The 71,563-nt window shown below is 56.6% G+C and overlaps 1 protein-coding gene and 1 pseudogene across 1 annotated transcript; one reads left to right on the forward strand and one right to left on the reverse strand.

The window, feature by feature from the left end:
- The first annotated feature begins 17,275 nt into the window (after positions 1-17,275).
- On the forward strand, positions 17,276-54,257 carry LOC119093814 (glycogen phosphorylase-like; annotated as a pseudogene).
- A 1,937-nt stretch (positions 54,258-56,194) lies between these two features.
- LOC119093619 (galectin-6) lies at positions 56,195-70,704 on the reverse strand (the record flags this gene model as incomplete). The annotated part of the gene is given in 8 exon segments (XM_037216600.1): positions 56,195-57,147; positions 57,565-57,674; positions 59,066-59,144; positions 59,814-59,896; positions 61,372-61,569; positions 63,114-63,218; positions 65,852-65,951; positions 70,616-70,704. Coding segments are annotated over 8 exon segments (933 nt in total), but the record flags the coding sequence as incomplete, so codon positions are not given.
- Positions 70,705-71,563: the final 859 nt, after the last annotated feature.

Raw genomic sequence — 71,563 nt, forward strand, 5'->3', positions numbered from 1 at the left:
GAACACACCAGTCATGCCTCGGACCCCTACAGACCTGACCCTGTCGCTCAGTACCAGGATTCAACAGCTGCTTTAAGCGATGCGAAAAAGGTCTCCTCGGACGAGTTGGAGCCGCCGTCTCTGACCCCTGAACCCCAGCCCTCCCCAGCTATCACTGCACACCAGGCGCCGCCTGCGTTCCCAGAGGCGGAAAGCCCCATCATTCTCGAACCCGCTACCAAACCTGACCCCGAATCCGACGAAGAGATCCTCGCCCCCATCAATCCCGACCCGTTCCAGGGCATCCCTCCGACCGAGAAGACGGAGCTGGGCGACTACCGCGCGCCGCGCATCCCTTCGCCGTCATCACTGGAGGCCGAGCCGCCCACGCCCGTGGAGCTCAAGAGTTCCGACGGCCAGCGCGTGGACGAGCTGCCGCTGGAGTCGCTGCGTGACCGGGACGTGCAGGAGGCGCTGGCATCCGTCATTCCGCCGGCGCCGGACAAGCCGCTGCCGCCGACGCCGGGCGACGAGTCCGCGGCGCCGCCGCCGCCGGCTGGCCGGCTCGGCCTGGGCCGCCGTCTCACCGGTGAGTCGTCGCCACGCCAACGTGCCGCTTCGCTGGCCCGGGTAATGTCCCGTCGCCGCCGCCTTTTTTGTCTGGTCGGCCGTCTGCGGCCTCGGCTCGCGGGGAGTCGGTGGCCTCCGCGGCCCGCGGCGATGGGGGCGGGGCGGGGTGCGAGCTGCCGGCGGGTTTCCCAGCTGCGGGGCTGGCGGGCGCGGTTGCTCGTTTGATCAATACGGCGGCCGGGCCGGATTCACGGCGCCGCCGTCGCCACGGTCGCCGGCGCCGGCCGCCTCGTCACCAGCCGGCACGCCCTGTGCCCGTCTGGGGACGACAGGTGCTGCCCGACGCCGCCGACCGTGGCGGTGGTGGGACACGCGGCCGCGGCATGACCGCGCTTGGGCCGGGCATTCGGCATGCGAGTCGGGCGAGGCGCGGCTGCGGGCCCGCTGGGGCCCGGCCGCGGATCGGGCGGGGCGCCTCGTGTTGACCCAGCCGGCGGCCGAGTCCACAGTGTCACCACTGTGCTGCCGTGTCATTTGTTAATGAGTGTTTGCTCGTCTCCTGCGTCATCGTGTCCCATGACGTGTTTTGGCCGCCCCGGTACATAGGGTGTTAGCGAAATGAAAGGCACGGTAGGCATTGGGTAGCCCCGGAGCCAAAGCCGTCAGTCATTCTGGAACGTGGCTACCGGGCATTGCAAAGGCTGTGCCACCGCCATACTCGTATTTATTGCTTTTGTGTCAATGGCAGCCACGGTGGCCCGCTGCGACGGCTGACGGCTCCCTCCGGTGAAAGCTCTGATCGGATGGCTGAGTCATCACTCACTGTCCGCACAAGCGCCGGTCCACGACTCGATACAGTATTAAGCCAGCTAGCCCGATCCCGGCTAGTGGTGTTGAAGGGAAGAGGTGTGTTTTAGGGAAAATGCGACATTTTATTTCACCTAATCTCAGGAGCGATCGCTAGATCATCATTCACAATCATTTTATATCAGCATTGGTCTAGAATCGCACTTCGGAATGGTTTGGTTTGGTTTTGGATTTGAGCCCCCTTGGCCAGCAATAACTGCTTGAATGATATGGGATAAATGGGGGTGGCGCGTGATGGGGTGCATCTGGGAGATCTCCGCTTTCTTGACTTGCCCCGCGCAGGGACCCCTCGTCGGTGTATGTGGGCGCTCGGGCGGAGTCCTCGCCGAGAGGCGTGTAAAGCCCGCTCAAGGCTGATTCATGCAGCTCAGCCCGGTCCAACGAGGCGTTGCGAGGGTTTATAATGAGGCGGTGAATACTGAAAGGAGGGCGAATGTTCGGAATGTTAAAACAGACCACAAAATGTTCTGGTCATTTCGCTGTACGGAAGAACACCGTGTATCCCAAAGAACCAGACGGTCAGGTAGGGATACTCGGATTGCCTTTGATGCCGGGTTGTTGCTCTCCTCTCCACCCTGTCCACACCTTCACCGGATATTTGTCCTGGTCGCTGTGAACGTCACCTCCATGAATATGGGTGCATCCGAAGCAATGCAGGATAGCAACATTCGACTGTAAGTGGCCCGCTTCTGGAATTATTCCCATTAATACTGGGACAAGAATTCGTATGGAAGCGGCGTTGTTGTCAACCGCCAGATCATCATGGCAGCAGCAGTGGGCCATTCTGGCAGCGGACACCGCGTGTCCCGCTGAGGGCACCTTGGTCCGCCTCCATCTCAGTCGCCAATCTATTTATATCACTTGCAGCACTCCTGTGGCAAATGTGCACTAAAACCGGCCAAGCAACCAGTCGAGATCAGCGTACTCGTGACAGCTGTTTGCTGCCCTTGCAACATGACCGGGGGGATGGGGGAGGGGGATGGGGGATAGCTGCAGCTGGCGTTACCAAATCGTGCCGGCGGTGCGGTGGCCCGCGACCCCCAGATCAACAGTCCCCGCCATCGACCCCAATTCTAAACAAAATCACTGTGCGAGTCGGTGCAATGGCTGCTGAAATTCTGACTCCAGGCTTCCTCGTGACCATAGCAACCGGCCAAGCCCAAATGAGCGGCTCCAAAGTACGAATGGTGGATCCGGGCAGTACGTGCTATCGCGTCACTCCAACAGTCCAGGCCACGAAGTCGGTTGGCGGGGGACAAGGGTCGGGCTTGTCCCGGAAACGCCTCAGCACAACCCTCTGGGCTTAGTGCCGGTGACATGGTGTGCGGTGTAGGCAGATACTCGATCAGTGACCGGAGCGGTAATCGGCTACATTTCGAGCTAACCCAACCTGTGTCGTCAGCAACAGGCAGTTACGTTTTAAACTAACCCAACTGGTGCCCGCGGGGATGGTCAGCTACACTCCAAACTAACTCGGCCAGTATCCGCATCAACCGTCAGTCACGGCCGTATTATCACGGGTCATCAACCGTTCACGCCGCGTTGCCATTTTCGTGTGTGTTCGCCAGTCCGCTCGTCTGGCTCTGACTGCTGCTATACTGGTCAGCGGTGATGCGCGCCGGCTCTGACCCAGCCGGGTCATCAGCGTCTGGGGACGCCGTAACGGCTCCAGCAGGTCCACTGACCCAGCCGGGTCATCAGCGTCTGGGGACGCCGTAACGGCTCCAGCAGGTCCATGTGTGTTCGCCAGTCCGCTCGTCTGGCTCTGACTGCTGCTATACTGGTCAGCGGTGATACGCGCCGGCTCTGACCCAGCCGGGTCATCAGCGTCTGGGGACGCTGTAACGGCTCCAGTAGGTCCACTGACCCAGCCGGGTCATCAGCGTCTGGGGACGCTGTAACGGCTCCAGTAGGTCTATTGACCCAGCCGGGTCATCAGCGTCTGGGGACGCTGTAACGGCTCCAGCAGGTCCATGTGCGTCAGATGGCCTTAAGAGCTGTTAAGGCTGTAAGTGCGTGAGAGTGTTGTATGTATGTAAGTTCTGTGTGTGTGCTGTTAGAGCTGTGTGTGATGTGCAAAGGGCCACACGATATAAATATGTGGACCTCTGAAAGGGAGTGTTCCACATCTATATGGGGTTTTGAACTGAGATAGCCATCTTGACGACCTTTCGGTGCTGTTCACAATCCCACCCTTTATGAGACCTAAGCCCCTGTAGTTTGTGAGCTACACGCCCGCGAACTTGGGGAAAGGTATGTGGGGGAGGGTATTTCAAGGTCACCTTGGCATTCACGACGTCATAATAACGCCATCCAAATCCTACCATCCCATAAGCCACGCGGCGATGAAGGCCAAGAAAGATGTAATTTTTGAGGCGTTCATATCTGGCGTTCGTGAGCGCGATTTCCAGACGTAACGGCCGTCAACTGGCTCCCACTGTTGTGCAAAGTACGGTGAGCAATCAAACCATGACGCATTGGGAACTATTAAACAGACAGAGAGTGCTTTCTGGAGCAGTCTTTTATATTTAAAAAGTATACCAATGATTATAAGTGAGCTTGTTTTATCATATCTGATGCTTACTGCATTGTTTTCAAACGTGAAGCATACCCTTTAAGATCAACCAGTGTGCAAACCTTTACAAGTCCAGGTGTACCCGAACTCACTAGTGGGTTCGCGAGTCAGTTCATTTAGCTCTGTAAATCACCTCAGAAACGTATCTCCGCTGGAGTTGTCACACATCTAATACCACTCATATGTTTTCGAACTGCCGTTGGCACTGCGGCTCGGTTTGGAGCCGTAAAACTCTTGAGCAGTTTGGTACAATGTGGTTAGCGTTCACTTCAGCATAGCGTGATTTGGTTCGGAGCCAACGAAATGCAGTCGACTCCTATGCCTTGAGATGCCTTGAGAGCATAGCCCTGGAGATCTCTATCATTCCGCTCGCCAAGCATCAGCGGTGGGATCGCCGTCGGCCCATTCAAAACCCAGCACGATTTCTCAGCTTCGATCCACCGAGGTTTTCCATCTCTGTATGAGTTGTGGGGACAGCTGGATTTCTTGTCGGCGGTTATAACGCCAAGCAGGCGCTTTGTGTGGTGTCAGCAAAGGGCGCACGCCATATTGTTGCGCGGCTTTGTCTTGCTGCGCCGCACCGCTGGCTGCGTCCCGTATCGACCGTCGGTCGCGCCCCGCCTCTCGTGACGCCTCCCGGAGGAATGTGTCACCTCAGACGGGACAGGGCGCGGGGGTCGGCGGGGTCGGCGGCCCAGCTGCAGGCCGGCCCTCTGAGCCGGTCACCGCGGCCGCCTCCAGCAGGCCGCGGCTCTCGGGCGGGTAGCCAGCGGCCGTCTGCGCCGTCCGCCCGGCCATACTCCCAAAAAATGGCCGCGCCCGGCGGCCGCGATCGATCGCGGCCGCCGGCTCGCCGGGACAGGGCCGAGGTGTCGGCAGCCGCCACCTCACCGGCATCGTGTCTGGGGGGCTGGGGCGACCGGCCCCGTCGGACGCGCTCAGCGCTGTAGCCTCCCCAGAGCCCCGTCACACCTAGCTAAATTCACTTCACGCGCCGGCTTTGTCACTTGCAGAGGTCTCGCCGGGCGTTTGGAGCCCAGAGTTGTCGGACTCGGGGGGGGCTCCGGAGCTGTGCCCTGCTTACATTGTCAGGGGGCGCCGCTCCCGGCGGCACACCCTGACCCCGCCCGCCGCCGCTCAGCTGGATCAACAGGGGCGCCGCTCCCGGCGGTACAACCCTGCCCCCCCCCCCCCCGCCGCTGCTCAGCTGGATCAGCAGGGGTCCCGGCAGCACACCCTGACCCCGCCCGCCGCCGCTCAGCTGGATCAGCAGGGGGTTCCCGGCGGCATACCCTGACCCCGCCCGCCGCTGCTCAGCTGGATCAACAGCGGGGTTCCCGGCAGCACACCCTGACCCCGCCCGCCGCCGCTCAGCTGGATCAGCAGGGGGTTCCCGGCAGCCCACCCTGACCCCGCCCGCCGCTGCTCAGCTGGATCAGCAGGGGGGTTCCCGGCAGCACACCCTGACCCCCGCCCGCCGCTGCTCAGCTGGATCAACAGCGGGGTTCCCGGCAGCACACCCTGACCCCGCCCTCCGCTGCTCAGCTGGATCAACAGGGGGTCCCGGCAGCCCACCCTGACCCCGCCCGCCGCTGCTCAGCTGAATCAGCCGGGCGCCGCCCTCCAGCGCGGGTAACGGGCCAGTGGCGACCCTTAGCGTCCGCGCTCGGTGTGACGACGCGTCACAGATCCTGACACGGCCAGGTCACGGACGATAGCATCCTGTAGCTGGTGCTGCCGGTCGGATAGTAAACAATGCTTGGCTGTTGTGATCCGCTCATTAATCGTGTTCATGCCCAGCATTCGGTTATTGTTCTTTAGTTGCCAACTGCTCTTGGTTTTGTCATGCTGTTCTCTGGCAGTGTAAGCCCGAAGAAGTCCAAGGTCTTAAATCAAAGTGGCCACTTGAGGAATCAAAGTGATCAAAATGGGTTCACGACCTGAAAGCCCCCGCCCTCCCCCGAATAAGAATAGGACCCCCATATCCATGGGTGTAACCATGTCTCTGAGATATTGGGGGACAGCTTAAGATTGGAGGGACCAGCTGGAATCCGGGGATCAGCCTGACCTGAAAATAACATGCTAAATGAGAAACTTAAAACGCATTAAAACTCCCTGGCGAAATCCTTTTCCGTGGAAGTTGAAGTCCCCAGATCCTTCCAGCTTCCCCCTCCATTCCAGCGGTTGTACCTGTGCCTTCAGTGACGAAGGGACCTTGGCTTCCCTCCCCTTCCCCATGCCTCGATCTGGTCCCCTTCTGGAGAAAATGTGCCGAAGACCGATACGCAGAAACTCGACGCTTCTGGCCGGGAGTTGGTTAGAGTGTTGGCGTTAAGTGCACAGGGAACTATGTGACATTTCAGATGTTTTGTTGCATATGTTGATCATGTCATGGAACCTACGATCAAAGTTGAGGGATATTTATTTGTATTATTTTGTAAGTGTTCCGCCCCCACCGGAATTCTGAGCATTGCCGCCCCCTCAATGTCGGCTTGAGGCCCCAATATATTAGTTGTGATATTACAAAACTTGAGGGAAAAGATCACTATCACACAGTTTGTTTTCGGTGGCTATCATCTGCTGGTGATTGTCATAACCACTAGCTGCCCAAATAAAAAACTTTTTATAAATGGTACCAAAAAGGGAAATTACATTCGACAGCATAACTTGGGCTAAATCCATTGAAAAACGTCCAATCATTTACAATTTATCTTTCAGTGGTTGAACAAAGCTATCTGTTCGCGATCTGGTGATGGACCATGGTCGCCTGTTCATGGTCTGGCGATAGACCCGCAGTCGCCTGTGCATGGTCCAGTGATGGACCGCAGCCACCTGTTCATGGTCCGGTGATGGACGGCAGTCGCCCGTTGATGGTGCGGTGATGGACCGCAGTGGCCTGTTCATGGTCCGGGGATGGACGGCAGTCGCCTGTTCGTGGTTTGGTGATGGGTCGCAGTCGCCTGTTCATGGTCTGGTGATGGACCGCAGTCGCCTGTTCATGGCCTGGTGATGAACCGCAGTCGCCTGTTCATAGTCTGGTGATGGACCGCAGCCACCTGTTCATGGCCTGGTGATGAACCGCAGTCGCCTGTTCATGGTCTGGTAGTGAACCGCAGCCACTGTTCATGGTCCGGCAGGAACGGCAGTGACCCGTTCACGGTGTCGTGACTTCCGTAGTGCGGCTGAAGTCGTTGGCTCCCCCGATCTTGGCGCCGGGCTGGCCCGGCTGCCCTCCGGTTCGCCTGCTTCGCCGCCTGCAGTGGGCCAGCTGGCCTGTGGCGCTCCACGCCCCATATTGGCCTTAACCGTAGGTGGATAAGTGATTGCCAACAGCTGTAGCAGCGATCGCGAGCGACAGCGGAGGCATGTCTCAGACAGGCGCAAGGCCACGTATGCTCGATGAAACACTGGCGGGTGGCAGCATTTCGTGAGAGCTTTTACAGAGATACTATGAACGGGCCTGCTCATCATGTTCAGATTTCCAAGGAGCTTTGACGCTGCACACGATTTTTGCTCACCAAAACAGACAGAGTTCTGAGTAGAAGACATGCCGATTGTTGGACTGCAGTTGTATTCAGATCATTTATCGGCTAAATCCCGGTATGGGCATAGTACATGTATGGCAGCTAAACAACTTAAGGTGATGAGTGATTTTTAAATGAACTAACCGCATCCCTCCGGTGAAGGGCCGCAGTTCGAGCGAGTTTGATTTGGACGACGAGAAAACCTTCATGTCCGGAAAGCCGGGCTGGGCCGGGTCCAGCTGTCACGTCCTGTGGAAGGCTGCATCTGTACAGGGCTACACGTGCAAGCGAATAATGGCCCCATGAATCGCAGGCGCGTTATTTTTCAGCAATAATAAGTGCAGTTCTCGAAAAGCTGCCCCATGCAACTCCTCGGGCATTGGTGTGCATGCTGTTCCATCAAGCCGGTTTTTCCTGCAACAGTGCGGTATCATCAGTATTTCGCCTCCATCGCTCGACTTACGTTGCAGGTGCAATGTTGCAAATTTCAGAAAGTTGAAGGATATAGGATTGGTGGCAGGTCTGGACGGTCCGGCGTCACGGCAGCGCGGGGCTCACACATTCTGACCGAAGAAGGGCGGATAACCCTACTGGCAATTGTGGGTCGATGCATGCATACCGAGGCTGCCAGTAACAATGACATTGTGGAAAGTCGCGCGCCTTCGTGCGCGAACCATGGGTCGGCCCGTTTTGGGGCGTTTCCCGGAGTGGCATCAGACCCCAGCGACCAGAGTAGGGCGAGGTCGTGAGCCCTCCAGCACGATGTAGGCCAGTGCACCGGCGTCAGCTCACAAACAGACTGAGTGCAGTCCAACGCATAGTCGCGACAGCAGGCGACCGGACCAGTGCCACCCTTTTCCCAAGCGACGTGGAGTAAAATGTATTGGTGCCTAAAGCAAGCAATAAGTAATAATATACTTTATACAGATATGCCGTGTTTATTGTGATCAGTTTTCACCCAAGGATGTCTCATATTTTGGATGTTTTGTTCGTAATTGCCCAAATGTTGAATTAGTAGTGCTTTATTGAGACCGTTCTGTAGCCTGACCACACCAGACCCAAAGGCGGACATTTTGAAGCAGTAACCATTGCTTGTGGCTTGCGTGAATTATTTTGACGAGTGGGTTCTTCGGCGCATTAATGCAATTCGTTAGTATCTGTTGTAGGAGAAGCTTGACCTCATTAGCTAACTTTTCCATGTCAGGTACGGAATGACAATTGACAGCTCTCACAGCTGTGGTCGTCTCGCCCGTCCCACGCAGCACGGGACGCATGATTGGTGTCATATAACCACCTGGCCTGTGGAAGGCCGTTGGAGACGAATGCACTGTTGTGAACCTGATACATGTTCTATCGGTTCGAACGCAGCAACAGCTTTGGTATGACTGAGCCGATTCTGCGCTGCCATCTTCGTTAGGGCTCATCTTGAACATGTTGGCAATCCGCAGCTGCCTATTTCTGTGAGGACGGGCGTTGGCCTGTCCGCACTTACTGAAGCAGGTGATGACCGAGATGGGGCTAGCAGCAGTCGGGGCGTGCCATAAATCCGAATCTTGCGTCGATTGTGTGCCGCCCGCAGCCGGTGTTTTCTCAGACTTGCTCACAGCTGAGTAACGTCCCGTCGCCTCCTGACAAATGGTTGGCACGGCTGCCGCTCCTCGGCCTGTCGGCGGCGCCTGGCGGCCAGCTCGACCGCGTCGTCCGGTGTCTGGCCCGCCTCGGCGCGGTCGACAGGTCGGTCGGCCTGCGGGGTCGGACCGGCCGGCGATCGATGGTGACCGATGCAGCCCTGCAGCTGCCGGTGACGGCAGTGGCCGCTGACCGGTAGGAGCCGGCCGGTACGGCACCGAGGGCCTGCCGCCGGCGCCGGACGACTGCCAGGGGGCGGCCGGCTCACCGGCCCCGTCCGGCTCCAGGCCTGTCACGCGTGCCGCCACTTCAGGTCGGCCCCGGAGTTACAGGGCGTGTGCAGACGGCCCGCGCGCTCAGGGGCCGAACTTCCGGGCTGCTCCCACGTGCCTGACATGTGGCCGGCTTGAATTGGTGGGCTCAGGAGCCCGAAATCTAATCAGTGTTTGTTGGAGCAGTGGTGACAGGCTTGCTGGAAACGCTGCGCCCACTTCAGCTGGCTCTTCGTACACGCTATTGGATTGCCGTGGTACCCTGCAAGTTCTGAACGTTCCCCAGAGAGACTGATTGGACGTTTTGGATGAACTTGCACCGCATGACAACATAAATTATGAACAGCTATTCGTGAGACAAAAATCTAGCAAAAAAAACACAAATTCTCCCACCGGATAAACACATACCAATAAGTCACATCTGTAGTTGGCTATTCTTTCGAAAGAATTGATGCATGCCATTTCATTTTGATACGCGCATTACCGTCATTTTAGTACGTTTTAAGCTTTCCCCTGCATAACACTGTGCTCAAATGCATTTCAGTTTGCGCCCGCATACCACTTCCATCCCATGTATTTGTCCGAACGTGTTTAAACTCTCATCTCCCTAATGCATTCCACACCCGAATTTAGGATACAAACGCCTAAAACACTACGTCGCTTAGCACTGCACAATCTATAGCGTCCCTTTCGCTTCAAAATTCGTACAGAGACAGCGAGGTCGTCGGAAAGCCGCCAAAATACTCACGCACAGATGTCAGATATAGACAACAGCCGTATCTCTGACAGCCGAAAGTAGCCGCAGCTTTGTTATCGCCGAAGTACAATACATTCCTCGCTCCCACACATCATCCGTCCATCCACGTCGAACATAAACTATTAAGTCCATTGGCATGCAGCAGGCAGTGAATTGCATGACGGCCCTGGGCGTCAACTTTGAATTTAGCCTTTGCCGCTGGCCTCGTATCCAGATCGGCTCAGCCGTCTGTCTGTCGGCGTGGATCTCAGCTCGGTCCTAATTATAAGCATGAGGGAAATGGTGTAGAGGTTACATCTGGATGTTTCTCTGTAAAACGTACGTCGATAGGACGCCAGTTGATCCGTGGCACGAACGCGTTTGTCATGTCTCAGCCATGAAGGTCGCTGCGTTACACCTTAGTCATACGGATCGCCGCGTTGTACTGTAGCCCACACGGGTCGCCGTGCTATACTTAAGCGAAGCAAGACGCTGCGTTATACTTAAGCCTCATAGGTTGCCGTGTATACTTTAGCCACACATTTCCCAGCGTATACCTTAGCCACACATTTCGCAGCGTATACCTAAGCACACATTTCCCAGCGTATACCTTAGCCACACATCTCGCAGCGTACACCTATGCCACGCATTTTGCCGTGTTATGCCTTAGTCACACAGGTGGCCCCGTTAGACCCTAGCCACACAGGTCGTCGCGCTTAGCTAAGCCGCACAGGTCACCACATTATACGTTAGTGACACAGGTCGCCGCGTTATACTCACTCCGAACAGATCGCCTTTTGGTTGCGGCGTGCGTGATGGTCTCATCCCCCCCCCCTTCTTGGTCACAAAGCAACTATTTGATCAAATATTACACACTGTGCTGTGTACATCTTCCCCTAAGCCCGGATTTACACTGGCGCCTACCATCCCCAGGGCATTGCTGTTCACATATCGCTGAAGCTGATAACACGACTGTTCCAGTTTGCTTTTGCCTATCCATGCCTTCTCTGTCTCGAGCTTTGATGCCCTCACCAAAGTTTCTACTTGGCAAACAATTTTCTTGCCGACTCATGGTGCGTTAAGAAGCCTTGCTCCCCGCTTTCCCCGGCTGTTTACCTCCGGATCCGGGACAGTCTGGTATGGCGCAGGTCGCGAATAAACCTAGTAAGCTACTATTTTATGTCTATTATTTGCGAGCATGTCTTTTCTGGGAGTGAAGTCTTACCTGTTACCATGCTAATATCTTCCTTATTCTTGCTAGAAGGGTCGCTGCCGACTTGCGTTCATGACCGATAACAGATGCTGCCAATGTTGACAGTGACATACACAATATATACCGATACAGCTGTATTTAAAGCTGACTTTGATAAGCATTGATCAGTTCTCGAAGGCCTGGTTTGGCGGCACCCTCATGATCACTGGAGACGAGGGCACAGAACAGAACATATCGGCAGCGTGACCTGATTCGAGTGGCCTTGACACATTCCTGACAAAGCCACACGCGCCAGATCCGTACGTGCACTAGATCCATGCATGCACCAGACCCACACACTTCCGGTTGCACACGCTTGGTAGGTTGTGAGGTGGACGAATGAAGATGTCAACGCACTGCGAAATAATGTCCATGCACTGTGACAGACAGGGGAAACACAAGGTGGTCGTATCAGACCAAGTTTGGAAGTCCCGAGCATCACCTGAATGTCATTCGTTTCGTTCTGTCTGATTATGTTCCGTTGTTTACGTTCACGCAGGTTCTTCCACACAGGGTTTTATGAGCACACAGCTCGATCTCAGAATCACACGATGTTTTCTCGAACTTCAGGAAGGCCCCACGAACCGAACCCTCTCGATACGGCGCACGCTGACGTGGCACGTCATAACCGCGCGGAGCCGTTCACCTCGCTGTCCAGCACTGCCGAGCCAGCAGCAGTGCGGGGCTGAGCTGTGGCGTGAGCCGCGCTGTACCGTGCGGCGGCGGCGGCGGCGGCCCGGCCCGGCCCGGCCCGGCCCGGTTTGGAGGGCTGATTCACCTGTCGCCGTGCGCTGTTGGCCACCCTCCTGACGCCGCCGGCGGCCCGTCCGCCACGGCCGCCAGCGACACCAGGCGGCCCGGGGCAGCGCCAGAGGGGTCGCCACACTCGTCGGACAGGATAGAGCGGATGAGAGGGCTCTTAAGAACGGCCGTATGCCGCCTCTCGAAAATTTGTCCCATGGGCTGATCTGATCTTGTCAACGGCGGGCCTTCAGGCCCTTTGGGATCAGGTGTCCACAAATGAGATGTATGTTCGTGTTTCCGTGTTCCCTCGAAACTGACACGGCGGAGGCGTGGAGGTGGGGGTTCGGGGGACCGTGGACAGTAATCTCCAGAGGGGTGTGATGTGCAGGTGGTGGAGAGCGTGTTAACCGGCTGACGGTACCATCAGGCGAGCTGAGCAACCAGTGACCACATGCAACGATTCGTGTGGAACGGAAGCGCGCGATGATCGCGCGTTGAAATAAAACTTGCCATGACAGGCGTACAATGCCCACGTTGGAAGGTTAGGTTAGGTTAGGTTGGTAGGTTAGGTTAGGTTAGGTTAGGTTAGGTTAGGTTAGGTTAGGTTAGGTTAGGTTAGGTTAGGTTAGGTTAGGTTAGGTTAGGTTGTTCCCATTGACGTGCAAGGAATGTTCAAATAAGGAAGCACAGACCGGCGGGGGTGACCGTGATCTGCAATTATATTCCGTCATCTAGCGTACCTGTCCTTTTCCGCCATCATGTCATACCTTTGCCTGGCAGGCTGGGGGCCACGAGACTGCCACTGCCTCCCGCGCACCTGTGTGTGCCTACTTTTCATGTGCAGTCTCGACCGGTCTCGAGATAGTTCATTTCCGGTTCTGTGACATGCCAAAAGTCGTTGCTCTGCCTGGTGATCTAGGCCCGGCGCAGCTCCCCCCGCATGGCACAGCCAGCTGGCGTGCGGCCGCGGCGCCGCTGCGCCTGGCTGGGTGGGCGCTGGGCGCGGCGGGGCTGACGGCCGGCCCGCCGGTGGAGCCGCGGCGACCCGTCGTCAGCTGACTGGAACAGCGCCCAGCCATTGTTTGCGCTGCTGGAGCGGCTCCAGCCTCGGCTTGTGCATCTCTCTCTCTCTCTCTCTATCTCTCTCTCTCTCTCTCTCTCTCTCTCTCCTCTCTCTCTCTCTCTCTCTCTCTCTCTCTCTCTCTCTCTCTCTCTCTTCTCTCTCTCTCTCCCTCTCTCTCTCTCTCTCCTCTCTCTCTCTCTCTCTCTCTCTCTCTCTCTCTATCTCTCTCTCTCTCTCTCTCTCTCCTCTCTCTCTCTCTCCTCTCTCTCTCTCACTCACTCACTCACTCTCACTCACTCACTCACTCACTCACTCACTCACTCTCACTCACTCACTCACCACTCACTCACTCACTCACTCACTCACTCACTCACTCACGCACTCACTCACTCACTCACCAATCCACTCACTCACTCACTCACTCACTCACTCACTCACTCACTCACTCACCACTCACTCACTCAACTCACTCACTCACTCACTCATCACTCACTCACTCACTCACTCACTCACTCACTCACTCACTCACTCACTCACTCACTCACTCATCACTCACTCAACTCACTCACTCACTCACTCCTCACTCACTCACTCACTCACTCACTCACTCACTCACTCACTCACTCACTCACTCACTCACTCACTCACTCACTCACTCACTCACTCTCCGCTCTGTCTATATGCAATGGGGTGCGGACATACTGCGGAGGCTGCGGTCTTCCCGACGACCGCACAGAATATGACGCTCTCTGGTTACACAGAGACACCGTTAATCTGCCCCGGAGGCGCCACCGCTGCCTCGTCCCACCAAGAATTTCCGTTTCCGTGATTTCACGTTCCGCCGAGACGCGTTTGTGCCGTGGTTCGCCGTTGGCCTGTCTGCTATCGCTGCTCTTGTGTGGACACACGAGTCTGAATTTACCTAGGTGTCAGCTTGCCCTTAGCCGGTCGTGCTGTGTCATTGCCGATACATCTACCCAGTCTCGGTATGCGTGTAGACAGATTCCTGCTACCCTTGCAAGGTCCTTTCGTATTCCGTTCGGACTTTCTGCCTCTGCAACTTCCTTTCACATCCCAACGAATTGTTGCAATCTGCTCAGATGTGGAGCCCACTCACTGCCATAACGACACCACCGCAATGTGATCCTTCTGCATCTACGCTGTCTTCCAACTCTCGCGACGTGCCATTGTCTCCCTTCACCACGCCTCCATTCCTCAGCAGACAGTTCATCGTCGCGCCACCGGTCGTCGCGGCGGTGGCTTGTGACGCGTCGCTCCGGCGGCGATAGCGGCGCGGCCCGCTCGGCCGCCTCTCGTGACGGCCGCCACGCACCGGAAGTGGCCGACCGCCTCCGGTCGGAGGCCGCAGGCGCTCTGTTCTGATCCGGCCCGCTGCCGCCCGGTCCGCAGCGCCGTCTGCCGTGCTTCAGACCAAACCTGCCGCTCCCGGCCGGGAGCGACAGACCTGGGTTCGAATCCCGCGCACGGCTTATTCCTTGGTTTTATCGTGCGGTTGGCATGGCACGGAGCGTGACGGATGGTCTTGCTGCTTCACTACGTTCGCCGACAAACAGTTAGTTAGAACACGCCCCCCCCCCCCCCCCCCCTCCTGGCTGGCATGGCCCGCGAAATAAATATCCGATGGAGTTTGGGATGCTGCCGCGTCGTCGCGATCCGGCGTTAATATGATATCATCAGCCCAGCCCACGCTCGGCCCGGACTAGTGGGAACGGCTGGCGACGGTGATGCAACACCATAACGTCATTTCTCGGCACATGCAATTCATTCTCAGGGGCGCTGTGCTATCGCGGTCTATACAGCGGGCTGGCAACAGGGACCCGTTCCCACGGGGGTTGGAGGGCCCGGGGGAGCAGGTCCCAGCGGGTCCATGGGCGCGGCTCCTCCCGCGATCAGCCCTGTGACTGTCCCACCGCGGCCCGGGGCGCCTTACGTAGGCGAGTGGCAGGCCGGTGTCGTCCCGCCGCCGCCGGACGTGCTCCAGCGCGCCGTCCTCTCGCGCTGGAGACCGCAGCGGGCTTCTCCGTCCCGGCCGTATCCATACACGGACCAAATGTAGCTGAGCTCTGACGTGCTGTACCGACATCAGCGGGATGATTCACCCAAGACAGCAGCCGGATGACTCACTCAAGACAGCAGCGTCAGATCTGCACGTATGTTCGGGACGAGTCTCCGGCATTACAGCGCCGCTGCTGATTTGACCCTCGTGGCTGTGGCAGCTTGCACCGCGTTAAGCCGAAAATAAAGGTGTGGGTGATTAACATGCTGCCGCATAAATTGACTGCACTCGATGGTGCAAGTTCGCGATCACAAGGTGCGGGTCCAGTGGGTCTAATCAATGAGCACTAAAGCTCGTTTAGATCCGTACATACATGACTTGTGGACTGGATGAATAAAGTATCGAAGTTCTATGTCTGACCATCACTTGTCATAAGTAAGCCTCTGGGTGAACAGCGAAGCCCACCGGACGCGGCACTGGGCGTGCTGGGGGCGGAAGTGTTCCAGCTGAAAACGGGAAGTCCTGACTGAAATGGCCCCAGCCCAGACAGCTCACATGAGCCGCCACAGCGTTCGATTCCCCGCGGTGCCCGCCCTTTCTGCCAGGGTGAGAGGTAGGCGACGCCGTTTAGCCTCAGCAGCTGAATGCGTCGTAAAGCCCCAATGACAAACAGACAGAGCCGCCACAGCGCAGGCAGACCTTCAGGCTGCGGCTGTCCGACACGGCGCAGCGGCATCTCGTCACGCGGCGCTGGAGGTGGTGCGGATTGTGGCTTGCACGCACTGTTAATGTTTGTTTGAAATTTGGGTTAGCTTAGCACTTGAAATTGCTACGCTGCGTTCAAGTTAATCATGCGGATTTCACCGCTGCGGCTGCAGCGAGTTGCCATTGTAGGCAGCCGACTGATGTACAATAGAACGGCGGCCTAGTCACTCACAGGCTAGGTCTGCAGCAGCGGCCTTGCATTTGACTGGCGCCTTTCCCGCCGCCGCACGCGGCAGCGATAACCTTCAGCTGACCTAGCCTGTTTACCGACGTAGTCTCCATCGGCGCCCGGGGCTTTGCGCGACGTTGTGGTTAGCGCGCACCACACGCCCGGCCGCTTACATTGGCTGGGCTCCGTTTGGCTCCAGCGTCCTAATCCGCCATATCGTTTCGCGCAAACAGAATGCGGTAGAATTGCTGGTGCTCTCTTTTTAACGGTCTGCCGGCGCCACGGGAGTTATGATAATGTATGGGTGACGTCGAACACCCGTGCATCATGCGTCCGTACGAGGTTTCTGCCTTTCTGTTCCGCAAAATCCCCTTGTTTTTTGTCCCTCGCTTCGACCTGCGTCTCTTGCGTCCCTCCTCCTTGTGCGCCTCATTTCTCAGTCGTCCTCGGTCAGTTGGACGTCTCCGACCTGCGTCCTTCCCCCTTGTACGCCCCATTCCTCAGTCGTCCTCGGTCAGTTGGACGTCTCCGACCTGCGTCCTTCCCCCTTGTGCGCCCCATTCCTCAGTCGTTCTCGGTCAGTGGGACGTCTCCGACCTGCGTCCTTCCCCCTTGTACGCCCCATTCCTCAGTCGTCCCCGTAGAGCCCCCGCGGCCCCCTCCTGCCTCCGCCGCTGCGCCCGCGCCCCATCGCCTGTGCGGAGGGTGCGGAAGGGGCGCGCGATTGGCTCCGGTCGGCGCCTACTTTGAAACGCCGCCACGCGATTGGCCAGTGCCGTCCTTGGCCGCGGCTGGAGCCCTTTGTGTCCGCGCTGCACGTGATCGCCGTGTGGGCTGGTGTGCGCGGCGGGTAAACAGGGCTCGGCCGGGTGGACGATACACCTCTGTCGCCAACGTGCAGGCTCGCGAGTTGGTCGGGACTGTGACGAGCGGCTGGGTGCGGGTGCAGTGCGGCACACGACTGAGACTGTCCGCGGGCGCTGTGCAGACGGAGCCGAGCAACACGCGGTCGTACAGTAGCAACTGGCGCGTGCGCCGGCATATCCTCCGGCTCCGGAGCACGCCCTGAGCACATTCAGGCGCTGCGGTGCGGTGCGGTGCGCTGGGGCCGGTGCAGTGCGAACTCTCACTCGAGGGTGTGGACGTGCGGGAGCTGCTGTGATAAGAGCGCGTCAAGGACCAGCGAAATGGAGGAGAAGCCTGCCGCTTCGGGCTTCTGCCATGTCGGTAAGGTCATCCACGGCAGTCGCTGTGTCCGGGACATGTACGGGTCAATTGGACGTCAGACGACATTCTGGCCGTCGTTAATCTGCATGAGTTGAGCCGGCGCGGTGCAGGTCGCCAGCGACGCGCCGAGTCCGCCGGCCGGCGGCGCGCGCCGACAGCGCTGATGCTGGGCCACTCGCCGGCAGACAGGACGGCCCGTCGTAGACCGAAGCGAGCCGGTCGCCCGTTAGGGCAGGGGATGCGACGTGACGTTATCCGCGTGAGCACGGTCGCGAGGGGAATGGGTGACAGGGGGGCCGCGAGAACGTGACACGCCGAATCCATTGGGATGGCGGAAAGGCAGGGATAGGCTGATGGCAGATGATTGAAATCCGTCCTTTTATACACCGGACGAAGTCCAGGGAACTTGGAACGGGGTGCGTGTCGCCGGCGTCGGTCTCGCACTCCCCAACACGGTCTCAATCAACGAAATATAATGTGAAACGGATGCGATATTGACATCAGCAGACGAACAAGACATTTGTATACAATATTAGCATCTTAAAATAGCTCTATTTACCTCAAAATGACATGATGACGTCAAAACAATAACATTGTGTGGCCCCGTGCTGTTCCGCCCGGTTCTCTTCTGTCACCGACCGTTTGTAAGGTTCCGCACATGTGACTGAGCTGTTCATCAAATGCCATCAATTGTCAGCATGAGACTTGCCGGGCTTGATGCGCATGCAGTTTTCATCAGGTTGGCAGTGATTTTGTGGTTACGTGATGTCATCGTACAATCAGTTGGAAGTTTTGGCAATCTTCACGATCTTCGAATAATCAACTGCCGGTCAAAGCGCAACTTTATGCGTCGGTTGATGCGAACTGGGCGGGGCAAGCGCCATTTCTTGTCATTGCATGGCCCACGCTGATGAATGAAGGTGCTGAATAGATTCAAAAATGTCTGGTGATTGTACAGATACTAGGTTTGTGTAGGTTGCATAATATGTGCATTTTATTCCTCATGTTTAGGAAGTGCGAGGTTCACGTCTGCGATGCCACGACGTGCATCTCTGTCCAAAGCATTTGTGATGCTTCGCTATTATCAGAGGGCAATGCATCTTGCGGTTGTAAACGCAGTAGCTTGACTTGCCGCACGCAGGTGGCCCTTCAGTTCATCGTATTTTTGTATCGGTTGTGGTTGCTGTGGTGAACTTTGGTTTACATGGTGACTCAGAAAGCACGCGGACATTTTGTGTATGGACCCGGAAAGGCGTGCTGAATTTCCTCCGGGCCTTGTGGCGTTTGTTACAGAAGCCAGGAAACCAGCCTGGAGCTAGAATGCCCCGACCCAATGATGTATTGAGTGGGGAGAGGGAGCAACGGGACACGTGCTCCCTCCGTTACCCAATATCGGCATACATAAATATGCATGTGAATAAACGTCGATAAATGAGGAATCGTGGTAGGCACTTATAGCTTGTGAGATTAAAAACAAGCGTTGTCATAAGCCTCACGATGAATTTCTTGCTGTTGCGGCGCGCTGAAAAGATTTATTCGGTAAGAACACAGTTGTACCACCTCCCATTGCTAAATCCTACGCACGCCCCTGCTCTGACCCATGGTTCATCCGAGCTTCCGTCGCTGAGCCCTGCATGGCAGGGGTTCATGCCAATAGTATGGGACTATGTAGAATGGTCCCACTGGAAAAAGTGATAACCAATCAAAGCATTGAAGCTTGAAGCTGAAAGAAATATTCTGCTGCTGCAGCTATTTTGAGGAAGCAATGCTGCCCAAGCGGGGAGCAGTAAGGTGCCAAAGTACTGGGCAGTGGGAGCTACAAGTTCAAAGAAAACAGCCTTTGCGCATCGCACTGCCATCAACGGAATCACTGGCGGCCGCCGACATAACCGCGCCGCTTACCTCTGCCCGCAGGGTGTCTCAGTGAGCTCTGGCTGCGAGGGCTTGACCCGCGAGGTGAGCCGACAGGGGCGCGCGCGCGCCGCCGCCGGTGGCGCCGCCAGCCGGCCGCCGCCGCGACCACAGCGTCGACGCCGACGCCGTCGTTGCTAGATGTCGCGAGCATGATGCGTCGGCGGGCGCCCGCCGTTGGCTCGCTGTTCGATGTTTGCCGTGACGGGTCCAGAGTGGTCCGGTCGGTGTCCAGCTGGGCTGTAGCATTAGCGTGGCACCGATTGGAGGCTGAGGCCGACAGCAAGGAGGGTGCAGGACACAGCGGTCGTGATGCCCTGAGCGCCGTCGAGTGTAGGCGGCTGGGTCCGCGGAGAGTAGAAGGGAGGCAGCTTGCGTATATGTCGCACGAGAGCTCGGTTGTTGAATTTGTACCAGCAATCTTACGCATTGGAATGCATGGACAATGCGCTCGCACGCTCATAGGCTCGAATCAGCATATACCGCAGTTGATGTTCGAAGGTAGTGCTTTCTCCGAAGTCATGTTTAGAAAGGAAGCTTGCATTGACTGTAAGAAGGCTTCCCAACCTCAATGTCCGTGGGTATCCCACCGGAGCTAGAATGATGCTCGGACCGCATGTTTTGTTCCGTTACACATGTGAACGTTTGTGGTGTTATCGGAAATGCCTTAAACTCCATGGACATATCTCCCGGTGCATTCTGCTCCTGAAGTCGGCACGTATTGGAAATGCTCACTTTTGGGCATCGCCGTTGCCTGTTCGTTATCACAGGCATAATGGTGTCTCCGTAGTCGTGGACGAGATGATTCGGGATCCGCACAAATGCCGAGTCGCCTTGCAACAGAAAACAGCTGGCATTTGACGCCACTAGTCATCAAACCCGTAATTACGACGTAACATGTTGGCTGTTTCCACCCCTTTATCGGGCTGTTAATGTTTCCTCCTTCTACGGATGAAATGTGAATAAGGAATGTTGAACGAATTGGCTGCGTCGCATCAAGTAGTACTGAGGACTCGGCAGCGTTTGTGTGAGTCTCACGAGTGCTCTCTTCTGCTGTGGAGCAAGGCGCTTCTTCAGATCGAGGACAATGCCGGGTGTGCGGTGCATCCGGAAGGTTTGTCTAGGGCTCCTGGCAAGCGTTTCATATGAGCCTTGTCGGGACTGCGGCGCCCCATTGGGATGCTTCGTTTCGGAAAATGTTCGTTCCTCAGTGAACCGTGTTCGGTTCGTTGTTTATGTGCGACGAGCAAAAACGCTGCTCGCTACAAGCACTGCAGTTGACATCGATGGGCGCGGCGCCCTGGCAACTGAACGGGCTATCTGACGCAATCGGGTCCAGCCCTGCCGCCAGAAAAGTTATGATGACATTCTCGCATTCCTTTCACTCCACGGGCGGGAGGGTTCTGTTCACCCACGTCCTCTTCTGAGTCAACCTGCTGAGACTACTGAGACCACGCTGTCGCTGGCGACGTTCAGTGGAAAGCCAGGCTGTCCTGGAGGCCTGTGGTTGCCCAGGCAGTCCTGTCTGGTTGTCCGGGCAGGTCTGTCTGGTTGTCCGGGCGGCCCTGTCTGATTGTCGGGACAGGCCTGTCTGGCTGTCCGGGCGGCCTTGTCATGCTGTTTGTGTATCCCAGTGAAGCCGGACTCGATCGCTCCCGCTGCTGCCGCCGCCGTGAAGTCTGCCCGCTCTGGAGCGGAGCGTTGCGCCGTCGCAGAGCGTCCCCATCGATCGCCGCCGTCGCCGGCGGGCCCGGCCGCTCCGCGCGGAAGCATCGCCAGCGACAGTACCCCGAGGACGCCGCGCGCCGCCGCCGACGTAATTTTAGCCGGCAGCCACTTGGCGTTGTCACCGCCGCCGCCGCCGTCGCCTCCGCCACTGCGTGGCGAGAGATGCGCTAGTGTTGGTCGGTCTGCGGGTAGAGCTGGGTCGTGGGGTGACTGTGTGAGCCCGTCGGCGAACGACACTCGGACAGCGATGGGGGCGTGCAGGGAGAAAGGTGAGCGGCCTTGTGCCGGTGTGTGGACGCTGTGAATGACTGAGGGGGTCCCAATGGGTGACCGAAGCGGTCGTCTCTGATGTCCCGGAGCGGAGGGGCGTGGCCGCGGGGTCCGTGCTCTGCTCCGGACTGGGCTGGGCGTCGGGCGCTCTCTGAACTGGGCGGCGGTCGGCGGCTCGTTGTAACGGCGTGCCCCCCCCCCCCCCCCCCTCATCACCCGGGCAAGGGTGGGCGGAGCGTGACGGCCGGTTGGTCCCGCCGTGCTGCCGTGCCGCCGCCCGCTGACCGGTCACCTGTGCACGGACACCTGTACCCCGGACCGAACCTTTGTTTGTAAACACGCGCCGGCACACGCTGCGTAGTGCGTATTGATTGGCGTGCGTGGGGGCGGGCGGTGCCGGACGGAGCCTGCGCCGCCTGTGGGGCGGCCGCCCGGCCGGTGCGCCGCCGGACCGGCATCGATCGCGTCTGGAGCGGCCGCCGCCCGATTTGGGCCAGCGGCGCCGGTCGGCCACCGAGCGGGCTTACCGGACGGCTCGGGGCGGCATCGGCACCGACCTGCGAGGCGGGTCCGACTGACCCTTGGCCTGATCCCTGAGCGCCGGGCCTGGACTGACCGGCTGAGCGGAGCCGAGCCTGACGGCACCTCGTGTGCGTGAACACTCGGCCTGGGCGTGGTCTGATCCGCGGGGTCTCCCTCGACGCGCCGTGGAGTGCGCCGCGGATCCTCGCCGACTGCCGGCCAGCCCCCCGGGCTCGCCTCGTCGCTCGGTATTAATGTCCACTCAGCTTCGTTCAGCCTGCCCGGTCGTAACGCCTCAACTCAATCAAGTCCGGCGGTATGGGGGCCGTCACCGGGTTGGCGGATGGCATGCTCTCGGGCTCCGGCCATGTCGGCAAACTATCCAGCATTGACCTCTTGACCTGGTGACCTTGACTGACGGGCTGGCTGATTGAAGAGCGTCCCTGACCGCTGGGCCGGACCCTTGTTATCCCCGTAAGCTGGCGCTATTGGTTGCAGCGCACGCTCAGTCCGTTGTCTGGCCTGCAGCGGCATATGCGAAGTCCCGCAGATCTGCGACAGACACAAACTGGCCGGGACGCCGTTGTTTTGTTCGTGGCTGAGTTCGGACCAGTCCAAGTCGCGGGACGAGGCGCCGCTGTGTGAACGGGCCTTGGTCGCCGGTGCGCCGGAGCGGCTGCAGCGGTCGTGCGGCTTCAGCTGGGCCCCGCCAGCTGTTGACGTTGGCGGGCGGCTGGCGGCGCCGGGGCGCTGTTCTGCCGCTGTGTGAACGGGCCTTGGTCGCCGGTGCGCCGGAGCGGCTGCGGCGGTCGTGCGGCTTCAGCTGGGCCCCGCCAGCTGTTGACGTTGGCGGGCGGCTGGCGGCGCCGGGGCGCTGTTCTGTCGCTGTGGGGTCGGGGGTGGCGGCGCGCGACCCGCCGCCGCCCGGGCCGACGCTGGGCGAGCCGCTCCCGTCGTTTGCTGGGTGGCCGCCGTCGCCCCTGCAGCCTGAATAAGCGAATCAACGGAGGCTGGCTGTGGCTGGCGCAGACCGGAACGGAACCAGCGCCGCGGCCGCTCCCACAGCACGACACCGGGGACTTCCACATCAAACTCGCCGGGAGCAGCGCATTCCGACGGGGATGACCGATCGGGCCCCTGGGCCCAGCCCTCTGACCCCCGGCAACAGCGCGTGCGGCCGGGCCCGGCAGCCGGGGCGGCCGCCGGTGACAGCGCTGGCCGCCGCCGGCTCGGTCGCCGGCGGCCTTCCTCTGCTGGCCGCAGTGCCAGCGGCCGAAAATAGCGCGCCTCCACTGGCGGCGGCGGGACCGCGCCGCGGCCGGCAGAGCGGCCGCCGCCACTGAGCTGAGACTGCCCCTCGCTGCCAGGTAGGACTGCCGGCCGGCCGTCTGTCACACGGCGGACACGTGCCGGCGGCCGGCGCGGGCTCCGGGCCCGACGCCGGCCCGGCCGCTCCGGCAGCCGGGTCGCGTGACGCCCGGCGGCTGGCGGTGGGCTCAGACCCCCGGGCGTGTGGGTGGGCTGTAAACTGCCGCTGCAGCTCAGCGGGGAAAGGAGGTGTTCTGTCGATCCCTTTGTGACGTGGAGCTGGACCCCGGGCTCACCAACATGTAAAGCGGGTTCGGTTGACGACTGGTGGCATAACTGCCATCGATTTGATTTCCATTTCAGAAAACGACGGTGTAAGATTTTCATACAGCTTGCGTAAAAATATGTGCATGTGGTTTGGCTGGGTTCACGAAAATGACCCTGAATTTGATAAATTCTGTACCGAAATGGCGTTGGGTTGCAAGTACAGCGAACGTTCGTCGTTTCGGGCTCAGAAAGCCCCCATGGGCCTCCTGCAAACGCTTACCTCCCCAGAATAGCTCCTGGCCGACTTGGCTTCTACCCGCCGCTCTCTGCCGATCTCTGACCGAACGTGTGACGTCACGGCCATCGTCAGCTGACTGCCGGCCCGGCGTGGGAGGAGAGGGTGCGGCGGCGCACATTCCGGGCCGGCGCGCCCGGCCCGGCTCGGGCGCCGGGCCGCCTGAGTCACCGCCCGTGTACCGTGATTCACGGGCGTCGGCGGCGCCGCGTCAGCGGCGAGCCGGCTCGGGCGCGGCGCGGCCGCGGTGCGGAGGGTCTGAAGCCGCGCCTGGGGGCGGCGCGGAGATGGCCTGTGCCGAGGTTACGCCCTGTCAGCTCTGCTGGCACAAGGGCGTGTCTGGAGGCGGAACACGCCCGCTAATGGCGCCCATGGCTGAGGCTCGACGTGCTGGGATACACACAAGGCGCTGGTTGTGTGAACGTGTCGGCTCGTCGACGCTCCAGTTTGTTACCAGGCCAGCGCTAACCAACTCCGACGTCTGGTCGGTGTGCCGAGCAGCGAATGCCACAGGTGCCATCCATTCTGCGATGGCGAAACCTTTTGTTTAGCTATGTGGGACGTGCTGCGGTTAGTCGACCCTTCCAGTGTAGGCGTTTGTTGGCAGTCCATGTGGCCGACCCTCCCACTCGGGCCTCTTCCCGTGTGGCGGTGACTTTTGCAGCCAGTTTGTCGGTCGGCGGGCCCCTGGCGCCTGGCCTGGGCGGCCGGCCTGGGCCCCCGACCTTGGCCTTGCCGTCCCGTGCCGGCCGGCTGAAACGCGGCTCGGCGGGGCGCGGCGAACCGCGACTAGCACGAGGAGCGGCCACCCCCGTCAGACGGGCGCCGGCCGCTCTGGGGGCTGCAGCTGCATGCATGCACTCTAAGCGTGCACTGTCCAGCCCGTGCTCAGCGGTCGGCTCGACCCGGCAACAAGATGTGGAAGACATTCCCCGGGTCCCGCCGGTTTCCCCGGCCCGGCGACACGGCCGGGGCGGGTTCTGCCTCCTGGGGCCGCCCGGGGGCCCCGGGCCCCGCCGGTTTCCCCGGCCCGGCGACACGGCCGGGGCGGGTTCTGCCTCCTGGGGCCGCCCGGGGGCCCCGGGTCCCGCCGGTTTCCCCGGCCCGGCGACACGGCCGGGGCGGGTTCCTGCGGGGACTGTCCCGGGGACCTGCAGCACCGGGTCCCGCCGGCCGGGCCTGCGTGAGCCGGGAGCGCGCCCGCCGGTCCTCGGCGCCCCGGTGTCCCGTGACGCAGCCTCGTCAGTTGTCCGGCCGCGGGGCGCGGATATTTACTTGACGCGGTGCCAACCGGCGGTCGGGATCGATTCGCCCCTTCGTCGGCTGTGCAGTAGGACCGTGCACGGCTGACGGCGCGGAGCGGCCCGCACCACGGAGTCACCACGGACCCAGGTAGGCTGGCCTCGCCCATCCGTCAGGTCCCCGTCGGACTGGGAGTCCCGCGGGACCTGCCGCCCACGAGAACTCGGTCTGATCGTGGTGCGCCGACCCTGCCTGATGGCGACAGTGGCCAGGTTGCGCAGACCACGCTGTCAGAGCGGCCCAGGTGAGTGGCGCCCCCTGCACGCGGCGCTACGTGCCGCTGACGTCACGGGAGCAGGTGCCGCGGGGCCGGCGCGGCGGCGGCGGCCGCGGCGCGCCGCCACTCGCTCTCTGCCCGCCCGTCTGCCGGCCCGCGTGTCCGTGTGAGGTGCCGGCGCCCGAGTCCAGCGCAGCGCCCGCAGTGCCAGTCCAGTCGCCAGCCGCCGCCATGGGACGTCGTAACCAGCGCTACAGTGCCGTCGAGGAGGAGGACCTGCCCGAAGTCGGCTGCTGTAAGATGCCGGTGTTGGCTCGGGGAAGGGATGGGACGGGGCTGACAGCTGTTGCGGGCGGGCCGCGGCGGTGCCGCCAGTGCGCCGGTGCGCCGGCGCTGACTGACCTTTCGGGGTCACGCGTGGGGACCGTGGCCGGAGCTCCGGCGCCGGCCGCTGGGCGTTGAACCCGCACCGCCGCCGGCCAGGAGGAATGCTCCCATTAGGTGCGCGCCGCGCCGCCCGCCGCCGCCGCCGCCGCCGCCGCCGTCGCCGGCCGGTGCGGAGCCCGCGTCCAGCACGACCCGATCTGCCGTATGGCGGGGCGGCCTGTCATACATTTACGCCCGTGCCGTCCTGTCGCTGCTCTGCCACGCTGCCGCGGCGCCGCGTCCAGTCGTTGGTTGGGCGGCATTGCAGCCCGCCGGTCCGCTGGTCCCTCGGCCGTCTCGGTCGGTGGCGCGGCCGAGGGTCTAACCGACCGGTCCGCTGTTTTGCGAGGTTTCCCTGACTCCACGACGCGCCGGCCGTCTGTCGCAAGCAGGAATGTCTGCCAATAGTCCAGCGGCGGCTCATTGGGCGGCCGGCGTACAGCGGCGTGCAGCGGCGGCCGGCTGGTGTGCGATGGTCGCCGTCGGCGGCCGCGTCGGTCACTCCCTGCTATTCTGGACACGGCGGGTCTTTGGTGGTGTCTGCGGCCTGCCCCGCGGGAGGATCGGCTCAGACCGTGCCCGGCGTTGGCTGTTTGTTACGCGCTCTGTCGCCGTGCACGCCGGCCCGGACACGTCACCGCCGCGGGGCCGACGGCCGCCAGCTGTGCGACGCCGCCCGTCCGCCGCCGGGTAGTCGGACTGTCACGCCTGTGACGGATGGCCGCCGGCGCTGAACCAACGAGTGCAGGCGGCGGCGGCTGCCGGCTTCACGTGTGCAGCCGCCCCTGATTGCCCGGGCGGCGGCGGCGGCGGCTGCCGGCGGCGGCCCCGCCGCACCTTTCGCCCTTCACCTGCCCGGTTGCTAGGCGACTGCCAGGCACCGCCCAGCCTGCCGTCGACTCGTCGACGCTGTCTCGGTCAGTGGGCGGTGGCCTGCGGCCGCACGGAGCGCCGTGCGTCCCCCGGCGCCGCGGCTGCTCCTGCCGGCCCAGGGCTGCCGCGGACGACCGACCCGCCCGTTTGTGGGCACGGCTGATCTCACGGGCAGTTGGCGGTCTGCCGGTTCTGGGCACGGCTGACCGCACAGGCAGCTGACGGTCTGCCGGCTTGGGGTATGGATGACGTCACAGGTAGCTGACGGCATGCGCCCTAAAGCCCAAATAGAGCCCAAATAACCAACCAACCGGTCCGCCGGTTGGGGGCACAGATGGCGTCGCGGGCAGCTGGCGATCGGCCGGTTCTGGGCACGGCTGATGTCACAGGCAGCAGCTGCCTGTCCGCCGGCGTTGGGCACGGATGACGTCACAGGCAGCTGATGGTCCGCCGGCGTGGGGCACAGATGACGTCACCAGCAGCGGACGGTCCGCCGGCCGACACGTGCGCGGGCAGGGGGACTCAGTGCCTTAGAGTGCCTGTAATGCTCCGGAGTGCTCGAATTACTGCGGGCGTTGTGAGCCGCGCGTAGCAAATATAATGTTGCTTTTGCATGGCTGAAAATCAGGAGTTGCCCGTGCCGCCTGCTGCCTGCTGCCGCCGCCCACGCCGCCCTTGCCGTCGCCATTTGCCCATGTTCATACTCATTCGCTTTTCGTGTTCATTTGGTTGGTGCTAATCTGCTGGGGTACCGTACGTTGGTCTTTTTCCAAATGTATTATGAAAGACTAGCTCACAAGAATGGATCGGTTCTATGACACTCCATCGGCATCGGCCAAAGTAGGAGTCCATCGACCACTCGGCATGTGAACTGGGTACGATATGACTGGGTACGATATGACTGTGAAAACAACGCGTGGTGCAACCAGGTAAATTGATGTTCCATCTCAGTTTGATAAGGCTAATGCCTGTGCATGAAGTAGCGTCGCCAAAGTTGTGTCTACTTGGATGCTTTGTTAAATGCCTTTTTGGTAAAGAACCGGTTAATGTTACAGTGTTTGATGTATGTTACAAGGCCACGTGGTGTGGCCTTGGTCGTGGTCTGACATCACTGCTGCCAGAGACCAGCTCCACGTGCACGGGGCCATGAGCTCGGGCCTTTTGGCGCGGCCCAAACACGCGATCGCTGCAGTGGCCTCACTCGGCAACCCCAATCCGTTGACGGAAAATGTCCCTCGTGGCACGCGAGCCGGACGTGTTTTTTTTTTCTTCTTTGTATGGCTGCAGCCCATGCCGCGCTACAAGGCGTCGCTGCCGGCAGTCTGTGGGTCCAGCCGTGCTGCCGCGGCCGGCGCCGGGGCAGGGGGCGCGTCCAGCCGTGACAGCGGCGCCGCCGCGTGCCCGGCCGTGACCGGCGGCAGGGGAGCCACTCCGCCTCTCCCACGGTCCGGCCGGCAGCGCACTGCTGTGTCGGTGCTGGGGCGGTCGGCTGCGCAGCCCGCCAGGCTCCGGGTCCGGGCTGGCGCCACCCCAAGCCGGCCGTGACCGGTGGCAGGGGAGCCACTCCGCCTCTCCCACGGTCCGGCCGGCAGCGCACTGCTGTGTCGGTGCTGGGACGGTCGGCTGCGCAGCCCGCCAGGCTCCGGGTCCGGGCTGGCGCCACCCCAAGCCGGCCGCGAGTTGACGTCACTGTTGGGGTTCGGGGCTGACGTCCCTGAGCGAAGGGCACCGAAGGACATGCGATTTGATCCTCAAGTGGCCTCTGCTCTTGGGCACTAGTCGAGGGAAGCGAAAACAGCGTGCTCACTGGACTCTTCCATCTGTGACACGCGCGTGTCAGGTGTCAGTTTTTGTACAGAAACTTGACCGGTTCGCATGGTTCAAGGGGCATCGTGTTTCGGTGCGTTCTGCCGCTGTGTGGAGATAGCGTCAGGTCCGGCGGGGTCGTCCCGGTCAGACGGGAATGAGTCCTGTCACGGAGCAGTCGCACGTGGCAACCCGAGAACCCGGTCAGCCGACACGCTGCTCATCTCACGAACAGTGCTGAGGACCTCGCCAAACGTTTCGTTGGTCGTGAGGCGTATCGCCTGCTCTGTCATGGCCCGCCCGAGCATTCCCCGCCCGTTATATGGCGGGAGAGGGCTGAAGCTTGCGTTTACATGGCCGACATCGGCCGTGCTCGTTCCGTGTCGGGCGGCCGGCCGGAGCTGAGGTGGCCAGCAGCCCGTCAGAGGCCATGTGGGTGCTGTCGGCTCGTGGCCCGCTGTCGCCGGCGCCGCGTGGCACCGTCGGTCAGTGTTGCCGGGGGCAGGAGGGCTGCCGCGGCGCCGGCCGGCCCCCGCGGCAGCGCGCACACGTCCTGCGGCACGGCCGCGGCTCCGCTCGGTTATGCTGAAGACCGCGGCGTTTCTGAGAGGAGAGAGACGCGAGGCCGCTTTCAAGACACAAGGGTGTGTTGCCAGTAGCAGCATGAACGCCTGAGACGACAGGAAACTTGGTGAAGAGTTGTGATGTGCGGAGGACGCACAGCGTTCAGATCCGCGTTTGCTGCGGTCGCCGTCAGTCGGGACTCCCCCGTGGCTGACCTTCCCCGACCCCGCGCATACCCGACCGGCAGCCAGGTCACGGCACCCGGCCGGACGGTGGCGTCATCACCGGCACCGCCGCCGAGCTCAGGCACAGCGGAGACCGCCGGAGACCAGAGCGAGAGGCCCACTGCTGGGCCGTGTGTGTTAGCACGTGTTGCACGTGAATCAGCAGAAACAGCTGTGTTGTTTCATCAGTGCGTGGTGTTGTTGGGGAGGCCTGCTGGTGGAGAACTGAAAAACGGCGGCAGTATGTGTTTCGCCTCAAGTCGCGGCGTCGACACCGTCCATAGCGCTAACTTACAGAACCTAATGAACGCTTAATTGTGAGCATTTAAGATACAGATCATCGCTTTGTCCGCCTCAGTGTACATCAACTCTCGCCATGATTGGCCATTTTTTTCGCAACGCGGACTGATGGGGGGGGGGGGGGCGTTGATGTGACCCCTTCCTGGTGTTTCCAAAGTAATGAAGATAGAACTTTGGGGAAACCACCAGGAGGTTATTCTGAATGATATCTCGCGATTGGTACTGATTTTGATGCTGATAGGTCAATAACTGACCCCATCATGGCAGGCCAAATGTCCAATTTTCCAGAAAACCTTACTTCTTCAGGTTTATAACATAACATTATACCTGCGAGACCATGCGTTGTGGCGACACGAAGCATAAACAGGCGTGTTTCTAGTTTAATCATAAATGCTTTGGTGTACATTTGTACGTGTTCTGAGTATCCATTTATGACATATGAATCCGTTAATGTAGCGATGTCGGCCCGCCACGCGCGTCCCACGGCATTGTTGGTTACCGTCCGCGGCCCGCGCGGGCCGTAGCAGTGTTCCTCAAAGCTGCAGCTGCTCTGTAACCAGAAAAGCTTTAGAACACGGTTTTGGTGTCAAAACACGTGCAATGCATCCCCATGGACTACTGAAAATTTGGATGCGATCACACAAGGCAGGCTGCCGGACGTAAGAGCCATCTGAAGGGTGTGGCCGTCTCTGTGGAGAGCGTTGATCCGTGTGAGCCGCGCCGGCGCCGACGACCGCCTCAGGGGTGTGTGGCTCCGACGGTGGCCTCCCTGACTTCGGCCGGAGCCGGCTCTGACCCGCCCCTGTCGCCGTTGCAGTGATGGAGATCCTGCTGTGGCGCGACCCGAAGAAGTCGGGCGCGGCGTTCGTCACCGGCCTGGTGGTGCTGGTGTCCATGCTGTACTTCTCCTTTATCTCGGTGGTGGCCTACTTCTCGCTGGCGCTGCTCACCGTCACGCTCGGCTTCCGGCTGTACAAGACGGTGCTGGGCACCGTTCAGAAGACCAACGACGGACACCCCTTCCAGTGAGTACCTTCTGGGAGTAGATCTCTTCCAGTAGGGGGTACCTCCGGATTTCCAGGAAGTGTGGCTCCGCGAGCGACGCCCGTGATGTGTGTGGCTTGTGTGTGTCGCCCCATGCGGGTGAAGGCGTGGAACCAGTGAGTGCGGACCCCGGGAGGGACATCTTCTGTGGGTGACTTTAGGGATGCTCCCCCGCCCGGGGATGGTTGAGGCCTCTTAGAAGTGTGTCCCTTTGGTATCTTGGGTCTGATCTGGCATTCGGACTTTATCACAAACAGTGCTTGATCTGTTTACCCAACTTTCATGTGGTCCCGGCGGTGACTGGTCCCATATCACGCGATAACGAATTATCAAGGCGCAGATGGGGTAAGCGTATGGTTTCCGCAATGTTTGGTTTCTTATCTTGGGAGCGCTGGAAACGTCAAGAACCCTTTCGTTGACTGATGCCTGGTCATGCGTACATATGCACATACACGGCAACGGCCACACACACACAGACACACACACAGACACACACGCACGCACGCACGCACGCACGCACGCACACGCGCACACGCACACAGACAAAAGCCTCCCAACGTTCAACGTCAAGTGAAATCGATGCCTAAATTAGCATGGGCGAAGAAAGTGAATATCTCTAAGCTTCGAAATGTCTCGTGCACGATTCAGTCGGCAAATTTTTATGAGGAAGTGTAAAAGGAACAGCCTTCGGACCAGGTTTAGATGAGAGCTTGCCCCTTCCATAAAATTATAGTGTTTTAGCGGGGGGGTGTATTCGGCGTCGCTGTTGCTTAAACTAGTAAAAAACAGCCCAACCTTCCAAAACGTTACTCCTTTGCTTGTTGTCATTCCATAAAGCATTGCTAAGAGGTCCATCTCGCAGCGGGTGTAGCCACTGATGACTGCCAGGTCCCTGGTGACTGCGGTATGAGTCGCGAGGGGTGCTCCGCGTTGCTCACGCTCCATCTGTGTGTGCCTGAGCACAGGTGTGAAAGCCTACCACCGACAGTGCCAGTTTTTGCTTGAGGGCACTGTTGCGTTCTCGCGGAGCACCTGTAGAATGACCTCTAAACCTGCCTGGGGAGGTCGTTGGCCCGTATTGCTACGTCTCTGATGACAAGGCGACGCAGCCTCTCCCTTCTTTGACGGCGAACCCTCCCACCTGCATGTCCTACAACGTCCGTCGTTTTGTCCGGGAGGGGAAGCCTGCCCGACAGGCACACATTTGGAGGGTTTCAGTCGTAAGTGGGGCGCGGCTGGTGTCCCCTGAGCCGCCGGGCAGGTCGGAGGGCCGGCGACGGGTCGGCCGGCCCCCGCGCCGCCGCGCCCCAGGCCGCCCGACTCTGTCAGTCATCGATCGCCGAGCGTCGCTGCAACAGCGCCGCTCGTTACACGGGGCCGTTATCGACCGTCATTACATGCTCCACGGCCCCGGCGGCCCGCCCAGCGGCGCTGAATGACGCCCTCAGCCGCGGCGGCTCGGCATCGGACGGGGACCCTGGGACGGGGACTGCTGCCGCGCGATACCCGGCTGTGTGGGATCAGTGGGTCGGGAGGTCGGGATGCTAACGGGGATCACACGGTCCCTGAGCCCGCTCGCAACGCCCAAAGCGTCGAACGGAGGGCATTGATCCGGGGGGACCGGCCCATTGACCCAGTGACGGCCATTGGGCGGGGCGGGCCCGATGACTGGGATCAATGAGTCACCAGGGCTGGGCGCTGACTGGCAGCCGTTGCGTAAAGTCGGCAGGGCCACCTGTGTGAGTAACCGAATGACGGGGCTGTTGCCGCGAAGTTTTCGGGCGAGCGTCGCTGCCAGGGATCAGGGCGGCGATCTGGCGCAGACTCCGACTGCCATCCCGGGCGGTCGGAGTCTCTGGCCACTGCGCCGGCCGCTGCTGAAGCGTCGATGGCGCGCTGCACACGGCACACATGCACCGCCCCGTCCCTGACTCACAGTGCGCTCGCGTGCGCTGGCCGCTGGGGAGGCGTCGATGGCGCGCTGCCCACGGCACACACGCACCGCCCCGTCCCTGTCTCATAGTGCGCTCGCGTGCGCTGGCCGCTGGGGGGGGGGGGGGGGGGGGGCTCTGGTGCGGCGCTACACGGCACGCACGCTCCGTCCCGTACCCATCTTATAGCGCGCCCGCGTTCTCCGATGCTGGTGTTGCCGCGTCCAGACGAGTGTCCAACTGTGGCTGCTGCCCCCCCCCCCCCCCCCCCCTGTATTTCTATGGCAGGCACATCACTTTGCGGGTTTGGGCACTGATACGAAGTCCCCTATCCCCTCACACGTCCTCCTGTCCGTGTGTCGACACTCACCGCGTGCCGCCCTGTGTGTGGAGATTGTGTGGTGTCTCCGTGGTGTATGGCGCCCGCTCTCAGCTGCGGTCGGTGCCCTGCGGCGACGCGGCGGCAGCCACTGCCGGTCTGACCTCGGCTGACCTCCGCAGGGACCTGCTGTCCGTCGACACGACCGTCGAACAGGAGAAGGGCCACGAGATGGCCAACAAGGTGGTGGCCGAGCTCAACTGCTGCTCCAGCACCCTCAAGGACCTGTTCCTGATCAAGGACATGTTTGAGTCCATCAAGTTCGGCTTCGCGCTCTACCTGCTCACCTACCTGGGCGCCTGGTTCAACACCATGACGCTGGTCATCATGGGTGAGCGCCGGAGGGCTCGTGGCCCATTGGGCCGCTGAGGAGGCAGTCGGCCGCGCGAACTGCTGACCCTCTGCGGGGCTCCTCTGCCCTGACTACTGTACAGCATGCTCGGGACTGTGAGGCAGCCGTGTTACCTTGTGCGGGCGGGTTGACGGCGGCGCTTTCACAGCAGCGGCGGCACGGGCTGGGGCTTGGACGTGTCGGTCGCTCTCCGGGGACCTGCGATGGTGCCTGTGGCGCCGGTGTCGGGCGCGGAGATGACGCCTGGTCCCAGTGTCCCTCTCACGCCCAGAGTGATGTGCGGCTCTCACACGTGTGATCTGGGATGTCCTGGACTCACGTTTAATTCGTACTTGTTTCAGCCTACGTGGCGATGTTTACACTACCCAAGGTGTATGAGCAGAACAAAACGAAGATCGATGAGGTCATGGGACAGGTCAAGGAGAAAGTCGGCGAGATCTCAGCAAAGTAAGTAGGCCTCCGGACAGGCCTCGAGCGTGTTTGGCACGTTCGGTGGGGGGGTTTCGCCCATTGCAGCATTACATCGCGCAGAGCCTTGACGCTACTCCGTGTCGTGCTTCCTATGATTCTGATGGTCTGTCCCGCGTGAGGCAGGGAGTGATGTCGAGGTCATGAGGGGGACCCCGCGAGTCTGCTGGCCAATGGAAATCAGTCTGATCGATGAGCAGACGAGTGATGCTTTGGTGGTAGCCGTTCCTAGAGCCCAGCCCTCATTCAGCGGGACAACGAGTGCGGTCTCAGGCTGGCGTCGCGCATGCCTGTCCAGTCGGCCGCCGTGTCCATGTACAACCGGGCCAAGCCCGACCAGCTGTGTGTGCGTTGCTCATTGTCTGTGTCGGTTTGCACGTGGTGCCGCGGCGAGCCCCACATCCGCCGCTGACCTGACCTGACCTTCGCTCGCAGGGTGAAGGCGGCCATCCCCATGGGCAAGAAGGCCGAGCCGGTGACGGAGGAGAAGAAGGACGAGTGAGAGGCCGGGGCGGGCGCGCGCGTGACGACGTGAGGCGTGACTGGTGCGGGCGTGAAACATGACTGCAGGCCCCGCGGGCCCGGTGCGGCCGGCCGTTGGCCGAGTGCCGCGTGCTATGTGCCGCTGCGTGAGCGTGAGGGCGTGCGGCAGGTGGGGCCGCCGGGGGGCCTGGCGGCCACCAACTGGTTTGTTTTCTTCTCTCTATTTAAGCAGCCTCGTATGCAAGCACAGTTGTAAATAAACTGTTCCCGCTGTACATCTAAACTTACCCTGGTCGTTGGATTGTTGCGTCCCTGGCATGGGAAGAGATGAACACGTTCGTAAATCACGATGGTTAGCGTCTAATAGCCGCTATTCGAGTTGCATGTGCGATTGTATCGCTCGTTCCGTTCAGTTGAAGAACCCGTTATATAGCTATGGTGTCTGTACAGCTTCCGTCACGCGCAGACTTCCTTTGGTTTACGTGCTTTGATACCAATAAACAGGAAATGTGAGCTTGTCTGTCGTTGCCGAGGTCTTGCACCACATAACGGCGGTGGCTACGGCAGCCCGACGTCAGCAGCTTCAGGCGGATACGTCGGAGAGCCCCTGAGAAAACTTTATTGTCAGATGCGTCGCTGTCGGTCGAATGTGACTGTCGTTTGCGTTGCTAGACGCGAATAAGAACTTTGTTATTATTTCAGCTCGTAATCGTAATGCATCTGATCGCCCGCGCGGAATAAAAATATCGCCAGCATCCAAAACAAGGCGCGTATTGACCGTAGTCTAGAATAGCCAGAGATAAAATAGAGGTCCTTCGACCCCGCACTAAAAAAAAATGAGGGCCTTACGTAATGTTTACATTCTGTGACTGAACACTCCCATGGGTAGGATGATGAATGTCATCCGCATTACTGCGAATATCAGCAGGATTTGATGTCGTTTGATGAGGGCGAAACGAGTATCTTGATGTGGTTGCGAGATGTAGAAGAAGCGAGGTCGCAGCTCTGCGACGTCGAGGAGTAACTATGGCCATGTCTTCATTCCTGTTTATGAGCGCCTACACTTGGCTCAACAAATCACCCACAGGCGTTCGGACAATCACGCAAGTTTTTGAAAGTATTGTACCTTGGACGGATACGGAGATGCTGGCCGCATTTATCACACAACGTGGAGAACTACCAGGTTCTCACTCCTTTATTTCCATTTGAGTCCCATTAAGGATCAGGAGTGTACCGTATTCAGTTGGTGGGATTCCAGTCCCCCCCCCCCCCCTCCCTCCAACTTTCCCATTAGCACCTCACCCAGCTTCGAGAGGGAAAAGGGCAAATCCGTGATGAAATTTGATTCCTCACGCGAACGGGATGATTTTAGACCTTTTCTTCTGACTAGACACCTAAACTGACATTGAAAAGCGTCATTCCACTCCGAGCTTTTGCAAACATGTACTTGAAACGTCAAGAGCAGGGTTCTTTGAGTCCCTTGTAATGTGATCCAGCAGAGCTCCTTCCAGTCCCCGCAAGCGATCGGCGGTCGGCGTTGCTCTAATCATTTCGAAATTTTGTGTCACAGATGTAGCATCGGCACGTGGCACTAAAAAAGAGGTACAGAAACGGCCTCTTCATCCTGGCGCCGACCTGAGTTATACAGAAGCTTATGCAGCAAGGAAACCTTGATGGCAAAACTTCACGGCCTGCTACCTAGTGGCAAGTTAAGCAACTATAAGTTATCGTCATGTTTGCTAGATGGCTAGCTCTCCAAAGTAGTAAACAACCTGCACTCAGCTGTTGTAGAAATTTCCGTCTGGTCCGGCGCTGCTATTGGCCTGTTGTCTGAGCGGAGTATCCGTGAAAGGTGGGAGGGTCTGACACCAATGGTTTAGCATCTACTGCCTGCGTCAATTTATCCCCAAAATCTTGCTGAGCAGTTAACCATGTCCAAGGTTCATCCAACAAACAGTGAATATGAGAGGCGCAAGCAAATCAGTGTCCGTGGCATCGCACAAGTTGAGAACGTCGCAAACATAAAGAAGACTTTTAATCGTCATGTCCATTACACCTTGGTGAAGGACCGCAATGTCGCCACGGACCGCGACTACTACTTTGCACTTGCGCACACTGTGCGTGACCACCTGGTCTCTAGATGGATCAGGACGCAGCAAAATTACTATGAAAAGGATCCCAAGGTGAGTCTCCTTTTTGCATAAATTGTGGGGTTATTTGTCCTCCAAGTATGTGAGTACAGTGCCTATATCAGGAAGCCTAAGTACATACCTACTGAGTCTAAGTAGGTGCCTAGTGACATGTATCCCTCAATGGTGTTGTACCTCACTGTATCCACCTAGTTCACATGTGGCAGTGCCAGTGGCATTTTGAAGGCATCGGAACTGGGATGTTAGGATGGCTATGATGGCTCAAATCCTGAACGTTTGTGCAAATTTTCTACTAAGTTTCTGTGGCTATATGAGAAGAAGTAATGCAAAGTGAGACGGGGCAGCAGTGCCAAAAAAACAAGCTTTCTGGTCAATCATTCTGGGCAATTAACCTGTGTCTTAGGCTAGAAACTGCTTGTCAGGCTTCTTCAAGTAGCTCACCGACTTTGTAAGCTAAGATTATTTCATTGCTGAAAAGTTGATGGAGCAAAAGCTGCTGTAACCTGTAAGGTGCCTTTTCCCATTATGTGATGGGGGGGGGCTTCTTTTAATCCTCTCAGCTTTATAAAGTGGAACTCTGCCTGTGAGTTCAAAATGCAATGCTCCATCTCCACTGCTAATTGACTTTATGTTTTGAATGCATAGGCTTTGCTAGAAGACCTTTGATAAACATGTATTGTGTAAGCCCTGAATTCACCATCTAATCATAAACTTTCAGCTGAGCTGCAAAATGTTGTGGGAAAAGTTTGACTTGTCATAATGATCTGCATGGTCTGCCTCACCCTCTGACCTTATCTGGCCTTGAAGTTCACTCCTATCAGCCACAGGCCATCCCAGTTAGCCACAAAAAGGCAACAAGTATAACAACTCAAACCCAGCTCGGCAGGGGTGTGTTGGGAGGTAGGCTCTCTATATCATGGACCTACAGGTCCATGGTCCTACATCACAGGTCCTACATCACAAATAATGGGTCATAGTGTTAATGCTTGTTGCATGTTGAGCATAATTGTTTCAGTTGTAGTGTCATCTTGCTGATGGTGAGCTGTGAGCAAAATGTCCTGTTCCATTATATGTATGCATATAATATAAGAGGAGTCATGCCAGAGATGCTGTTTTGGGTATACCAAAGTGCCTTTAGTTTTTACACAATTGTTAATAGTAGGTACTATGTTTTTGTTTCATATTAGCAGTACTTGCAGCATCTGTCTGACAAAACCTGCAGCAAAATCAAAATGATTTGTCAGATCATGTTGATGGGGTTGGTTTGTTGAGATCATGGACCCCACTAAGCAGTGGTCATTGTCCGATTGCCGGCATTACCATCTGGTCACAAAATTGTGTCAGTGCAATGGCAGAATTTTGCAGCAAATGCATACAGCTGAAAGCCACACAATGTTTACCACCACTGGCATGCCCTTTGACAGCACTTAACCTTTATCACAACCTCTATCACTGACCACAGGCCATTCCAGTCACAGCTTGCAAAATAGCAAAACAAACAGCCAGCATCTTAAGTGACTCAAACTGCTCCCTGTGGGTTGGGTAATGAGAAGGCAGGCATTCTACCCCACTAGACAGGCCTGCATTTGGTGAGCAAAAATTACTGATAGTGGAAACATGACAGATAGTAATGCACCCATTAGTGGGGCTGATGCACCTTTAGGATAAACACTGCAGTGTACAGAGTTGCACAGGAAAAATAATATGATTTTTTGAAAGCATTGCAGAATGCCCCAGCCTATGGGTATGTCAAATGTGTCATAGCATCATGAATGCCAGGCAGTTGAGCATGCACTTGATCATGGGGATGGTGATCACCATCATCAGTTTCACATGGAAATGAAAAATTGCCTTACTAGCTCCATGTGTTTGACATGTGAAAAGTGGGCAAGGAACAGTCAGGTGCATGTATGTGTGGCCCCCACTTGTCCCGCATCCAAAGGAGACCCTGGATATGACTGGTCCTGACTGACTGGTCCTAAATGCCAGCTCCTGGTTCCACATTTTCACTGATTTTGTTTGCAAGTGCCAGACCAGGGTTCTTAGTTGTTTCTGTCTTGGCAAGCAAAATATGCTGGTTTCTCATTTCCATTGGCACTTTAATGAATACATGACCCTGGTTTGGTTTATGTGCTGTTTCTTTCCAGACACCCATTTATGGTTCCTGTTGGCTCACTTTCAAGTGACCAGATCCTGGTTCTTGGCTTCTCTTTGGCTCATTTGTAAAGACCAGCATGGGTTACCACTGGCAACACAGGCTACCTAGATACTGGCCAGCCTTTGATCCGCGCAGTGTCGTGCTGGGGCCTGCGGTCTAGTGGGCCACTGTGTTTGGCAGCCTTTTGCCACCGGCCGGACGTCAGAGGCAGCCTCACGGCAAGCGTGGCGACACGGCCGGCGACCAGGGGCGTCCTGTGACCGACCACGTCCGCTCGGGCGGGGTCCGACCGAGGCCCGCTCCGCTGGCGCCACCCAGGGCGAGCGGGCCGCCGTATCACCGGCAGCGCTGCTGCGCACAAGCAAATGTGTGTCCCAAGCATGGGACCCGCATGACGCAGCCGTCTGTGACGTCACATGTAACTGTATCGGGACAGCCCTGCCGATGAGGAGCAGGCCTCGGAATTTTGTCGTGTGAACTCTGACCCATCCGTCCGTCCCGTCACGCGTCTTCCTGCCGCGGCGCCGGCGGGGCGGGGCGGGCGGGGGGCGTGCCTCGTCTCCCGGCCTCCCCGGCGGCGCCGCCGCCGCCGGTCAGGTCGATAGCCGGGACGCTGCAGGGCCGTGCGGCGGCTTCCGCCGGCTGACATTGCACAAGGTCACCGCCCCGGCTCGCTCTTGAGAAGGTCACCGCTGAGCGCTGGACGCCGCTGGTGATGGGAGCTCCTCCTAACGCTGGTGGAGGCTCTAGCGGGGATTAGCTCTGGCCGTACAGAGCAGCTGCGTGGCTGGACTCAAGTTGTCTTGCGTTGATATATGCTCATGCCTGTATCAACGCAAGACAACTAGGTACCCTGAACAGAGGCGTAATGAGTAAAGCTGAGCTCGCTTATGAGGCGCTCTATCAAATGACTGGACATGCCTCTATACAACATTTGAGACGAGCGAGGCATAGCGATTGGCACCGAAATACAACTGCGATATTCATAAGCTCGTTCACCACACCACCGGTCGCCTTAGTAAATCTGGAACTTAAGCAGGATGGGCTCACTCTGGACGAGGCAGCTTTGTAGCTGGTCGTGGACGATCTTATTGCCTGTAGATCTGTTGGCACCGGCAGCGATAGGTGGAGGCAGGGTGGAAATCCGGTTGACTATCGTCTTGTGCACGTCCACACGCGTCGATGTGAGGCGATTTCGTGTGAACTGACTGCTATCCACAGGAGGGCAGCATTTTTGGGGCCGCCAGACGCTCGCCACACGCCGAGATCGACACCCGCTGTCGGAGCGTTATGCAGCGTTACGTCGCAGTGTCACGTCCAGTTTGGACCTACGCCTAAGCCGCTCTGGGTTCTTCTAGTCTAGCTTAAACTTCAGCTGCAGCCGGATCCGGCTTTTTGTGCGATTACGTGCGTGTGTGTGCGCGCCTGTGAAGGGCGGCTGGCCCGGTCATGGCGGGCCACGTGTCCCGGTCGTGGCCGGCTGTCGCGTGCCGCGCCGGGTCGGGACGGCCCCGGCCCCGCCACTGTTACCAGGCGGCCGCCGCCACCGTCCGGACAGTAAACCGTCTGCCGCGGCTGCTGTAAGGGAGCGGCGCGCGCGCCGGACGGCGTGGGGGCAGGACTGACGGCGGTATGCAGCAGTCAGTCCGTGTCGTGCTAGCGAGACCAGATTAGAAATGAACATCACATTTCTGCACACAAACGCGGCTTCACAAATGTTGCTGTTTCCTCTTTTTTTCTTCTTTTTTTTTGTCAAATACCCGAGTGAATTAGACGAGTCTTCCGACGTTTAGATTTATTATAATTCAGGATGTGCAAACGGTTCCACAGTTTTTTATGTTAATTGAAACCGAAGTTTTCACGCATAATTTTTATTCACGGCCGTTATATCTGGAAATTGTGCTCATGAACGCCAGATCTAAACGACCCGACATTTATATTTGGCTTGGTCTTGATCGCCGATTAACCAATGGAACGGCAGAATTGGAATGACGTTATTTTGGCGCCATGGATGCCTGGGTGACCTTGAAATAGACGGCATGAAAAGGATTCACATTTTACGGGCATGCAGCTCAGAAACTAGAGAAGTTTAGGTGTTGAGAAGGGCAGGGCTTTGAACTGCACCGAATGATTTGCATGATCGCTATTTCAATTCAGAATCCCATACAAATGTGGAACACTCCCTTTTAAACGTGAAGTGGATGCATATTTTTCTAATTTGCTCCAGCAACATCCATTGCTATACGATGAGCACAATGCAACCAACTGGTCACGTAATAATTGGCTTGCAGTTGAGTCTAGCCTTCAAGGCGACGACGGGGATGTAGTGACAGACACGCTCGGCTCCGGACCGGGCGACACTGTGTTCGTGCTCCCTTCGCACCACTGCCGTATCCCACATGCAAACTAATGCAACCATCCTGTCTCGGAATAACTCTGGCAATGAGTGGGACATGAAGCCCCAGTCATTATTATTGTAAGCCCAGCATTACTCTGTGCTTCTGTTGAACTTAATGCCAGGATCGAGTTGTGTCGTGCGGAATGTATTTCAGAATTGGGCATAGTCGCCTCCTAGTTGCTGCTGTATCTCTACTCGTACAAATCGCAAGGTCACCATGACGCACACAGTGCTAAACCGCTTGTTCCAGAACATCGGATGGCAGAACCTTTTTGAAACCAGTGAATAATTCAATGCATAACCGTATAGCTTGATATCATAATCATTCGCTGCGTGAATGCGACATCGGCTCAAGGCAACGTCGAGCGTTCTCTGGACAAACAGATCCTGACGACCGGTTGTATGTTAATTGGCTGTTCGGCGAACTCGTGAGCAGCCTTTTATTCATGTTTTTGTTCAATCTTTCTGTGAAAGCCCATTTACCTCCGATCTCTGCGGTGGAACCAATCAGTTCCACTGTCAGTTCCACTGTCGTCAGTAATAAAAACCGGATAATTTGGAAATACCAAAATTTTACCTGCACCTTGGATAGTTCACCGATACATAAGTTTCATCGCTTTCGATGATATAGACATAAGTTATCGCCCGTCAAACGTGTGCCCATGACGCTACCTTTCGAAAATCGCAGAGGCTGTGACACGACGATGATACCGCCCACTTTCTCCGGCCAGCTGGCGCCAGGCTGTTCATCTGATAGCTGTCACCAGGTTGTTCATCTGATATATGTCGGCGCGTATAGTTAATTATAACATATCACGTGTAAAAAATCACGTTACCATCGTGTTGTCAGGATATGCTGTTACAATATTATACCGTTAGGTATGTAGAGTGCGTATTTTGCTCTTGAATTTACGGCAGGATCGTCCGGCTCTGACCAAAGGATTGGACTATAACTTTCATTAATAATTAATTTCTTCAGCAGGTTTTGAAGACTACCTACGTTCCGACGTTTGACCCGTGGCGTAGCTCTAACAGTATCTTGACATGTGTGCAGCTGGAATGAATAGATAACACTCGGTTTCATGTCAGGAAGGAAAACCGTACAATTCCTTCAAACATGTCGTGGAGATTCGCCATTGCGTGGTTCAGACGGACTTGGCGACGCCTGAGCTGACACCGTGCCTCAATAAAAACTGTCTTGATCCGTGGTGCTGATTTGCCCGTTAGAATGAAATAATGGATGGCGTTTTCGATAAACGTGATGAAATGGGATGCTGTTGATGAGGTCTCATGTGTAAACAATGAAACAAAATTTGGGACATAACGTTGTGAGCGAAGCCCAAGTTAGCGGCTGCCATATTTGTCAGGGTATACTGATGAGTCTGGCACACCTATGGAAGTCCATGAGTATCCATTACTACCGTGAAGATCCGTGACTGTCCAGAAACCCTGATACCCATAAGTTCACCGCACCGCTTCCATGTGAACGGATACAATGAATATCATATTTTGCCCGGATTTTATTGCCCGACTTTTTGCCCGGCTTGTTATCCCCATTGCAGCCATACTTTTTTCGAACGGGAAACCCGCCTGTTGGTTTTGCTTATCTTCTGGATGGCACATTGAACGGAAGAAAGGCTTATAGTATTTCCCCATCGTTGGCTGGATATTGCCTCTGGTGGTCCACGTGTCTCGCCGCCGTATCGAAAATATCCACAGTGCTCAGCAGAGCTTTCAAATGGCTGGGAACGGCGGTTCGTCCGACATCGGGTGGTCGATTGGACGGTCTCACGCGCCCGTTCAGGCGTCGGAAATGGCGCCGGCCACCTCCGGGCGCTGTTTGTCTGCGAAGTAGAACCCATTGACCTGGCTGGTGCAGGAGCGAGGCGCGGCTGCAGGCGGAGCGGCCTCCGGAGAGTATCTCCCCGGAGACACGGGCTTTTCATGGGCTGATTAAGTCCCGAATTATCGTCGGGCGTTGTTCCATTCCGCAGACGGGCTCGAAATTAGGCCAGCCACTCGAGCGTAAAAACTATTTTGACGTCGCCGTAGGTTGTCGTCCATACACACACAACATTAGGCAGTGCAAATATCACACATGGCGTCTGCATTCCCTGAAGAGCAAGGTGACGTCAGTGTACACTCGTGTATGTGCGGACCGCGGGAGTGTCTGTGTCCTGTCCCATCAATTCGGGTATGTGTGTGTACGCGGCATGTACAGTCGGCACACAGGCGGGAGACGGGGAGAATGTCCGCGACGAGCCAGCGGCTGCCGTAGCTCGCACTGGACCGCCGTGTGGGCACTGTTCCCACACCCTGCGTCCTCGACGGCGGGTGCGTGTGGGCACCTCGCCTGTCGTATATGGCGTGAAGGGCGAAAGCTGCGCCCCGCTCCCTTCTGTGAGCGGTCAAGAAGCCGCGGTGGCTCCCGTGGCGATCCGGCGCAGTGCAGTGGACTGAATCCAGCGCCTTCCACGAACGTCAGGCTGCTGCTGCAATAGTTTATTGTCATTGCCCGACTGCCTTAGGGCAATATTTCACCAGCGGCTGGTAGCGTCTGGACGGCTGCACCAGACGGGCATTGGTCGCGCGCTGTACAACTTGGTGCGCGCATGGGACGCCTTAGCAATCATGGTGAAACAGTAGTGAGAGTACCTTTGCGTGCTGTAACCATAGGAATGTAAAAGGATGTGCTCCGGGGTGCGTCCTTGTCACTGGACTCTGCGTGCATCGGCACGGTCTTGCTCCGTTGGACGCAAAGGCAGAACTAGCTATAGAAGATATTACGGTGAATATGTGCAATGCAGTGTCCATCCAGCGTGGTATGACGTTCCACTGACAGGTCGCGGCATGCATTGTGCTGCGGGACGTCATGTTAGAGTATTGCTTTGATTTTTTAAATACTGTGGTCTTGGAATGACTTCAGCTGGCAGGATGATGACATGACTTCACTTAGGTGCGCGCTGTGCAGTATGTGCGTACTATCCCGTATGAGTCGCGGTCATTGTGTGTCCGCTTAGTCCCGCCCCCTCTCGTCGTCACCGTAACACGTCACTGCTTTTACCACGCATGGGTGGTACGTGTTGCGCTCTGTGCGTCCGAGGTATTGTGTGTTTTAAGCTGCAATTGTCTACATTGCAGACAGACGCAAACGCCGTGGCGAACCGTGCATATTTAACTGTGCCTCAATGGTCAACTGTCCTTGCTGTTGCAGCGCGTCTACTATTTGTCTCTGGAGTACTACATGGGGCGCACCCTGCAGAACACCATGATCAACCTGGGCATCCAGAGCGCCTGCGACGAGGCGCTGTACCAGGTAGGCCGGTCGACCCCGCCGCCGGCGGCCGCCGCTTTCTCCGACGGCCGTGTGACTCTCGCGGCGGCGAGCGGGCCGGCGCCCGGCCACCGCGGCCCGCCCCGCCCCGCCGATGGCGGGACGGCCGCGGCGTGGCCAGGTCACCGGGCACAGACCGTCGCTGACCGGAGCACGACTGCCGACGGGCGCATATTTGATTCCAAGTCGGCCGTATACTGCGGACGTGAGGAGCCCTGTCGGATGCGGAGGACTTTGAAGCTTCGCCATGGCTGACGCGGAAATTTTGGAGTGACGTCATGAGTAGCATGTGTTGCAAAGCCGTCTTTGAAGCTACAGGCATGTGGAAGCATTAATGTAGTCAGTACCTCCCCAATGTACTCGGTGCTTCCGCAGAAGTTTTCGATATTTGTGAAGTAGTTTGGGGTTACCGTCGACCTCTTTATATGAACTGATTATTATTTATTACAGCTCCAGATTATTTGACCATTGTAGCATGACATCTCACTTGATGAATATGACTGTATGTTCGGCGTGATGAATATGCATATAGACTGTATGTTCGGCGGACCCTGCATTCCAGCTAAACTAGAAGCAGAATTTGTCAAGTATCTATGTTGCAGCTTCCACACAGGAAAACGTCTTAATCGGACTAAATATGGCCTGATCCGGCCATATCCGGAGTATGGCGTTGTTGAGTTGGTTCCCGTGGTGTAACCGTTTACGTCAAATTTTCCCTTCGTGGGGGGTAGCACGTGGGCAGGTTCACCGACACACACACACACACATTTTCTTCGTGAAGTCATCGGTCTCCTTCAAGAAGCTCGCCGCGTTCCGAGCAATTTTCAAATGAGATGCCTGTTGGCCACTAACCGTATTGTTGTTGATCGGCTTGCGCTATCTTGTGTCGTTTTAACACGCTGCTGTGTCATATATCGAGGTTAGTGCCACAGCCTTTGTCGGCTGTGACGCTGACCTCGCCTTTGCACGGCTGGTGACTCAGGGACGGATAATGTCCAGAGGCGGATCATTGGCCAGAGCAGCGGGCCCGGGCTGGGCCGGGCGTGTCAGCCCAGGGGCCCGGGCCAGAGTTCGGTCCAGGGGTTCGGGACCACAGTTCAGTTCAGGATCCCGGGATATAGTTCAGTTCAGGTGCCCGGGCCACGGCTCAGTCCAGGGGCCGGGGTGATAGTTCAGTCCAGGGGCCCAGTCCAGAGGTCCAGATCACAGTTCAGCTGGGAATGGCGCCAGTCGGGAGGCGTGGCGCTCGGCTGTCACCGCTCTCTGTCCGGGCGCCAGGTGGGTCTGGACATCGAGGAGCTGCAGGACCTCGAGGAGGACGCCGGCCTGGGGAACGGCGGTCTGGGCCGCCTGGCCGCCTGCTTCCTCGACTCCATGGCCACCATCGGCCTCGCTGCCTACGGCTACGGCATTCGCTACGAGTACGGCATCTTCGCGCAGAAGATCAAGGATGGCGGCCAGGTGCGCTGTGTATATTTTGAACCCCTGCCCCGGTGCCGACTCAAAGTATGCCACATTTCCTTCGATTGTATCAGCTGACCTCTTCTTTATCTTCCATTCCATGGTCGTTATTTTCGCCCTCGCATCATGCTGCTTTCTGTTTTGATGTTTTGCTACCGCCTCTGTCGGCAAGCCATCATGACTGTTACTCATCTCCGTTCCACTTTGTCTTTATGTTTGTTCCAATGCGCCACACACCTTTTGGGGGCATGCTGTTCGGGACGTGCCGTGTTGACGGAGGTTACCTGTGTCAGGTCAAAAGAGTTCATGGCACGCAATTGTATTACCTCCCGAATCCGAGCAACTTAAGCTGCTGGGACAATTTGCGGTTCACAGAGATCCGATGTGTCCCAAACAATTTTCAAAATTTACGCAGGGGAATGACGTTGTATTCCGACCGGTGTTGATAATTTTCAACCGTCAAAGTTTGGCAGTTGTTGCATGATTGCTGTCTTGTTATTGCCACAAGTTGAGGGAATTGTGCACTGCACTGACGCTGTTCGCGCGTGCAGACCGAGGAGCCGGATGACTGGCTGCGGTTCGGTAACCCCTGGGAGACGGCCCGGCCCGAGTATGTGCTGCCCGTCTGCTTCTTCGGGAGGGTCGACGACACCCAGTGGGTCGACAACCAGGTGAGTCGCGCTGCATGCTTACGGCTAGATCGCGACGCAACGCGGAAGAAGCGCAGGAATTTAGGATGCTTTTGTAACACATTCTCTGTATTGTTTAACTAGAAAACATGTTTTTTACTCTCAGGTAGATGTTGCGCAGGCGTTTTCAAGCGAAAGTGCGACGAAATTGGAATCGCTGTCTTTTTGTCGATGATTTTGGATAATATGTTGTGCGGTGTTTCTCCGGCAGCTTCGCTCTGTGTTCTGGCGTAGCCTGCGTGCTTCCGTAAGCGCAATGTAAAAGGATTGCATATTTCGGTGCTTCCGGCTTGGGGTGTATCTTATGAGACATTTTTCTGACAATGAATTAGTTTGACTGTTCTGGAGGATCTGCGCAAAATGGCCTCGCTGCTTATATGGGATGCCATAGATCCTTCTCATGGCTCGATGGCCACGGCACCAATGCCCCTAATGTGATCCGGAGCGATCGCGCGCCCATGCCCCGGCTCATCAGCACGCCACGGCTTGGCGACCACCGCACCAGGCCGTGCCGTGCCAGGAATGGTGGGCCAGCGCGGGTCAGACACAAATGGTGGGCCAGCGCGGGTCAGACACGCCCGCGCAGCGTACTGTGAAGTCAGCGGTTCCTGCGGGCGGTGTCAGCCACTCTGTGATGGCAGCGCGCCGTCCGCGCACCCGCCGTGACACTCTGATGACGCTTGATGACGCTTGATGACGCCTGGCAGGTGGTGTTCGCCATGCCGTACGACACGCCGATCCCCGGGTACGCCAACAACGTGGTCAACACGCTGCGCTTGTGGTCGGCCATGTCGCCGTCCAGCTTCAACCTGCAGTTCTGTGAGTGCAGGGCCCGGCAGTCGGCATCGGGTTGGCGTGCCTTCTGTTACAGACGAGTAGTTCGGTCCTTTTAACCGGGTGACGGCTCCGCTTCAGGACGTTGCCGCATCCGCTGACCTCTGGGTTTGGATATGCGCTGCTTTGTTGGTGCTCGTTCTTTATCGTCGTTAGCTGGCGTTTTGTTCCAGCGCAACTTTCATGTAACCTTGGTTAGGCATAACTGGTTGCTCTTCAGCCAGCGCAGGGCTGTTCATAGTCTCCTCCTGTCCGAGGCTATATAAGTGATACGCGGCGTATCTGACCATCGAAGCCCGAGCTGAATGCGAATGGCGTCCCGGGACTGGTTTCACGCCGGTTTTGGGTCGCTGGGTCGCAGATGCTGTTTAAGGTGGTTCCAACCTCGGTGTTGTCGGATATGCAAGCGTGAAGGACGTCATTGACATGCAGTTTCGGGCACAACGCGAACTCAAATGAAGTGTCCTGGGCTCAGCATCGGTTATGCTAATAATAGATGGGCCAGGTGTGCGTTGAGCTTTATGACGTAAGGCGGGTGGATTAACCCTAATGGACAAAGGCTGGTCATGTCTGCATGGGATCAGGTCAATGCCGTCAGAACGTGTCATGCCGCGATCATAGCAAGTGTTAAAGTAAACGATTGCGGTGACAACGGAGTATAGGTACAGACTAGCCGACAGGTATACACATCCAGTGACCATGCTTGTCGAACGGGCGGAGAACTCGGATACAAATTGCCTGTTAGTGTATCGTGATTAATGACGTGCTAGTCCAGTTCCTGCCATCGATCATAAGGCGCTCCCCAGAATTTAAGGGCTCGTGAACTATGCGGCCTAGATTGAGAAGTGCATGTATTGTCACTCCACAACAAGCATCTAATTTAAAATCGACGCATGTAACGACGTTGGCACCGTTGTGCTTTTGGTCAAGGCTATGTCTGCACGACAGGTCTGACGTCACCACTGCCTCATTCCAGTCAACAACGGCGACTACATCCAGGCGGTGCTGGACCGGAACTTGGCGGAGAACATCTCGCGCGTGCTCTACCCCAACGACAACTTCTTCGAGGGCAAGGAGCTGCGTCTGAAACAGCAGTACTTCATGGTGTCCGCCTCCGTGCAGGTAATGGACCGCCGAGAGCGAGACGGAGCGCGCACGGACGGTCGGCGGCTGCGTGACTGTGGCGGTGCGCGCAACACCGTGCTATGTGTGCGTCCGGGAAACCAGAGGTGTGGGGTCCGAGTGCTCGCGGTGCCTGCCTTCCTGCCAGGGGGAGAGGCAGGCGACGCCACGGAGCCTCAGCAGCGGAGTGCGTCGTAAGCCCAAAGGACCACGGCGACGACCGTAGTATATGTGGTGGATGATTTTACTCCGTGGGTTTCGTGACCCTAATTTCACACAAGGGAGGATATGGCAAAATAGCATAGATGGAGAAGGGACACTTTAAATGATATATCAAGTGCCGGCTTGTGATGCTACGTGATTACGGTCAGGTATGGCCACTGCACCCCTTCAGTCCATGATAGTAAATAACACAGTAGACGTTGGCCAGTTCAGTCTCATTTACCATGGTGACCGCGCCTCTGCGCATTCTGACGCAATTTGCCGGCATTTCGGATGCGGTATTGAACATTCGCACACTCCAGTACCCTGAGGATCCTCAGTACCTGACCTGCATGATCAACGGTCATGCCCGTGCTGTCGTCAGGACATCATGCGTCGCTTCAAGTCCTCGCTGCACGGCAAGAAGCGCTCGACTTTCGAGACGTTCCCGGACAAGGTGGCCATCCAGCTGAACGACACGCATCCGTCGCTGGCTATCGCCGAGCTGATGCGCGTCTTCATGGACATTGAGAAGCTGCCCTGGGACACGGTCAGCACCACCTCCCCTTTGTGGGGCGGGCATTGATCGGAACGAGTCACGCTGCTTGTAGCTCGCACTGCATCGGCATTTTATTAATTGTTGCAGCTGTGCTACGTTCATGTGTTTTCTGGGCCTTCAATCGTGACTGGTAAATGATATGCCTCTTGATTGACTCTTGTTTCACGTGTTATTTTTTCTTGGCGTAAAATGGCACAGCAGTCACAGGGTCCGAACGTTGAAATAATGGTCATCGTCGTGATGTTTGCCTAGTTTTAATAGCGTGCATTCCGTTCATATTTAACAAGAAACATCGGTGAGAAGAATTGACCGCGGCCAATGCGGACAGTTTGTGTAAGCTACTGAACGGTACCTTGGCTCGCCACCTATATGAGTTAAGATTGTTGGCCTTATCAGTGTCCGTCCATCTTGGGCTGGTTTCGGAGCTCCGCACCTGGGATGATCTGCGCGTCACTGAGGTTGTGTTGTGCGCGCAGGCCTGGGACCTCGTTCACCGCACGTGTGCCTACACCAACCACACCGTGCTGCCGGAGGCACTGGAGCGCTGGCCGGTCAGCATGCTGGGCAACATGCTGCCCCGACACCTGCAGATCATCTACGACATCAACTGGAAACATCTGGACGAGGTGAGTGTGGTAACTGCAGCGCCGGCTGCAGATTTCAGGTTTGAAATGTTTATGGATATTTGCGCATGACTCGCCTGAACTCAGTTTTTGACGTACTGCGTTCAGATACAAGGGGCCTAAAACGAGACTGAATATCTTGGCTGTGGTGTTGTTAGCACTTCTGCCTGTTTACGAACTGTTTTGGCTCGCGCGTGATGCCGTCACCGGCGCGCCTTGACGTGCTGGCGCCGCGCCCGCGCCCGCGCTCGCCATCAACACAACGCCGCGCAGCTACGTCACCATTGCAAAACCCCGGCGGGTGCTGGGTGTAGAGGCCGGCGGCGTGCCGGGCCGATCGGCCGCGGTTTGGAGCCGCGTCCGTGCGCCGCAGGTGAACCACCGCTGGCCCGGAGACCTGGACCGGCTGAAGCGCATGTCGCTGGTGGAGGAGGACGGCGAGAAGCGCGTCAACATGGCCCACCTGGCCATTGTCGGCTCGCACGCCGTCAACGGCGTGGCCGCCATCCACTCAGAGATCATCAAACGCGACATGTGAGCGGTCGGGTCGGGGGCGGCCGGCCCTGGGCCGAGCCTGATGGAGAGAGATGTTTACGGCACGGGTGGATTGCTGCCAAGGACGTCTAGAAGAATGTTTGGAGGGAGGATTGAATGTTTTTTTCTAACTTCTGTAGTCAAATACGTCGTAACATCCAATTGGGATTCTGGGTTTCTTATTCTATGGACGCTGATGAACACTCTGGGAAAGGATCGGTACGCCAGTACGTTTTGCCAATTGTTAAGTAATTTCCACCTGTGCTGCATCAGCTTCAAGGACTTTTTCGAGATGACCCCGGAGAAGTTCCAGAACAAGACGAACGGAATTACAACCGCGTCGTTGGCTGCTTCTCTGCAACCCCGGCCTGGCGGACGCCATCGCCGAGGTACGGGGCCCACTGTGACACCGCGTGTGTGCACTGCGTGTCCCGAATTTGACTATGGCTGTTTCTCGCTGTCGGTACTTGTTATCTGTCGCGTCTGCAAGGTCAAGTGCGTCGCCAAGTTAGCTGCTAAATGAAAAGCTCCCTCGTTACCTGTTTGGGCAGTGATCAAAGTGTTACTACTCGGCTCCACTAAATGTGATGCGAGCATCTGTGTTGCATATCCTCAGCAGGGTAGGTGGAGCAGTGGATGTGACGTGTCTCCGATTTAGACAAAGCTGTGCTTTCGTAGAAAATCGGCGAGAACTGGATCACCCATCTGGACGAGCTGACCAAGCTGAAGCCGCTGGTGGACGACGCCAACTTCCTGCGCACCGTACAGAAGGTGAAGCAGGAGAACAAGATGAGGGTGGCGCAGATGCTGACCAAACAGTACGAGGTCGAGGTCAACCCGGCGTCCATGTTCGACATCCAGGTCAGTCGGCCGGGGCGTCACGTCCAGCCGCCAGCGGGTGGCACTCGGAGCGTCTGGCTGGTACGTCTGTGCGGTCAGCGGCATCGGTTTTGTGGAGCGGGCCGTGTTGGACATACGCGTTGCGGGAAGTGAAGTGGTTGTCTGGGTAGTGAAGTGGTTGTCGGCGTAGTCGCAGCGCAGGGCATGTGTGGTTTTGCCCTGCGATTGGCATGCGTGTCGTCAGTATGCCCTGGGTAATTCAAGGGTGGCCCCCGAAATCCATCTTTTTTTTTAAATTGAATGAAATCTATCTCCTTTAAAATTGAATGAAATCGGATCTTCCTTAAAATTAGGCATCGCCGAGTTAGCCGAGCTTGACCGCAGACCTTTGGACCGTGCTCAGGTGAAGCGGATCCACGAGTACAAGCGCCAGCTGCTCAACTGTCTGCACGTCATCACCATGTACAACCGGATCAAGAAGGACCCGGGCGCTAAGTGGGTGCCACGCACGGTCATGGTCGGCGGCAAAGCGGCGCCCGGCTACCACATGGCCAAGCAGATCATCCGCCTGATCATCGCCGTCGGCAACATCGTCAACAACGACCCCGTGGTCGGCGACAGACTGAAGGTAACGACCGGCCGGCCGGCACGGCCCGGCGCGCTGTGTGGGGAGAGAGAGAGAGAGAGAGAGAGAGAGAGAGAGAGAGAGAGAGAGAGAGAGAGAGAGAGAGAGAGAGAGAGAGAGAGAGAGAGAGAGAGGGAGAGCGGGAGAGCGGGAGAGCGGGAGAGAGAGAGAGAGAGAGAGAGAGAGAGAGAGAGAGAGAGAGAGAGAGAGACTTGCGTAGATGTGCGCCGTTGACTGTTTTCATACGTTTAGTCTCGAGCGGGTTGTCAACACAGTAGGGCTCGTCTCAAATTAGCTATTTCAGCTGTGCTAAGGCCGGTAAACTCGGGATCGATTGCTTTTAGGCGCGCAGAAGAGGCGCCTAAATGACGCCTTTAGGCGTCTAATGCATGGCTTTGACGCAGATCCCACATAGAATGTGGCACTTGTCCGTAAGAGCAGGGCACATCACGCTTCAGCGAGCATCAGAAGGCTGGCGCTGAGCGGTCGGCGGGGGCACGCGTCCGTCTGATGTACGAGCGCTCTGCGGACAGGTCATCTATCTGGAGAACTACCGGGTGACGCTGGCGGAGCGCATCATCCCGGCGGCCGACCTGAGCGAGCAGATCTCCACGGCCGGCACCGAGGCGTCCGGCACCGGCAACATGAAGTTCATGCTGAACGGCGCGCTCACCGTCGGCACCCTGGACGGCGCCAACATCGAGATGCGCGAGGAGATGGGACCCGAGAACATCTTCATCTTCGGTGAGACTACCGTGAGGCTCTAAAGGGATAGCTCGCTAGAATGAAGCAGTTAGATTGCCAAGCCAGACGAAATATCGAAAAATGTACTTATCAACAAGGCGTGATTTTGTGTGACCTTTTGCCACGTCGTTGGAAGTTCTGCTGAGCCCTTCACTGCCACCATGCCATGGGTGATGTGTCATGTGTCATGTGTCATGTGTCATGGGTGGGTTGATCGTGAAGTGCCTGCTCTGCCTGGGCAGGCATGGACGTCGAAGAGGTGGAGGCTCTGAAGGCGCGCGGCTACAACGCCCACGAGTACTACAACAAGCTGCCCGAGCTGCGCAAGTGCATTGACATGATCAGTAGTGGCTTCTTCTCGCCGCACGACCTCAACCAGTTCAAGGACGTGGTGGACATGCTGATGAACCACGACCGTTTCCTGCTGTTCGCCGACTACGAGTCGTACATCCGCTGCCAGGACGAAGTCGGCAAGCTGTACATGGTCAGTTCAAGTCGGGGTTCTGTCGGACACCGCAGAGCTCGCAGATTTAGGTCTTGCTAAAAGTGAACGTTGCTCAGAGCTGCCACAGTTGAGACATCATTTCGTCCAGGCCTGGCTTGAAGCAAACACAGGCTTTGGGTGATGTGCTGTCAAATATTGATGTGGTGATTTGGCCAGCTCCTGATGTTTGGTATCGACATATGCCGCACATTTCGGTTTTGGTTGCCATTGGCTATTTCAGGCCTGTGTAATGCATTAGAGCGTTGACTGGTGATGGTGCAGTTGTCTCTCCCCGTGAAGTGACCTCTCTCCGGTGTGTGTGTGTGTGTGTGTGTGTGTGTGTGTGTGTGTGTGTGTGTGTGTGTGTGTGTGTGTGTGTGTGTGTGTGCGTGCGTGCGTGCGTGCGTGCGTGCGTGCGTGCGTGCGTGCGTGCGTGCGTGCGTGCGTGCGTGCGTGCGTGCGCGTGCGTGTGTGTGTGTGCGGCCCCTCGTGCAGGACTCCCGCCGGGACTGATGCTCGAGCCAGCTGAAGCCCGGCGGCTGCGGTTCGCTCTGGACAGGCGTGGCGTTGCGAGGGCCCATGATAACGCGTTTGAGGACGGGAAGGGGGTGTGACACCCAATACATGGGAAGGTAATCTTACAGCAGCCGTTTGGAGCTGCTTTTACTGACGACTGTGTGGACTTCCAGAACCAGGACGCGTGGGCGAAGAAGGCCATCATGAACATCGCTTCGTCCGGCAAGTTCTCCAGTGACCGTACAATCGCCGAGTACGCGCGCGAGATCTGGGGCGTGGAGCCCAGCTGGGAGAAGCTGCCGGCGCCTCACGAGCCCCGCGAATAGCCGAGCCATCTGGGGCCAGGTCGCAGAAGATCTAGTTCGTTTTCGACCGTCAGGTGGTGCGAGGGGGCTGTACGTGCTGCGCGCGTAGTGTGAGGAAGAGAAAATCTGATTTATGTATCCCGTCAGCGTTGAGCCCCGAGTAGCCGATTATCATGAGCAAATAGTTTGTTGCCTTCAATTTCTGCCTTTTGTGACATTTGTTTGATATGTGCCATGCATAGCACGTAGCGCGATAAAGCTCAGGTCAATCTTGTTGAGGCTTCCTTTTTGACACTGCCAACAAAATGCAGTTAAAGCTGCCTCTTGGACATAGAGCTTAACGTTTTGCAAATTTTGGAGTGGTATTAGTGCCTGCGATGTTTTAGGTGGTTCTCATAAATCCGTTTGCATATCAGCGTAGTATTTTATTTGTTTTATGGCAGGTCCGAGGGCTCAAATTTGTCGTTCGCAGGACATGGGAAGGTTATATTAATGGGATTCTGAATATATTGGTCTTTGAGTTGTGTATGGTACTGGCTTTGTGCTGTCCGCCGTGTTGAAAATGCTCCAGGTTTCAGCATCTCACTAGAACTAACGACTTATAATAAAAGGCTAAAAATGTCCCGACTGTTAATAACATGCCTGCTTGTTTGGCGCCGGGAGCTGGTGGGTAGCAACGGCCACAACACCACTGTCCAGCCAGGGGTTCCCAAAGAGGATCGGGCCGAGAGGCTTGCACAGCGGGTATTGAACCGCAAGCTGGGCCAGTGGCTTGCAAACGTCGACGCGTTTCCAAGGGCCTGACCGTGGGACAGCCTGAGAACCGGAGGTGGTACCGGCGTGGGCATGACCGAGGGGTGCGCGGGCGTCTATGACCGCGATGAGGTCTGCGACGATCCTCGTCAAGCGTAGGCGCTATTGGGTCGCTTTGGTGTAGGCTGTGGGTAGCACAAGGGCCAACCTTTGCAGCCAACGGACGAGTGATACCAGGATTGCACATGACGTATTCACAGTGGCTCATACTCGGCCGCTTAACTGACAAAGCTGTCGATATTTTCATGCTATGACAACCCCGGCTTGGGGTTCACTCCCTGCCACCCCTCCCCTTGCTCAAAATCAGCCAATCAGCATCGAAGGGGCGGTGGTTAACCCAGCATCTTAGCGCCGCATGCTTGACAAATGGGCTGGGCAGGTCAGATGTTTGGGCGCGGAGTCAAAGGGCAACGGATTAGCACCAACGAATTGCGCGCGGGGGTCGCTAGAGGGCAAAGATTCTGGTAGCATCAATTTACATTCACATCTCCTGCCCCCCCCCCCCTCCCCCTGAATGAATTTTGGAACGCTGTCAGCATGCGAGGGCGGTGGCCCAACCACCAACAATCTCGTGGCATTTCTAGATGTCTTTTGACGTCTGTGAACGGGGTATGTCAATTAGATCATGGCGGTGTTTGGAGCAGAACATGTCCCGCAACAGTGCGAGTGTCTGGAATCACAGCCTGTTGCATAAGTCATCTTCCACCTGCTGTTTAATCAAGTCAATTTATCAAGGAAAACAATATTTTCAATAAGTGGTTTAGCACGAGACAAGTGTTTGCGGGCTTATTTCGCGGGGCGACGAAGCCGACATATTGAAAGCACATGAAAAGGCCTGCTACATTCCTTGGGCGATTTGTGTTTGCATTATTTCAGGATGCATTGGCATTTTTCATAGCATTTCCTGGTTGACCCAACCTCCGCCTGTCGGCATGTCTCACAGGAACCGGATGTGATGTGCTGACTTCCAGGGACGTATTTGGATCATGGGAGATAAGCCTCATCTGAAAGTCAGCTTTCGTGTTGCATTATGGACCGAATCGTTAGCAGGCTTGACGGAAGCGGTCGGTTACCGCTCGCCACCTTGTGATTCGCATTGTCATATGAAGGCACTGCTGGGCAGACAGACAGGCCGAGACCGAGACCGAGGCCGAGACCGAGACCGAGACCGAGGCCGAGGCCGAGACCGAGACCGAGGCCGAGACCGAGACCGAGGCCGAGGCCGAGACCGAGACCGAGACCGAGACCGCGTCCGAGTCCGAGTCCGAGTTCGAGTCCGAGACCCAGGCCTAGACCGACACCGACACCCATATCGACACTAAGACAGACGCCCCCTGCGCAAATAGTACACAGATTCCAGTCACCATGTGGCACCAGATGAAAATAAAACGCTATACAAAATATCAAGCACTGATGATACAAATGGACCAAAGCATCCTCATGAAAACAAAAACACATTATGTTTAGGGCATCGTGTTAATCAGCACCATCACGTTTGCTAGAGAATTCATTCATCACCTCAGAGTTAGTGATCGCCGGCGGTCATCATTCCGTGTGATGTCACACCCTTCACTCTCTCGTGATTGGTAGAGCGGAATCTTCAATTATCGGCTAAATTCTGCAAAAACTATCAATAAGCACAGTTTTCGTGACACCTTGACGGGAGTAGGTGTCCATGTAACAATGATGCTTTACGTTGGTATCTATGTTTGCAAACTTCGTGAGCGTTGTTAAAAACACACCAATCTGGTAGACATTTTATTTACGAACCACGGCGCTTGGCGTGTCAGGGCATGCCAGACACAGAACAGTGCATACTGTTCCTGTCACGCCCAGGTCAGGACAGCCAAGCTTGAACTAGTCCCCGCAGGCCGCCCTACCACTCACAAAACGTACCAGTCATACTGCAAGATGCGGAAATTGGGGCCGGCGCACATGCTGCGCAGTCTCAATGGAAATCAAACCTACACATGACCCGCTCAGCGGGCCATGTGTACACGGATCGAACGGATCGACACGGATCGAAAGCACGTTTACCAAGCAGGCGACACAACTTAAACGCGCTTTAACAAAATGGCGGTTCTAAGTAACCCAAGGGTACCGAGCTTCCACGGCGCATCGCCACAATACGTCACAAATGCCCGTGCTTTTTTCAACATGCCCGTGCTTTGGCGAAATGGGCGCCCCACGTAAACCGAGATCACGGTTATTCTATATGCATGGGGCGAATGCCGTTAGTCGGTTAAGAGTGCAGCCTCCTTCGCGCATAGCATCCCGCACCTAATCTGCCATAGTTGCGCCCACGTGGGTACGAAAGAAAGTCTCATTGTTTTCCGTTAGCCGTTCGGCGCAGGCACCAGTACGTTGTTCAAACAGCCAACTTGGAGGGTACTTCATATCTCACCACGATAACATGTTCACTTACGTCAAATAGACATACATACTCGTACAATGCTCAATATTATTCCAACCGTGAAAAACGTGGACAGAAAATCGGCATTTGCGTGACCAGCTGTAAGCAGTCCAGTCCTAGAACTGAATGAGATCCTTGGAATTGGGTTCGAAATGCACCGACTCCACGATGACGTCGCCCCGGACTTCCACGGCGTCCAGCAGGCTCTTGGAGAGCCGGTGCGGAAACTTCAGAAGAAGTCGCCCATCGACGAACACGTCCCAGGATCCTGGCTGGCAGACAATCCTGCAGATATACAGAGATCGCGGTCAGCCGGAGAGGAGGCGATCGCTGTCCAACGTGGCTCCAGCCGTGGAAAAGGCGTCCTAAATGCTCACATCGCTGTCGTGAGATGTGCGTCATCTGGCCTTTCATTAGTTGTCCGGCCAAGTAATTCACACAGAGGTCAGCTGAAGATTTCCATGAGTCAGTGATATACAAGTAAGACTATACCAGCTACACGATGGGTTCTTATTTGAGACAGATGAATCACAAAGCCTCGAGCCAGAATATCACCGGATGACTCACCAGCGGCAGCAATAACGGAATCAGACGAAAAAACATCCATCTGGAAAGCCCGTTTGTTTACACCACGCCAGGAGTTCCGTTACGGAAACAGCGGACGTGCGCCCTGAACGACCTAGTGGTGACTGGCGAGGGCACCTGATGACGAAGTGTCGTCCTGCCCGGAACGGGAAGTCCTGGACGATCTGCTCCTTACCCCAGCCGGCCACTCGCGAATTGGCCACGATCACCTCAAAACAGTCCAGCACCTGGCGACACGGGGAACAGCTGAGCGCATGACCCGGTCAGGGCCGTCCTGAAATACAGGTTAGTTCGACGACTCGAATATGTAGATGCTTAGCGGTAATCACCACGGAAATCGTCAGTAACGAGGGTGTCTACGCTGCCAAGTCAGGCAACAACTCCCACACGGGTTTCATAAAACAACAGTCATGTCCAATCGCGTGGCCGTGCGGAAAAGCCAAATTTGGTTAACAATTTTGACCAATATCTGATAACCCCCGCCCTGACAAGGAGATGCAACCATATAGGTTTTTTGAGGATACCCCCGACATGTTGTGAAACCGATCCCAACTTTTCATTAGCCTGTGGAGCATCCATTGCGCGTGTTTTGATACAAAAAATGTGCTTCTTGCTTTTCTGGCTTCGGAGCAGCGGCGGTTTTGAACAACATGGTAAATTCCAGTTGACTTATGACTAGAAAGACTGATGCTACCGCGGCATCCTCACGAATAAACTCATACCAAATCAACGAACGCCAACGGGATGGGATGTAGGGTCTGCGCTATTGTGGCATGGTGTGGTGTGTATATGGGGGGGGGGGGGGGGGGGGTGGAGCAGACAGCAGACAGCAGACACTGTGACCAGAGCAGGTATGACGTGACACGGTCGGAGTTGTCTGGAGATGAGTCCAGAGCGTCAGGATCAACAGCGGGACCACTCCCAGGACCCTGTGAAGAGGCCGCGCGGCGGCAGGTCAGGCGCCCAGCACCGTCGCAACGCGGTCCTGGGGCCCGGATGGGGGGGGGGGGGGACAGACCGGATGAACTCCATCCTGGACCCCGTGACCGAGCCGCGCTGCACGGGTCGGGGTCCTGGGGCCTGGGTACGGATGGGGGAGGGGGAGACACATGGGATGTGTCCACAACACCGCAACGACTCGTTCGACTGGCACCTCACTTCGACGTTAGGCACGCTGTGTGTATCGGTCCCTAGCTCCACTGCCATTTCAAGCATGTGTATGCGTCTTTCGAACGCCTGACATCGCAAAGCTCCTGTTGACCTTCGACAACCAGCTCCGGCGGGGTCGGAGAGGGGAGAGAGGAGAGAGAAGAGATTATATGTACCCGGGAGAGATGAGCTGGAAACCAGTGATTTCACGTGCAGGTCGGCGCAGATCTGAGCAGGTAGCTTGGGTGGTTTCTGACCACATCCTGCATTTGCAATGCACCATGCATGCGAACTATTCGGGTCAGTCATGGCCTCGTACCACCCTCCTCAGCACCCAGCTGCGGAAATATCATTACGTTTACCAACGACTAAGTGATGTGTCCCTTCCGCTGACCGTGCTGCCAGCCGCCCATGGCGAATCGTCCCACAGTCTGCGCGTGCGCCTCCCAGCCTCTCCGGCCTCTCTAACCTGGAAGCGCGGGTTGAAGTGCAGCAGAATGTCCGGCTCCGGGAACAGCTGGCTGCCGTGCAGCAGGTTCACGAAAAACCTGAAGATCAGAAGCGACATAACGAAGCAGACCCAGCAACAATGACGTAAGTCGTTAAGTGCGTTTGCGAGAACGTTATGCATATAGCTAAGACAGCACTGATAGCCTTATTCCTCGTAGAGTTTATTCGTTATGTTTATATTCGTTTCGATAAAGGCACGTGGCCGGGATGTCACATCTATTTTCTTGTTTATTCTATGAGGAACGAGGCCATTGACACTGTTTCATCTGGTTGCAGTGAAAACATACTTCAGAGCCCCTTGTCACAAGTGCAGCAACGTGACGTCTCCCGACCGTTCAGCCTTTGAGCGGCTCTGGACACTCATCCCGCAACATTCGTTACCATGCACCAGCAGTCGCAGAGCGCAGGGAGCACTGCGCTCTGTAAGGCGTGCAGTATACAGCGGGTGTACTGACGTCGGTCTGCCGGTGGCGTAGCCAAGCACGAGGCTTCTGAAAAGCCTTATCTGGCTTCTCACACGCGTGACAGGCTGGCGGCAGCGTCCCGACGGAAACTCAGTGGTAGATACTGTCGGAATCACTGCCTTCTTCCATTTTTGTAATTCCGCCACATACCGGGCACCAGTTCTATGTGGGTCAGTTGTTCGCTTGGCAGCTTATCAACCGCAGGGTTATTCCCATCGTGTCTGTGCCACGCCGGGGACTCACGAGAAGGGCAGGAGGCGGACTCGTCCCGTCAGCTGAATAACGCCTCCCTCCTGCATCGGCTCGGGCAGACGGCACGGGAACAGCTGCCACACACAGCACAGCTGTCGGTGTGGCATAGGACTGCCACACACAGCACAGTCGATGGTGCGACACATAACTGCCGCAGCACAGTACAGTCGACAGCATGCCACATGGATGCCACACACACAGCATAGTCGACGGCGTGGCACACGGCTGCCACACACAGCACAGTCGACGGCGTGACACACGGCTGTCACAGCACAGTACGGTCGACAGCGTGGCACATGGCTGCCACACACAGCATAGTCGACGGCGTGGCACACGGCTGCCACACACAGCACACTCGATGGCGTGACACACGGCTGTCACAGCACAGTACAGTCGACAGCGTGGCACATGGCTGCCACACACAGCACAGTCGACGGCGTGGCACACGGCTGCCACACACAGCACAGTTGACGGCGTGGCACAGGGCTGTCACAGCACAGCACAGTCGACAGCGTGGCACATGGCTGCCACACACAGCACAGTCGACGGCGTGGCACACAGCTGCCACACACAGCACAGTTGACGGCGTGGCACACGGCAGCCACACACAGCAGTTGACGGCGTGGCACAGGGCTGTCACAGCACAGCACAGTCGACGGCGTGGCACACGGCTGCCACACACAGCACAGTTGACGGCGTGGCACACAGCTGCCACACACAGCACAATTGACGGCGTGGCACACGGCTGCCACACACAGCACAGTTGACGGCGTGGCACACGGCTGCCACACACAGCACAGTTGACGGCGTGGCACAGGGCTCACCGCAACGGCGCACTCGCGGAGTCTGGCGGCCAGGCGCACACGTCAACTGGACTCGTCCAGCGCGAGATGTCACAGCAGCAGAGCTCACTCGTGACATTTTTCCTCGCGTGACAAAGTGCATCGCATTTACGATATTACGAGCACAGACTAGGCATGAATTTCTACTTCCGATTGAGAAACCTGGTGCCGTGTGTGACTCAAATTTCGGATTATTTATTTTTACTGGCGGTCAATAACTTTTCGACGAGGCCGATGTGATAACCGCGGCAGTCAAAAGCTTTTCTTTCGATGAAGCCGCTGCGGTAACCGGGTTGTGTCGCTGGTGAAGCCCCCAACCGCAATCCACTGTCTTTGTGCCCAAATTTGCTAAGCGTTCGCTCGACTCGTAAGACGTGAGTCATGGCGGAGGGATGCAGTGAGTGCCCAGGCCTCCTCACGTTAACTCCCACACTCCAACTGGGATGGACTCACAAAGCTTTGGAATCCGCCCAGCTTACCCTCACCAGTGACGAGCTCGGTTTGTAGCGACCACGTGAGTTCCATACCGCGGCGAGGGCTGTGCCCGATCTCACTCTGGCCACGATACTCCGAGACCATCTCACCGGTCAGAACATCCAGGGCCCCGTCGGTCGGTCAGGATGCCCAAGCCCCCACGTCCCCTGCCACCCCCTCCTCCGCCGTCAGGAGACCCCAACAGCAGTGGTCTCCGGCCGGCTTCTACTGACCGGCTTGTCGGCGTGGTAGCCGCCGCCAGGCCGGTCGGCCAGCGCCAGCGCCGGCGCCGGCAGCGGCGGGTACTGCTTCACGCCGTCCGAGTACTCGATCCCGGTCAGCTGGACCGTGCCATCCACGTGCAGCGTGCGCACGGCCGAGAGCGCCGAGCGGGTCGCGAACGACGCCAGGTGACGGCCATTGACCGACATCTGGCGGCGGCAGTTAGGCGGTCAGGTGGTCCGCCGGCGGGGGCGGCTGGTCAGCCGGGCAGACGGCGGGGACAGTGGTCAGCCGGGCAGACGGCGGGGACAGTGGTCAGCCGGGCAGACGGCGGGGACAGTGGTCAGCCGGGCAGAAGGCGGGGGCAGTGGTCAGCCGGGCAGACGGCGGGGGCAGTGGTCAGCCTGGCAGACGGCGGGGACGGTGGTCAGCCGGGCAGACGGCGGGGGCGGTGGTCAGCCGGGCAGACGGCGGGGGCGGTGGTCAGCCGGGCAGACGGCGGGGGCGGTGGTCAGCCGGGCAGACGGCTGGGACGGTGGTCAGCCGGGCAGACGGCAGACACAGTGGTCAGCCGGGCAGACGGCGGCGGCAATGGTTAGCCGGGCAGACGGCGGTGGCAATGGTCAGCCGGGCAGACGGCGGTGGCAATGGTCAGCCGGGCAGACGGCGGTGGCAATGGTCAGCCGGGCAGACGGCGGCGGCAATGGTCAGCCGGGCAGACGGCGGGGACGGTGGTCAGCCGGGCAGACGGCGGGGGCGGTGGTCAGCCCCGCAGACGGCGGCGGCAGTGGTCAGCCGGGCAGACGGCGGTGGCAGTGGTCAGCCGGGCAGACGGTAGGGGCAGTGGTCAGCCGGGCGGACGGCGGTGGCAGTGGTCAGCCGGGCAGACGGTGGCGGCAGTGGTCAGCCGGGCAGACGGTGGGGGCAGTGGTCAGCCGGGCGGACGACGGCCGGCGGTCCGCAGGAACCAAGACACATGGTTCAAACACGTCCGACTGAGCTTCATTGCTCACATTATTCGCCATTGAACACATTTCCGAACCAATAATTTTCGCGGTTCCATAAATGTGTTTTATTCGGCACGAAAACGTGTTGCCAATACGATCAGCAAGTGATGATCAGGATCAGCAAGTGAAGACAGGTTGACCTAGAATATTTGTGTTCGGTGGCTTCACTGACCCCAAAGACAAGGGGTGGTCAAAAGGGTTGAGTCAGGTCATTAGAGGTGTACGTCTTATCTGTACTTGCAGAAAAAGGCTTCCTAACGCTGCGTTGGAAATACGACTCCCTTTACCTGTGCCCCTTAGTTTTACGCTTTTCCTGACAATTTTCTGAGAAATCGATTCCCGAAAAACGCCATGACGGAATCAAATCGACGACGGGTGCTAGTCTGGGGTGTAAACAAAATAAGTCGGAAAAAATCAAAACGGCCGCAATTTAAAACAAGAATTCGTGCATGCAGAAGGAACTGGGAAGGGCTTCTGACCAGATTGCTCGAGTTTTTATCAGCTCCGAAGGGAATCCATAGGGAAACATTTCCTTTCCTTCGCTATTTTCAATTCGTAATTCGAATCCATTTTCACGAAGATCATGGTACGCTGTATGTCGGCCTAACTTTGTGATTGCGGATGAGAACGCCAACAATACAAACATCTCGAATGCAGCCACAATCTTGCCTTTCTCTGTGGCATGCATGAACCTGAGCGATAGCAGGACGTAGCCAGCGCGAGAGGAAACTGGAAACGCCGCATACCAGATAGCAGCTCTCCGTGCAGAAGATCACCAGCTCGAAGTCCTGGCCGGGCGCGAACGGCAGGGGCGGCGTGGCGCACAGCTCCTCCCGCCCCCAGGCGCCGCTCTGGAGGCAGCAAACACAGCCATGCCGACTACCAACACTCGAAGGTGCCGGCGCCGCCGCCACTCTTTGGTCAAACAGCGGCCGTCAATATTTGTCCGGTTCTCATCAATGACATGTTAATTCGATGGTGCGTCGCATTCGAATACGCCCGGTCTCACGGACATTCCAAGTGGGCACACACCGCACACAAAACATGGCTCTCGCCAGGCGTCAAGGCCGCTGACACAAAAGCTCCGGCAGGACTGACACAATGACGTGGGATGATGGATGGCGGGCCTGCTGCTATGTCGCCCCCCTGTAGCCAAGCTGTTGCTATGTCGCCTCCCTGCCTGTAGCCAAGCTGCGACCAAACGCGAAATGGCATCCAATCAAATGTCGAAACGTCCAAATGTCATTTCACTGTGACATCTACGCGCAACAGCTGCGCGGTCAGAATAAAGATTCCCCAATACGCGCATCGAAAAAAACCAAGCCTATCACGCAAAAATAAAACTTGGAGCAGTTACCTTTCTTAACAATCCATGGAATTGCAAAAAACAAAAACAGCTGTGATATGCATATGCATGACGGCGATGTGCTACAGGTAACCCATCAAAGAATATACAACATGTGTAGTGCAGAGCGATGCCGTCTTTCAAGAACAGAGCAAGGCACACTCATTTTGCGAGCATTTACGAATGATATGGATGGATTATAATGCATGTATATACATCGAGGTCGAGGTCGAGGTCGAGGTCTATTTTTCATCTATTTATACATGTACATATATATATATATATATATATATATATATATATATATATATATATATGTGTGTGTGTGTGTGTGTGTGTGTGTGTATAAATAGATGAAAAATAGACCTCGACTTTTTCCAGGACGTTTTATGTAAAGAAAGCGAACGAGCTCCTGTGCATCTACCCCAGTTCCCGGGCTTACATTTGGTGACAGTTCTGTAAAACATGCGCTGACGTGCCCCTGAGATTACCAAAGAATCACTTGAAAAACGCCAGCGTTCGGCGTTGGAGCTTTCAAAAGTTACATTTCCACCATTGCTGTGCGTAAGTGGGAACATTTAAGCACACTACCAAGTGCCAGTTACAGGCCACGAGCAATGAGGTCATCATTTTTTGCCGAGGCCACGAAAGCTGAATCTCAGGCCGTGGCGCCCATTTAAGTACGTTTATCGTAGAAAACACGCTTTAAACGATTTTCCGACCTTGATTCGTTGCATCGCCAGTACTAAATGATGATGCGGTTCTATAAAAATACAATGGCTCAAGTGATCCCACGTCAGGCTGGGCAAAGTGAGCCAAACGAGAAAATCTTCACTGAACAGTTTTTACATTGAATGACCTGGCTTGACAACAGAAAGCTCCTTTCATGCATCAAATGGCCACGGTTCGGGATCGCAATGTCCTGTTCTGGGATAACGAAGACCCTTCGTTTGGTCTGGGGGCCCTTTCGTGTATCACAAGCATCCTGTTTGCTCTTTTATGCATTGGGAGGCCCTCTTCTGGACCAGAAGGCCCTGCGTTCGATTAGTGAGTCTCCTTACTGAATCATGAGAAGGCCCGTTGCTGGATAATGAGAAGACTGTCGACATCTATTTACTTGTATATTATACATGCAACAGTTTGATAAGGGGCACACGCCTTCGGTGCCACTCCCTCCCCCCCCCCCGAATACGATACTGCGCAGAAGCCTTCCTGAGAGGAAGCTTCACTTTGCCCAGCAGGCTCCCTGCCCCCCCCCCCCCCCCCAACTTAAAACCCGTGGCGCAGCCCCTAGACTGACGGACATCATCCCACGTCTTTTGGTTCATTGTTGTCTTGGGCTAGCGGGCTGGGATTTATGCAAGGCTTAACTGTATGGCCTAAGTTGGGACATAGCAACTCCGGCCCACTGGTAGGCTGTTTTTGTGTGTGATTCAAGGTGCTAGTAACGCTTTATATACATAGCATGCAGGTTATGCAACAACGGATCCGCGAATTTGGCTGGCCAGCCTGGATTTGCCGACCAAAATGACTCACGATGATGTTCAGTTACATTCATGTGATGCCGTTTTTGAGACAGCAGGGGGCTGAGGATCCTCGCACGGCAAATGTGAGAAAAGCGACGGTCAGGTGGAGACAATCAAGTTTTTTTGTGCATCTGGAACCATAGCTTCCACATAATTTCATTCTTGTCGCGCAGTTCTCATGAATTTCGTCATTCGTCTACATAGTCATGAGCATTCGTCACCATTTCCGCGGCTATTCAATTTACATTTTTCATACTTACTGTTTGTGCGCGCTTCTTAAATTTCGTGTTCTTGACCCTTTTGACAAGAAGTACACGTCTGTTCAAAAACAGCACCCTGCCATCTAGGTGTTTCCAACCTCTCCGCCATGTCGTTTTTGAACGCCCTCTTTGAATCCGCGGATCTACAGACATAGTATACGCGGATAGAAAGTCACTAAAATAACTGAAAACAGCACCTTTATATTTTTCCTGACATCATAGCCTGTATATCTGACACTGCGTGGTCCGCCAATGTTCAGCATCGATTGCCTCCCCGGTCGGACATGTTCTCCATCAGCGGTCTCATATATGTATACGGTCTATATATGTATATCTGCATATGTACGCCGTACCAGTCTTGAGTTCCTGACGACGTGGCCCAAGTCGTGGCGAGGGTTGATGTGCAGAGCGATGTCCCCGTCCAGTCCACCGTTCATCAGGTTCACCGACCACCTGGGCGCCGAGCAGCGTCACACACAGCACCGACTGTTGTTGACAGAGCAGCCGCAGGCACAGTCAGAGGCTGCGCCGCTGGCGCCGAATTCCCAGCAACGGGATCACACCATCGGATCACTGCATGAGGGCTGCCCAAGTCGTGAGGACGAGTACGACCCTGCTCCAACAGTCGCGTGAGCTTCTCACGCTTAGTGGGTTAGCGTCCCCCACACATGAATACATTTGCTTTAGAGAACTGGCGGAATTATGACCGGCTGTGAATTTCGGGTACCGACTAACAGCAAGGACCACCATCCACACACGATGGACGGCAGGATTAAAACGCAGGAGAGCCCGCCATGAAGACCACCAGGAGCATTGCTTTTCTGAGTCCTCGTTTTGTTCCCCGCCAATATTTTACCAAACGACTTTCGAGCAAAGAGCAAAACACATGGCAAGGAACGTTACATGAATTGTCCAGCAATAGCCTCAGTGTAACGTTTCTATGAAAAATGCGACAAGCATCATAGTTGCGGCTGCGGTCACAAAGTCGAGGCAAGCTTTAAGCAAAAACCGGTCCGGGCGGTGCGGCCGACCGGTTTTGTGCGCTCTCGCTCAGCGAGAGTGGCTGCTGGCAGTGTGCTCCCGAGTCGGCCTGCGCAGCAGTGCGGCGTCGGCCCGTATCCGGAGGGGAGAGTCCCGGGGCCCCCGCAAGAGGGAGAGTTCCCGGACAGAGCGACACAGCCAGTTGGCCGGTCGTGGCCTCTGGTCAGGTCCCGGACGGACCGACACAGCGAGGTGGCCAGCCGTGACCTCTGGTCAGGTCCCGGACCGAGCAACACAGAGGTGGCCAGCCGTGACCTCTGGTCAGGTCCCGGACCGAGCGACACAGAGGTGGCCAGCCGTGACCTCTGGTCAGGTCCCCGGACCGAGCGACACAGAGGTGGCCAGCCGTGACCTCTGGTCAGGTCCCCGGACCGAGCGACGCAGCCAGGTGACCCGCCGTGACCTCTGAACTGGTCCCGGACCGAGAGGCACAGCCAGGTGGCCAGCCGTGTCCTCCGACCAGGTCCCATCGGGGAAGGTTGTCCCCCAGTAGGCGCGTTACAGCGGCGTCGGTTGTAACGTTTGATGCGACATCACATGTCGCGACCAACAGGTGGTCTGATCAGCCAGAGATATTGCACCAGGTAGTCTGATCAGCCAGAGATATTGCACCAGGTAATGCACCGGATTGGCATCAGGTGCAGTAACGGTTCAGCCAGGAGAAGGCTGCAGGCCCCGCGAGCACATCAGGCGCAGATGAGATGGCGGGGCGCGAGACCCGCCGAGCCGGTACGAGCTGCTGCCGTCTCCCAGCGGCCCCAGCGAGCACGCCATTGAGTACGATACGCATACCCGTCTACTTTTCTACAGGACAGGACGACCTTCGGATCTCCGCAGAACGACGGATTAGTGCACCACTACACATTCTTGACCAAATCGCCCATTCTCGAATGTCCCGTCTTGCACGCACACCAGCCGTGTTAGGGGCTCTTCGGCGCACGTCTTCTTCGATGCGCTGGTTCCATGATCAAGCGATTCCACTGCAACCCAGTGAGGCATACGGATCCCGGCGCGGTGTTGTGGAAGGCGCAACTTCAATCAAAGGCGCAACGAGACTTCAATCAATATTACGAGCGGCCCGATTTTGAGCGCTGACCTGAATGAGCGGTAATCTTTTTGAGTTATCTTTAAAATATGTTCTGTATGGTTCCAGGCACCAACGAAAATCATCATTAGGCAGGGACTATCTCGACCATCATGATGCTGGGCGCCGCGGAGCAATGAACGCACCAAATAATCGAAAATAAAACCATCACAGCTTGGTTGTTCCGCGAACCTACTATTTGCAGAGGAGCTCCTGTACCGGCCATCTTAGCATAGAAAATTACAGGACTTTGCAGTACAGCAAGTATCTGGCACTAAATCAGAAAATCTAGCAGCGTCTAGGCCATGTCACGATACTGTCCGGCGCGCGTAATCCTTTCAGCAATGCCAGCTCATTGATCTTGATTAATCTGCTGATGTGATACATTGAGGGTCTTCGCAAAACTGTGCTTAGAGAAGCTTACGTCCCAAAGTCACCCCTGCAGAACATTCCGTTTAAGAGTAGTATGTCTTCTTAAGTTAGTGTACGGCGGCTGTAAAAAGGTAGTCACGTGCTGAGCGGAAATCGAGGCATACGACCATGGATGAAACCAAGCGCTGGCTCCTGTTCGTCCGATTTTTTAAAGTCCGTTTTTGTTCGCTCCAATTTTGCTTCCGAAATGTACGTTTTTATGTTTTCCCGTTCAAAACGTGATTTTCAGGCTAGATTACTTCCTCAGGTTTCAGTTTGACCCATGCAACTCTGATTGGCCCCGCTAATCCCAGGGACGTGGTTACACCCATGTGTATAATTGCTATTTTATAGCAACAATGGCAAGAACAGTAACATGCTTTAGCATGCGATGAATTTATGACCGGAAGCTGTCGCGCGACATTCACGAGGCTCAGCAGCAGACGTCCGACCACGAAAACGATATGATGACTCGATTCCCAGAATGTGGAAGTGGACACCGTGCACAATCGCTGGAATACAAGCTTGATAATGCTTGTCATGTCATGGATAAAGGCTTGTGATGTGAAGAGCCATGCCCGAGGCACCGGCATCATTGCATCAATGCGGCTGTCCGACCTTCAGTGATTCAGTCTCGCAGCGAGAGTTATCCAGCGCCAATGGGAGGTTTCGGAAAGATCCGTCTTTTCGAATTTGGGCTATTGGAACCAGAGACACACTAATCAAACCAGAGTCACCATTTGAAGGAGGATGAATTACATTTTATTCATGATCGATTGCGTATGTCCGAGCTTAGCTTTAGCAAGCCGTATCTTATGACGTCAGATATTTGCGTGTCATTTTATTTACAAATTGCCCAAGGCAGTGGCTCTGTCAGGTTTTGAGTGATGTGATGTAACTCACAACAGTAGTTTTATGCTTGCTAATGCAGCTGGAAGGCAGCTGAAGCCAGAAGAGGCCCACGAACTTAACATCCAAGCCTGCACACTTGAATCCGCCATGCCCTCAAGAGAATAAAGAGGACAAGAAGAACGTTATACGCAATGAGGTCGGCTCGACAAAAAAACGCAATCGAACTTTTGATACTGACAGCTAACAAGCATCAAATGCAGGTAACGTTTCACTACATCGATGCAAAGGACATTGTGGTTTCCAGTCATGCGCGAAAAATTGCAAGCTCAGTGACCAGATACTAGCGACGCTTTTTCGCAAAGTGAACAAATGCCTGTCTACAATCGTGACGAACACAAGCGTGACGAAAGTGGTACCCGTAACAAAGCGACCGACGGGTCGGGACACCCTGACCTGGTGCCGCGTGTCAACAGTGTGCCGCGCTGTTCCGCGGCCCACAATTTCACCAGCGACAGCGACGGTGACTCGGTGTTTTGGGCATAGTGCCCCGGGAGCCCTGAGTCCCGCCGCGTCCGGGTGGGACGTTTGTTATCGAGGTCGAACCCCCGGTCATGGACGGCGGTGTATGCCGCATAATGGGCAAAGCCGTTTTCGCGCCGTTTCCAGTACGCATCATCGTAGGATTCGTCTTGGTTTCACAGAATTGGAGGAAACCGCGACAATCTATGTTGTCCTGCGTCATTAGCAGGCATCACGTGACATCAGTGAGCACTCACGTGAGCGCCGAGGGACTGTGGAGGCACGCCACGGATCACGCAGCTCAGCCTAGGCGATCGAAACCGATGAACACGACGACAGATCCATTTTTGGACGTGGAGCAGCTGCACCACTCCCAGACAATCGTATACCCTTCAGTGTTCAACGTAGGAGATAGATAACTTCGTCCCCAAGTGCCACGATAACAGAAGCGCCGATAACAGCGTGCGACGATTGTTACAACTGCAATGCTTTCTAGGTGGTGAGGTAACAGCGGGTAACTGAGGTGGCGTTTTCATCACATCTACCTTCGCACAGACACGAATTCTTTACTCGCAACCGGATGTAAACGGACAGCGAGTGTACACGCATTCAAGGACGGATGATACGGTATGACAGGTGTTGCCACGGCCACTGCATTTGACCGAATAACATGTTGCCGCTAGACGACGTTCCTTCCGGCCACTTTGCTACACAAACTCTGCTCATCAGCCACTACCCATGCATGCTTTGAAACCAGCAGTTTATCTGAAGAATGTTTCCGGTGTAACTACCCGGACACGCACCGACACGGACAACCTTGTGGATGCCTTTTGAGGACGGAGAAAACCGGGGACATGTGAATGCCGTGGAGACACGGTTTAACTACAGCGCATAGGATGGCGGCAATATGCAACTCATACAGTATTGCTGAACACTCACAACGGGCAGCGATTTTTCGCCACAAGGTTTCGACTAGTTTGCTTGTATACTTCTGTGCCTTTTGCGTTTCATGTTTACATCGTACGAAAGAGAATGCCAGGCTACCTTCACGACATGAATGTAAACCAAACAGCCTTCACATTTACGAATGGGTGCACACAGGTTATGTTTTTTTACAGCGCCAGAGGCGACCTCACGTATTGATATTTTGGGATAAATTATCATGACCAGCTTGACCCAGACTGAGACGAAAAGGATGCGAAAGCCTTACCTGTAAGGCTTTTCGGGTATGTAGCCACGAACACAGATGCATTTCGAGTTCGCAAGCTTCCATGGTAGGCATTCGTGTAGGGGAAGAGCCTGAAATAATGACACACATCACCTTATGTGAGTGACAAATAGCGCGAAACTGAGACCACGTGTCATGGTCAAGGCAGATGAGGGACCGCGTTCGAGGTACACGTCATACATGTTTGAGGTACACGTCACATGTTTAGCACACAAAAGTCAATGTCTATACTGCGGATGTATATACAATATATTGCACGGCAAAACAACTTCTAAACACCAGGATTACATAATTGTATTGTGAGCGCTACGGCGGTAGGAAATAAGCAATTAAACATGAATTAACCCCTCTACAAGAAATGGCTTCAGAGGATCCCTGCGGTGTTCCCGAAACAGCTTTCAAAGGGTTGCGAGAAGGGTGCCGAAATTTCAACTAGTTGAGTTTAAAATATTTCCAAGCGCGCGGTAAAAATTTGAAGTGTATCATCTGAGCGATTCGTACTATTAGCGCCCACAAATTTGAAGCTTATGACCGCGGCTGTTCATGACGTATGACTTATTTCACAAGTTTACGTCGGTGAAACATCGTGTGAAATTTTGCCCAACAGTAATTTTGTTTTCTCATTTACCTCTTTCCGCATGACATGCATTCCCAGAAGTTGTTTACAGTCCATCTGTCTTACACTTATCAAGCTGACGAGCATTAATATTGTTTTGGTTCTGGTTCTGGTTGTTGTTTGCATTGCCTTCTCCATTGACGTGGCTTGTTTAGTTCTTGATATAGTCAGATGAGCCGACGCCATAATAGCTTCACCTATTTGATCTGACGCGATATCACAGGTCACGCCTTTGGATGTCTAGCAGACCCAGGCTCTCGCAAGAGTTCTTCAATGCCGTTTTCCGCATTCCCGTAACATGCTGGGTTCGTGAG

Source organism: Pollicipes pollicipes, unplaced genomic scaffold (assembly GCF_011947565.3).
Source record: "Pollicipes pollicipes isolate AB1234 unplaced genomic scaffold, Ppol_2.1 Scaffold_4002;HRSCAF=4701_pilon_pilon_pilon, whole genome shotgun sequence".
Lineage (NCBI taxonomy): Eukaryota > Metazoa > Arthropoda > Thecostraca > Pollicipedomorpha > Pollicipedidae > Pollicipes > Pollicipes pollicipes.